At 43.8% G+C, this 72,089-nt stretch overlaps 1 protein-coding gene and 1 pseudogene across 1 annotated transcript; both read right to left on the reverse strand.

The window, feature by feature from the left end:
* Positions 1-2,335: 2,335 nt before the first annotated feature.
* Positions 2,336-12,973, reverse strand: LOC142854004 (trem-like transcript 2 protein; annotated as a pseudogene).
* A 31,086-nt stretch (positions 12,974-44,059) lies between these two features.
* LOC142854005 (trem-like transcript 4 protein) lies at positions 44,060-56,072 on the reverse strand. The gene is made up of 4 exons (XM_075979149.1): positions 55,687-56,072; positions 55,119-55,445; positions 46,865-46,946; positions 44,060-45,158 (listed from the first exon to the last, which is right to left on the reverse strand). The coding sequence occupies exons 1-4, from the start codon at positions 55,742-55,744 to the stop codon at positions 45,032-45,034; spliced, it is 594 nt and encodes a 197-aa protein (XP_075835264.1). The 5' UTR covers positions 55,745-56,072; the 3' UTR covers positions 44,060-45,031.
* Between the last annotated feature and the right edge of the window lie 16,017 nt (positions 56,073-72,089).

Below are 72,089 nucleotides of genomic sequence, written 5' to 3' on the forward strand. Positions count from 1 at the left end.
TAATTTTAATAACCCCTGTGCTTCTGCAACAGGACAGATAAGTCGCGCCTGGTTTGGGCAAAGTCCTCTTCATTTACCCAAATTTTCCCGTCATTGGAACAGGCATCTTTTATGCAAGCCCCTGTCTTAGGCATCTGGGGAGAAGAAGCTTCAAACCCGTCATTGACTGCCGACCTCTGTAAAGAGAAGAGATTAGTGGAGAGAAATATACTTTTTAGGCCCTGTGCATCAGCCATATCTTGTCAGGATGTATCACAATTCATTACGAATAATTATGCTCCCAAAGACTATATTCTCCTATCTTAAAGGAGAGTAGAATCACCTGAGTTGAAAATGTTTCTTCCGCTGGTACAGAACATCATTCAGAGCTTACTTTCTCAGCATGCGTATCAACTCTCAACATTCATCGTCACAACCTCTCTTTCAGCCAACTGTCAATTGCAGCAACTCACAATCATGATTTTTCCACATCATCGGTCAATACCGATCTTTAGACACATCATCGGTCAATACCGATCTTTAGACACATCATCGGTCAATACCGATCTTTAAATTTCTAATACCGTAATTTTATGTTTAGCCGGTCAAAACCAGCTCTCCCAATTTTCATAATTTCATGTTTGGCCGGTCAAAACCAGATTTCCCAATTATTGATAATTTCATATTTAGCCGGTCAGTACCAGCTCTCCAATTATTTATAATTTTATAATTTTTTTAACCATAAATTCATATTCCTTTCGGTCATTACCGATGTATTTGGCACCATTGGTCATTACCAGATATTTCCCATCACCTTATATGCAGCTGTAAATATCAGGTCATTACAGAAATATGGGCCTACACCTTTCAAAAGACAGGGAAAACCAAGGCCCCATAGTGTTAGTGGCTTGGCCAGTGTTACACAGGGATTATTGCCTGACTATCTGTCCATCTGCTGTCCATCAAACAGGATTGTTAGGACCAATGAAGGTGCAGGGACAGGAGTGGAGGAGGGACTCTGGGGGTGGTGTGAGTCCATCCCCCCAGTTTCCCACTAATGTGGTGACCACAGATTGCTTGCTTGCCATAGATGTGTGTGTAGGTGTGGATGTGTCTGTCTGTCCTTCCTTCTAGTTCTTCATTTGTCAGCTGTTCAACCTGAGTCCCTCTCTGTCATGCTCTATGTGAAATTATTCCCTTCTGTCCCCACGTTTACACCTTTGGGCCTTCCTCTCTCCGCAAAGCCATCCTGGAGTGTGACCAAGGCCCCAGCTGTGTCACCCTCCTGACTGTGATGTTTGCTGTCCCATTAGAAGGTCCCTGACTCAGGGATGAGGGTGTAGATGTTGTGGTTAGCTCAGGGACCTTTCAAGCCACTATGGGCTAGTGTGCATTACTTCTAGAGTGACGGTTCAGCCCACAGCACACAGCCCATAACCCACACACAATGTATAGCCCACACCCCTCAGCCGTCCCTGCTCAACTCTGGACCAATGATCTCAATAGTAGAGGCCAAGTCTGAGCTGTGTATAGGATGCAAATTCGATCCTCACGCTCTGTTGTCTCCACTCCTGTCTGGAAAAATGGTCCTGTTGCCCAGCTAAGGTTACTCCCAGCAGAGTTTTGATGGCCAGAGGCAGATCTCTCTCCTTGTCTCCTTTTATGTGTGTATGTGTGTGTTGTATGTGTGCTGTGTATCGGCTACTTTGTGTCCTTGTGTCTGCCCATCTTTCTAGCCTAGAATCTGGTGTCAATTCTCCAAAGGTAAATCCTTCTTCCACTGCTGTTTTAAGCAGGGTAAGTTCATGTGGTCTTTGCTCAGGAGTGACTTTGCTTTGCTCCTAGGCCAGCACAGTCCCTTAAGGAGGGGACCTAAAGATGGGGATCCAGATACCCCAAGATATAGTCTGTTTCCTCAGTCTCCTGCATGAGCTCATCACATGGGAGAAGCAACTGGAGGCAGGTAGCCCAGCCTTTGCAGCCATCTTGGGAAAGGCTGTAACTGGTCTCTCGCTGACCTGAGAGAGGCTGGCAGGCAGAAACCAAGTGCCATGTGTAAACCTCAGGCTTCCAGGACAGAAGGGACCAGCAACCACAGTCAGGACACATCAGAAGACTCCTGGCTCTGGTCAGCTCGGGGACCTCCTTGTACCAGTTCTTCTGTGATCCCAGGTCTTCATCTCTGTCCCTTCTCATCCAGAATAGGGCTCTACAGACACTGGCTGGCCGAGGGCTTATGAGTCTGGCTCTTGTCTCCAAACATATGGAGACATTTGTAGGGAACAGAGAGAAACTGAGGACATGGTGGCCCTGGGTATAAGGAAGGCAGCTGTACTGTGTTCCTGCCCCAGGGCCATTATCTGGGCTTTGGTCCTCTCTGGCCTCTGAGTCCATTGGCATCAGCTCTCCAGATCACTGAGTTATGAGTTATCTTAGACCAAGCATGCTTCCACAGTTTCTCTGGTCCTTCAGAAAGATGTATCCAGGGTTTAGCAGAGTCGCTGCCCAAGCTGTAGCCTACAACAAACAGGGAGAGATGAAGAAAGGCCATGCCCTGCTCTCAGTGACCCAATGTCCTGGGTGACCTTTGACCCTCTCTGGCCTCTGTATTGTTCCTTCATTTCAGAAGTGACATGTGGCACCACCCATGCCTGGCCACCCTCCTCCTCCCCGGATGTCACTGGTCATCTTGACTGGACACAGGCAGAGGTTTATTCCCCAGCCAAAGTCTCAGAGTCACAGTCCTCAGAGTAGGGACTCAGATCTTGGCCCTGGTTTCCAGGGGTGACTGTACTTACTTCCCATGTGCCTCTTCTTCCAAAAGCCATAGACCATAACCAACACCACAGGCGTCAGAAGGAATGTCAGCACTACCATCGTCACAGTGAGGTAAGTCTCCTGGGACCTGAGGAGGCAGGACAGGAGAGTCAGGACCGGGTCCCCACCTTGGCCACAGCTTCCTTTGGCAGACAGAAGCACAGAGGTTACCCGGCGGGTAACCTCACAGCGCTCCCTCCAGGTAGATGCTCCCTCTTGGGGATGAGCTGTGGGAAGAGAAAAGGAGACAGTGGAGTCATGGACGAGTCAGCAGGCAGAAGGCAGCATCTCCACTGTCACCTCTCCTCCAGCAGGTCCTCCACCCCCATCAGTGAAGACAAGGGTAGTTCACAATGGCCCTACGGGGCTCACGACATCAAGATTGCTGCCTCCACAGTGACTGAGGACCCCTCCTGCCCCACCCCGAGCTGTTGCAGAAGCTCCCTCTCCACAGTGACTGAGGACCCCTCCTGCCCCACCCCGAGCTGTTGCAGAAGCTCCCTCTCCACAGTGACTGAGGACCCCTCCTGCCCCACCCCGAGCTGTTGCAGAAGCTCCCTCTCCACAGTGACTGAGGACCCCTCCTGCCCCACCCCGAGCTGTTGCAGAAGCTCCCTCTCCACAGTGACTGAGGACCCCTCCTGCCCCCACCCCGAGCTGTTGCAGAAGCTCCCTCTCCACAGTGACTGAGGACCCCTCCTGCCCCACCCCGAGCTGTTGCAGAAGCTCCCTCTCCACAGTGACTGAGGACCCCTCCTGCCCCCACCCCGAGCTGTTGCAGAAGCTCCCTCTCCACAGTGACTGAGGACCCCTCCTGCCCCATCCCGAGCTGCTGCAGAAGCTCCCTCTCCACAGTGACTGAGGACCCCTCCTGCCCCCACCCCGAGCTGTGGCAGAAGCTCCCTCTCCACGTGACTGAGGACCCCTCCTGCCCCACCCCGAGCTGTTGCAGAAGCTCCCTCTCCACGTGACACCAGGGCCTGCACCGCCCATTGTGCTGGCGCCCTAATGCTGCCCCCACCAGTGGGGAACAGAAGGCGGCACAGCGCCGTCCTAGCTCCCTTGGCCTTGAGTGGGCACCTGACACTGGATGCCCAGTGGGAGGACGCTCCTCTGTGCACAGCAGAGGCCGCCTCAGCACGGTTTGCCAGCTGACTTCCATTCTCTGGGACACCTCACCCTCTTCCCAGTGCCAGGGTAAAATGCTGCTACTTGTCTCAAGGTCTGGGGGAACCCAAGTAAAACAACCACACTTCCCTTTCCCAGTCCCTCGCCTGGCCCTGCGCTCTCCTCTCCATCCTTAGTCTTGACCTTCATCCCATTGCCTTCCTTTAAGGCCCTTTCTATTTCCCATAATCCACTGCTGAATAGCATTGACCTCACTGAATTCATGGGGAGCAATAGGGAGTAAGAGTGGACGCAAGAGCGGCCTCTTAAGATCTGTTGGACTCTGAGAGCTGGGGCCACGCCTGAGAGAATATCACATGACCTCTTGGGGGTTGACGGGTGGTACATCCCCGTGGTGGACAAACTGCTGCTCAGGTGTCTTGACTCGGTGGAGGTGGTCACTGGATCAGCAGAGAAGCTGCTAGGAGACAATGTCACTGTCTGGTTCTTTGTGCTCCTCCCGTGCTCTGTGATGGTGCCACTGGAATTGGTGAAACTGTGGCTTGTCACAGGGTTTGGCTCGGTGGTCCCTGAGGCCAAGGTGAGGAGTCATGTTTCTTTCGGTTGCAAGGGCTGAGGGAGCAGAAATATTAGATTAAGCCAGAGACTTGAGTTCCACAGACAGACCTCACAGCCCCTCAGCTGCACAGATACTGAGGAGAATCTGCCTTCCATGACTTTGGTCTTGGCTTCTGAGTGTCAGCTGTGTGTTCTTTCAGAGGGAGACAGGAAAGAGGAAGTAGACACGTGAGGAAGGGAGACACTGAACACTCTCTTCAGCCTCCCCTGTCAGGGCTGGTCCCCAGCACAGTGTCATCTGACTTCCTAGCTCCCGGGTCAATCAAGAGCACCAAAGAACTTTCCTTTAAAATGACATTTACTTGGCATGTAAGTGTGTATATTTGCATGTGGACATGTGGAACAGAACACATGTGGAGGTTTGGGGACGACTTGCAGAAGTCAGTTCTGTCATTCCATCTTCTGGGTCCTGGGGTTTGAACCAGGTCACCAGGCTTGATTGTAAGTGCTGTTGCCCAGTGACCCATCTCACTGCCCCTTTGGAGTTTAAGAGATATTTCTATAATATGGTGTTGTATAAAGGCAGCTGCTTCATAATTGTGAGATGGGGCTAGAACTGGGGACAGAGAGGAGTCAAGGGTTTCAAATTCAAAAGAAAACTGCAAACAGTTGTGGTCAGTCACCCTCCTTGGGGTACACATCGACACCCAGGAGCAGGTCCTGCCCCTCTGACATCATCCTAACTCATTTCACCAATAGCAGCATGGGGTCTGGACAGCATGTGGGAACTGCAGTCAGGAGTTCTCAGTCCTGTGGGGACTCACAGGTCTGTCTCAGCAGGAGCAAGACAGAGAAAGACTTACAACCCCCCTACAAGGCATAAAGAAGACATTCCTGAGTCCAGTGGTTGAGAGGCAGGGAGGCCTGAGCCATTGTTCTGAACAATGGAGCCTGATTAACAGTGTGGGGAGGGAAAAGATGAAGGAGCCTGGCAGGAGAGCGGCTGGGTCCCCACTCAGTTGTCCTGGGCTACAAGGCCTGGTTTCTGGGGTGGTGCACACCCTGCTCTTAGAGCTGTAATTGGGCTGAGGTTTAAGTACATTTTTACATTTTCATTTATTTATTGAAGGTGACGCACATTCCTGATATGAATATGAAGATCAAAGGTCCTGTAGCAGTCAGTTCTCTCCTCTACTTCATGGGCCCAGGGATTCCAGATCGTCAGGTTTGGCATCAAGTGTCACGTGGCCATGGGCAGGAGATTGTTTTTTCTCTCAATTGACAACATGGGCAAATTAGAAACCTTCCCAAGATCAATTACCCTTGTGAAGCAGAAAATGAAGACCTTGAGGGGCAGCTCAATCAGTGGTGCTGGCCGTGTGAACATGAGGACCTGAGTTCAGCCCCAGGAACCCAAGCATGGTGCACAGGCTTACAGTCCCATGCTCGGGGCGCAGACAGGGGAATTCCTGGGGTCACTGGCCAGAGACAGCCTAACCGACTTGGCATGTTCTAGGCTCATCACAACCCCTGGCTCAAACAAAGTAAAAGAGCAATGGCACCTGGGAATGACAGCTGAAGTTGTTCTCTGGCCCCACAGGCAGAGCACACACGTGCGCACACGCACACACAACACACATACGCATGCACACACACACACACACACACACACACACAAACACACACACACGCTGATAAAAGAAGTGACTACAGAAAAATAAGCCCGTTTCCTGATGGCATTCAGACAAGTGAAGACCCCAGAGTCAGTTTCTCCTGCTTCTTGGTTGGCATGGAGCTAGAACATTGGGTGAGATTCAGCACCACATCTGGGAGGGAAAGTTATTCCTGATTAAGACCAGGGAGGATGGGGATGCATTCAGGTCGGGGGTGCAGGGCATGGCAGGTGGAGGGCGAACTCATAACAACGGGTGGCTTTCCCCAGACACTTCCTGGGTCCCCACCATTTCCTGTCCTATAAGTGTGGGGACCCCATCTTGTTCAGACTCTTCTCTCATCTTTCTGTACAAGGAGAGAGACTTTCCTATCCCCTTTGTTGTGATGAGCAGCTGTACTGAAATATGCTGGAGAGACCCCTTATCCTACAGTCTCTACCACAGCCCTAAGCTGTGACCTTTAAATGCCCTTGACTCTCTTCACAGAGACACTTCCAAGTGCACACCCTAGTTCTGTCCCGTCATTAACTCTTCAACTGCCTGCTTTCTCTCTCTACCTGAAAACAGAACATGCCTTCACTGTCAGGGCTCCCCACAGGGGAGGACTGAGGCTGCTTTTGTTCATCGTTATGTTCTCAAGGCCTGGAACAGTGCCAGGCACACCCCGACAATGAGTATATGACTTTATATTCTCAAGGACTGGAACAGTGCCGGGAACACCCCGACAGTAAGTATATGATGTTTGGACAACTGAAAACACAGCGTGGTCCCAAGATTCATTTCTTCTCCAGGGCAAGGCCAGAGCCACACAGAGTTTGATAAAGCTCATTTTCTTTGTCATTAAAATGGTAACAGGAAGATGTCCATAGTGAAGAACCACTCATTCTTATACTATCCCACCCATCCCAGCGCTGGCTGGGTCTGCTCACCTGGATACACTTTCAGCCAGAAACCCACCAACGGGTAGACATTCCCAGCCATGTTCCACATGCACCAATATCCACCAGAATCCTGGACTCTGAGGGCCTTCATGGTGATGTGGACCTTGGCTTTGGCATCATCCTGCATCAAGTAGCTGGGCCACTTCACCCAGCTCCAGATGAAGCTAGCTCGCACTTCTTCTTCCTGACCTTCACTAAGCCTTGCTCTCAGCACAGTCAGAGACTACCCTTCACGCCGCCACACTTTCTTGTACACATTCTTGTTGGAGAGACCTGGGGAGACAGGACTTCCTTAGCACAGTCTGGAGAGGAAGAGAAGACATCTTGAAACTGGCAGCTGTGTGAGAAAGGGGAGGAGGGTGCAGCAGCCCTGGCTTTGTGAAGCTCAGGGTGATGGGGGAGCACAGCCCTTCCCTCAGGGAGTTGATGGGAGAAGCACAGGGCCCCCTAGCAGCTCGCTCTCAGTCTGATGGAGGAGACCCCAGTCCAATGAGGAAGCAAGCTAGCAGGAACTCTCTACCAGATATCGTCCTTTTTCTCTGCATATTTTCTGGTCTTCAGGGATGTCCAGTCAGTTATGGGAGTGATCATTACAGCCTTCAGCAGGTGGATGTTCCCTGCATGGCAGCCACACACGAGCAGCGGTGGCACTGGTCAGGGTGGGCATTTCTTTGTTACTTCATCCCTTACTCTGTCACTCCTGGTCAAAAGTCTCATTAGTTATCATGAGTCTGAACCTTAGTCAGTTGAAGTGATGATTAACAATGTCAAACTGACAGGACTTTGATCCATTAAGGAGATAAACCTCTGGCCACATCTGTGAGCGAGCCTCTAGATTAGGGTGATGTCAGTGGGAATTCCTCTAGAAGTAGGAAGCACCAGCAGGTGAAGTGCATTCCAGACTGAATAAAAGCTACTATGGACACAGTTGAGCAAGTCTTCTTGTGGTATGATTGAGCATTATTTTGGGAATATACCCAATGGTAGTATTGCTGGGTCTTGAGGTAAGTTGATTCCAAATTTTCTGATAAACCACTATACTGATTTCCAGAGTGGCTGTACAAGTTTGCACTTCTACCAGTGATGGAAGAGTGTTCCCCTTACGCCACATCCTCTCCAGCATAAGCTGTCTGTCCTCAGTGTTTTTGATCTTATCCATTCTGATTGGTGTAAGATGGTATCTAGGTGTCATTTTGATTTTCATTTCCCTGATGGCTAAGGATGTTAAGCAATTTATTAAATGTGTTTGGTCATTTGAAATTCTTCTGTTGAGAATTCTGTTTAAATCTGTACCCTATTTGTTTTTTTTTAAATTGGATATTTGGTAGTTTGATGTCTAGTTTTTTTTGAGGTCTTTATATATTTTTGAGATCAGTCTTCTGTCAGATATGGGGTTGGCGAAGATTTTTCCCCATTCTGTAGACTACTGTTTTGTCTTATTGACCATGTCCTTTGCTTTACAGAAGCTTCTTAGTTTCAAGAGGTCCCATTTATTAATTTTTGCTCTCAGGGTCTGTGCTCCTTGTGTTATATTTAGGGAGTAGTTTCCTGTGCCAATATGTTCAAGGCTGTTTCCCACTTTCTTTTCTATCAGGTTCAATGTAACTGATTTGTGTTGAGGTCTTTGATGTATTTGGGCTTGAGTTTTTGCATGGCAATAGATATGGATCTATGTGCATTCTCTACACGCCAAGGTTCAGTTATGCCAGGGGCATTTGTTGAAGACGCTTTCTTTTTTTCCATTATAGAATTTTGAGTTCTTTGTCATAAATCAGGTGTTCATAAATGTGTGTATTAATATCAGTGTCCTCAATTCTATTCCCTTGATCAGTGTGTTTGTTTTTATGCCAATTTCAAGTTGTTTTTATTATATATCTCTATACTAAAGCTTGAAATCAGGGATGGTGGTGCCTCCGGATGTCCCTTTGTTGTGCAGGATTGTTTTGGCCATCCTGGGTTTTTTTTTGTTTTTCCACATGAAATTGAGTGTTGTTTTTTTGAGTTCTTTTTGAGTTCAACAAAGAATTGTGTTGAGCTATTGATGGTGCTTGTATTGAATTTGTAGATTGCTTTTGATAAATTGACACTTTTACTATGTTGATCCTACCCATTCAAAGCATGGGCAATCTTTCCATTTTCTGGTATCTTCCTTCAAGGACTTAAAGTTCTTGTCAAAAATTCTTTCACTTGTTTGGTTATAGTTTATGTTATCTACAGCTATTGTAAAGGTTGATGTTTTTCTGATTTCTTTCTCAGTTTATGTATCATTTGTTATATAGGAGAGCTACTGATTCTTTTTAGTTAATCTTGTATCCTGTCCTATTACTGAAGTTGTTTGTCAGCTGTAGAAGTTCCCTGATAGAATTTTTGTCATCACTTACGTACACTATCATATTATGTGCTAATAGTAAAAGCCTGACTTTTTCTTTTTCAATTTCTGTCTCCTTAATCTCCTTTGCTGTCTTATTGCTCTAGTTAGAAAAGAAAATTAAAAGAAAAAAAGAGAAAGAAGAATCTGAAGGACCCTGGGTTTCCAGTTGTGGGAGGACCAGCTCTGGGCTCTCCCAACATAATTTTAGCTAAGGGAAACAATCCACAGATGAATGTCAGCGAAGGGCTCAACTGTCCCCATGTTTCTAGGAACACCAGATGATTTCTGGGAGCTTAATGGTCAATTCCTCAGGTTCAGAGAAATGTTTAATCTGACCAGAACGGGGAACCTCACTAATTGAAGCTGGTGGTGTGTGTAGAAATCGCACTGTTAGATAAGGCATTCAGGCAGATGGAACGGGTGGTTGTTGTGCAAAAATACCCAGTTCTGGATCCAAACCCAGGAGAGGGATCAGGGTGGGAGAGCCTCCTGAGCCTCAAGGCACCAGTGTAATGGTAAAAGTAAAAATGCTGCCGTTCACTGAGTGCCAGTTGTGAGCAAATGGGGCAGTCTGCACAGGCAGCGGAAGGCTGGTCCCATGAGGGGTTGTAGTGGGAGCCACAGTGGCCTCGGCAGAGCCCCTTGGCAAGTGGAAGACAGATACGCCATGCAGAGAGATTTGAGTATAGGGTTTATTTTGTGGGTTATGGAAAGGAAGGGGAAGGAAGAGAGAGAGAGAGAGAGAGAGAGAGAGAGAGAGAGAGAGAGAGAAGGAGGGAGGGAGAGAGAGAGAGGAGTGGGGGAGGAGAGAAAGGAAGCAGCCACCTCTTCAGAAGAGGGACAGGGAGAGAGAGCCAGCAGGCTGGAGGAAACAGAAGATCTGCTTGCCCTGATAGAGGTGTGTGTGTGGGGGGGTGGTGGTGGTGGTGGTGGATTTGTCTCTTAAAGGGACAGGATACCCAGGTGACAGGACAGACCATAACATTTCCATGTCTTTCTTATAACAAAAAGGCAAAAAGGCAGGAGGTTAGTCACTACAGGTTAAAGGAATTGGGACAACCGATTCTCAAGACCACTTCCTGCTTATTTGTGGGCATTGTCTTGGAGGGGGGACCTAAGAAAGCTGGGTGTTAGTCATATCCTGGGATAGCTGGTCTCTTTACTCCTGTCAAGTGCCTCTTAGACTGGAAAGGTATTGGTTGAACAGAGGACAAAGTTAAGTTTAGGAAGAAAAAAACTTTAGGACCAGGGAATTGAGAAGGATGTGTCTGACCTGTTTAAGGTAGATCCTTTAATTTGGCTTTTTAGAACTCATAACAATTTTTTTGGGGTTTGTGAAAACTTAAGTTTTAAACAAACATATTTATACCAGAATGACTGTGACAAATATTTTTCTATAATGAAAAGTATCCTCAAGACTACAAAAGGTAGCATGAGAGAGAATTTTGTCCTCCCATCTTTATAACTTGCAGGAACACACCTTAATAACTTTAATTGTATTTTACTGAAATTTGTTTGATGAGGCTGTCCTTCTAAACTGACAAAACCTGTCAGCTGTCAAACTGCATCAGAGATCTTTGAGAAGAATAAAATTTTACTTGAGTTATTGATTAAAAAATGACAGAGAATTTACTTAGTTGGCTACCTAGACTTACTCCTCGGGGTCCTCCATGGTCCCTGAGGGTCATATTTGACTTTTGCTGTTAGCGTAGTGTCTGCCAGGCTATAGAAGATTCTGTGGGCTAAGAAATTTGTAGGAAGAGAAGCCTAACTTTACCTGAGCAGCTAGGGTGTCGATTCCGGTGGTTCTGTCCATTGTCTGGAGATCCTCAGTTTAGATGAAAGGCAGTTTTTCCCAGTGATCAGTGCTTGAGAGTTGATGAAGTGAATTGCAGATGGGCATTGTTCTATGTCCATTTGTCTTCTGTCTTCTTGGGAGGAAGTAGAGCGCTACTGCTAGGACCCAACCTGTCTCTGTCATGAAAAGTCTTTAATAATTAAACATTTAAATGTCATATTCCTCAGATCTCTAAGCAGTTGAAGATTCTTTACTGGGTATAGATGAGTTATAACTACAGTATAGAATTTGCCTGGAGAGCTGGGTCCAAGCTTACTGTACTGACTCTCTGCTTGATAGGTAAGATTTATACTTGTAAAAGACAAAGGAAAAAACTGCTTACAATAGAAACTTAATGGTAGAACTGATAATAGTAGAGAACAACTTAATATATTTTAAAGCAGGGTTGTATTAACTATGCCATACTTTTGTATTAGATATAAGAATACATACCAATTGAAAACATGAGACTTATTGCTTTCTTAGTCTGGAATGAGATATAATTATCTGGACAGACAATTATAACATTTAACGGTAAACATACATGCATTTAAGTCACATGTATGAACACACACACACACACACACACACACACACACACCAGGAATTGGGTGAAGTGGATACCTCTGGCTGACCCTACTAAAACAGTGCCAGTGTGTAAAATATATATGTTATAAAGTTAGTAAGAGGAATTTAGAGACAAAACCATAAGCATACTGTGGGACTAGTCAGGGAATAACTCAGTAAAGGTGGTGGGATTTGGTCACCTGACCTGGTCCTCAGTTAAGGTGGCAATGGTCATGTGTTGAATGGAGAAGCCATGTTTTTTTGGGCCGTGGGAGCTTTAAGTATAACAAGAGGGACATAGAGCCTGTGTAGAACATTCATTTAAATACATCCGTGTGGTCACATCATTTACATATTTTTTACACATGAAGTACAGAGGAAAATTACTCAGCATGGTAAGCTGCCCTGTTGCCAAGCTGCTGAGCCAAAAGCCGTGGCAGGTGGGGAGAGGGTTGCCCAGCGAAAGGAAAAGCAGAGCCACTGGGACAACGGCAGAGTGTTTACAGGCCGGTGGCTGATAGTTTTAGAGGGTTTGTTTCCATAGCTGAAACAGTGGAGACCTCAAGGCCCGGCAGGGGAATATCTTCCCTTTGCGGGCGGAGTTGATAATTGAGGCCATTCCAGGCAGTCTCTCAAGGTGGGGACAATTTACAAGCAGTCCGAAAAGAAAAACAAACAAACAAACAATAATTCCACAAAAAAATCCAAGGGACCCTGGTTTCCAAAACGAATGCCAGATGCACCGTACAGTGCTAGGGAATCCTAATGGCTCAAAGGGAGGGAGGATCACCCCGGTGGTCTGGACATGTTTCTAGGAATGGGAAGCAACCAGAGGTGAATGTGAGGAAAGCTGACTTAAATAAGGGAACCTTAAAATTTGTAGAAATGGAAAATTGTCCAGCGATCTAAGCCCAGCTCGTGTCCTCAGCCTCCTAGTATGAGGAAACATGGAGAAAGCTTGGCCAAGGCCGGCACCAATGTTACAGTTTTGAAAGTGGTGACTCGGTTCCCCGAGTGCCAGCAGTGGCCCATGAGAGTCAGCAGGTCCCAGGCCAGGGAAGGCTGGTCCCACGAGGGGCTGTAGCAGGTGACCTGAGGCCATGGTGGAGCCTCAATGCCCTCAAAAGAGCCCCTAGGCAGGTGGGAGACAGATATGCCATGCAGAGAGAATTTGAGTATAGAGTTTATTGAGTGGGTTATGGAAGGGAAGGAAAAGAGGAAAGGAGAGAGAGAGAAAGGGGGAGAGAAACAGAGGTGGGGCGAAGAAGAGAGCAGAAGCAGTCACCTCTTCAGAAGAGGGCAGGGGAGAGGGAACAAGCAGGGTGGGGGAAGCAGAAGATCTGCTTGCCCTGGTAGAAGGGGGGAGTGGGCAAAGATTGTCTCTTAAAGGGACAGGTTACCAGGTGACAGAACAGATTATTCAGTAGGTACAGTTGTGATTCATTAAACTTAGCCAGTAGGCATTGAAATGAATTTCCTACACTTCTTACAGCACAAGGAATTATTTTACTCTAGGTGTGGTGGCACACACTTTTAATGACACACTTGAGAGGCAGAGGCAGGCAGATCTCTGTGAGATCAAGACCAACATGGTCTACAAAGGGAGTTCCAGGACTAACAGAGCATCTGTGAGTGAGATCCTATCTCAAAACAAAACAAAATAAAATCTACCCCTTCCCCCAGGCCAACGAGATGTGTTAGCTGGTATATGCTGCAGTGTTGTTGATGACCTGAGTTCAGTCACTCGTTCTGCACAGTGGCAGGGGAGATCTGACTCTTACAAGTTGTTCCCTGACCTCCACATATGTGCCATTGATGTGGGAGTGATTTCTTTCTAATCTGTTGTTTTCATTGGTTAAATAAAGAGACTGCCTTGGCCCTTTAATAGGACATAAAATTAGGTAGGCAGAGTAAACAGAACAGAATGCTGGGAGAAAGAAGCTGAGTCAAGGAGTCACCATGATTCTCCCACTCCAGACAGATGCAGGTTAAGATCTTTCCTGGTAAGACAGCTCGTGGAGCTACACAGATTATTAGAAATGGGTTAGATCGATATGTAAGAGCTAGCCAATAAGAAACTGGAACTAATGGGCCAGGCAGTGTTTAAAAGAATACAGTGTCCTTGTAATTATTTCGGGTAAAGCTAGCCAGGTGGCAGGAAGCACCCCGCTGCTCCTATTACAACATGCCGTGACATGTTTCTAAACATGTGCACATGCAACAAGTTAATGTAATAAAATATTACCTTCCCTTTGATTTTTTCCTGACTTTGGGGGTTCTAGCTCGTTGACCATCTTCTGCACCAGGAGTAGTAGACAGACCCCACCCTCATACCAATAAGCCCACACTGCCACAGGATGTCCTAGAAGAGAGATTCTTGGCAACCCATGAGCACACATTATGCAGGATCTGCTCTCTGTTTGATGCACTGAAGAGGACCAGGCTGCATGTGGCTCAGACTGCTCAGCATGGTCAGCTGTCTGTCTGTCTGTCTGAGCATCTACGAGCAGCCACTGGCTGCAGGCTTGTACATCATGGACTGCTCAGGTGGCTGAGTGTGTGTAACTCTGTGAGTTGGGTTCCCAGCAGCCTTCCCAGGGGGCTGAGACTAGAAAACAGCCAAAAGGAAGCAAAGAACCTTCCCTGGAGGGTATGGAAAGGGGCCACCCAGAGACACCACCATGCTGAATTTGGAGGTCAGTTTGGTAGAGCTGCCAGAACCATGGTGTATGGTGAATAAATAGAAGGAAAAAAGAGAAAAAGAATGAATGAAAAAAGAGGAGAGGACAAATCAAGGGTTCACTCACCCAGCCACACAGCAAAAAAGAATAAGAGAGAAAGAAAAGATATACAGACATAGAAATGGTAAAAGCCAAGAGGCAAAATATATATGGTATGATTTAAGAAAACCTGGCTAGAAGCATGGCAAGCTAAGTTCTGGCATTCAGAAGTAAGAATAAACTACCTTGTGATTATTTGAGAGCTTGATAGCAGGTCTGCAAAGAGCAAAATTGTAAAAAAAAAAAAAAACCCAAAGAAAAACAAAACCCCAAAAAAACCACACTTCCTTTTCCTATTTGCCTGGAAGTTCTGTTTATACCTCCTGGCTACCTATTGGCTATTGACCTTTTTATTACATGAATCATAGAAAAGCATTACACGGTCACAGAATGTACAAATAACCCACATCACTCCCTGGCACCATCTTCAGGGGCACCAAACATGCACATCGTGTATATAAATGCACCTTATGCTTAATATAGTAAATAAATCTACAAAAAATTTAAAAGAGAGGGTGAGAGCAAAAAAACCAAAAATTTGGTCCCTGTGTATGTTAGTTTTTATCAACTTGACATAAACCTGGGCATATCTGGGAGTAGGGAATCTCATCCGAGGAGTCCTTCAGTAGGGGAACTCTCTAGACCTCATTCCCACCAGAAGGTGGTGCCCTGCTATTACTGTGGCCTCCCTCTGGTCACACACACACTGGTTGTCATGGGTGGCACAGAAGATTCCATGAAAAAATGCACATAGTATGTGGATGCATGTACTGATCCCATCCATGGATGCCATCTCTGGCCCCAAGAGTTTCCCAGACAACAGCATCCAGCTTAACTTGATTTCTCTTTCCCTGTTGCATAATCCTCAAGAAGGGACATTATCTTCTTGGTCCATGGTTGGGAGTGTTCAGAGGAACAGAGAGGAAGACAAATCTAAATGTGGATTCCCAGAGAGGAACGTCCTAGATGCTGGGAAAGCAGGCTGTTTCATAGGCAAGGGCCTGCCCATGTGGCTTGATTTGTGCTGCCTAAGGCAAGGACAAGGGGCAGGAATAGCAGTGGTTGCCCCTAAATCTCATGACTCCCAGGAAAGGTGACAGGGAGGAGCACAGAGTGTTTTTTTTTTATGGCCAACTCATCTATTCAGGCAGAATGGCCAGAGGTTCTAGGGATTGGTTCCTGTCTTCTGAGGGTACAGAGTGCATACCCAAGATGATTGTGGACTGTGGAGAAATGGCAGGGAAAGCAGGGGACATTCTGAGACTTAGATGTCACCCATGATTACAGGCTCAATTCATGTCAGTTCCTCCTTAGCACAAGGCCACCCCCAGATCCTCTGTGAGATAGACTTGGCTGAAAGTCATAAGTCACTGATGTGTCGTCATTGTCTGTCCTCCAAATGATCTCCATGTGACAGCAAACAAGGCAGTGAAGATAAGGGTCTTACTGAGGAATCCACAGACTATGAGAACAACCATGCTGGATTTGGAGACCCTGCACAGAGAGGAGATTGAAGGTTGATCAATGACCACCCACACTGCCGAATCTGGGAACCTTCTCCCCATCCAGTCTTTCCAATTTAGGTCCTCCCTGACTTTTGGCCAGCCTGTGGGAAAGTTTAGATGCAGTTTAGTAGATCTCTTCCTAAATAACCAAATAGAAATGTGTTTGCAGGAGAGTCTAGGGTTCAGGTCCAGGAGATGCATAAGGAGGATTCACCCGGGCATCTCGGCCTTCTGTATGGAATAGCAACAGGTCCTGATCTAGGGAACCTCCTCCCAATTGTCCCCATTTGCACCTGCTTCTGGGCACAGTTGTCCTACCTTAGTCTTCATTTTCTTCTCCAGAAACCAAGAAGAATCCAACCTTACTGAAAACCCCATTGTGGAGTTGTCATGATTTTAGCAAAATGCTTCTCCACATTCCAGATAGACAGCAGTAGACATAAGAAAGATACCCACACAGGAGAGAGAGAGGGAGAGACAGAGACAGAGAGAGAGAGAGAGAGAGAGAGAGAGAGAGAGAGAGAGAGAGACTAAAACTTCTTCTTGACCTGTGCAGATAGGTGGGGACAAGGAGCTCTACACAGGGACAAAAGGAATATAGAGATGGAAGCTGACTCACACAAATGCCTGTTAGAATCATGAACATTTTACTCTAGTATCCTGAGAGCAGCAGCTGGAGATGTAACTCGGAGGTAAAATACCTACACAGCAAGGGCAAGGCACCCTTATCCATCCTCAGCCTTGCTAAAAACATCAGCAGAACTGCTGAGAATCATGGCAGAAATGGACACCCGTTGATGTGGGAGTGACTTCATTCTAATCTGTTGATTTCATTGGTTAACTAATAAAGAAAACTGCTTGGCCGGATAGGACAGAAAATTAGGTAGGTGGAGTAGACAGAACAGAATGCTGGGAGAAAGAAGCTGAGTCAGGCAGTTGCCATGATTCTCACTCCCGACACAGCCACAGGTTAAGATCTTCCCTGGTAAGCCACCTCGTGGGCTACACACATTATTAGATATGGGCTAGTCCAGGTGTGAGAGTTAGCTGAGGAGAGGCTAGATATAATGGGCCAAGCAGTGTTTAAAAGAATGCAGTTTCTGTGTAATTATTTTGGATAAAGCTAGCTGGGTGGCAGGACGCAGCCCAGCCCGCTGCTCCTATTACAACACCCCATCAATGTAGAGTTGGGTTCTCCCACCATTGTTGAACCCAAGCAAAAAAGAAAACAAATTAAGGAAGTAAATCAAAGTAAAAGCAAAGGCAAAAACTGGAGTCACTCCAGGCGGTGGTGGCGCATGCCTTTAATCCCAGCACTTGGGAGGCAGAGGCAGGCAGATTTCTAGGAGTTCGAGGCCAGCCTGATCTACAAGAGCTAGTTCTGGGATGGGCACCAAAGCTACAGAGAAACCCTGTCTCGAAAAACAAAAAACAAACAAACAAACAAACAAAAAACTGGAGTCATTCCAAAATTGCAGGAGTTGTGAGGCTATTCAGGCATGAGGGTGCATGCCTTTAATCCTACTTTTGGGGAGCAGAGGCAGGTGGATGGATATCTGTTGATTTTTCAGTCAGCCTGACCAACATAGAGTTCCAGCTCAGCCAAGGCTACACAGTGAGATCTTATCAAACCAAACCAAACCAAACCAAACCAAACCAAACCAAACCAAACCTGTGGCTTGATCACTTTCCAGCTCTGAATGCCAGTATCCCTACACTACAGAGGTTCCTGACTTGCATGAAGCCACACAATGTACCTACCATGAGAACCCAGGCTCACTGAGAGTATTTCACTACACTATCCCACTTTCAGGTTGGCAGGACTTTTAGCCATTAAACATACCATTTTCCTTCTATTAGTACCCAGGTGTGAAAGAAATTAGAAGGTGAGATGGGGAGGACAGGGTGACCTGTGAAGGATGCAATGATATGGGGAGCACGGGATGAGCTTTCACGGACAGGATGAGCTGGGAAGGATGAGATGAGATGGGGAGGATGGGATGAGATGGGAAGCATGGGATGAGATGGAGAGGACGGGATGAACTGGGGAGCATGGGTACCTCTTCTCAGTCATCACTTCTTATTTCTCAGAGAAATTCTTCACAGACTGAGGTGACTTGAGTCTGACCCTGCTCTACCTAAGCCTATCTTCATCCCCATATCCTCGCAGCACATGGACTGGGGACCAAAGTATTCAAACAAGGAGCCCAGTAGCCTGAAAATGTAATGGTAACACCTGACATATTGAAGAATATGACTTCAGCATATGAAGAGGGAACAACAGCAGCTAACTTGGGTTATCGTTACACATACACAGTCACACACACACACCTGGCAAGTATGGTGCTCAGGTCCTTTGTGGTATTAAAGGTGGGAGTCTTGATCCTTGTCCAAGTTGGGATCATGGCAGAGGCAGTAGTACTTTGACGACCTGCAGGAAGACACCGAGAATGTATGGATAAGTGCATGGATAGATGATAAATGGATGAGTAATAAATGGATAGTTAAGTAGGTTGAGAGAAGTGATCTGGGAAGGGAAAAGATCATGGCTATTCAAGAAGCAAGGTTTTCTTTTATTAAATCAAAATGAGCTAGCCGGAAGCAGAGACCAAAAAAGATGAGATGAAGGAGAAAAGGAGGAAGGCTGGAAGAGGCATGAAGGAAAAACTCCTTGGGCTGTCTGAGCTGTGGAAACGTTCTCCTCTGCTGCTGTCCAGCTCTCCACCTCTCCCTTCTCCCCCTTACAAGGCTCTCTCTGCCTCTGTAAATCACATCTCTCTAACGGTGTCCTTTACTGCTGTATTGCATGTGAGCTTCAGCTTGGGCTTGGCACAGACTCTCTGGTTCTAGGAAGGGAGGCCTGCTTCTCTTTTCTCTGCCATCCTTGATCATCCACTATTACTACCGAGGATGTAGAGCCCAGCAAGGTATCAGCTGTTTGGTGTAGGTGAATTGTCTGTATTTTGTCAATCATATTTTAAATAAACACTGATTAGCCAGGCAGGAAGTATAGGCAGGTCAACCACACAGGAAGTAGAGGCTGGGTGATGAGAACAGGAGTATTCTGGGAAGAGGGAAGCTCTTCCTGCACTCCTGTGCAGACCACTGAAGAGGCAGGATGTAATCTGCCTGGCTGTGAAAGGTATAGAGCCATGTGACTAACATAGATAAGAATAATGAGTTAATATAAGCTACAAGAGAAAATAAGAAGACTGAGCTATGGGCCAATCAGTTTTATAACTTACGGTGATCTCTGTGTGATTTTCTTTGAGACTTGCCAGCTGTGGAGTACCGGGTGGGACAGAAACCTCAACAAGCAGACCCCTTCATGTTACAGCTGTTCCTCAGGGAATTCAGAAATCCATATGGGGTGTATAAGTGCATTTGTCAGTACTGAAGTAAGCCTAGACACTTATTCCTACAAGCAACTGTCACCTCAGGTCAACAGAGCCAGGGTCTGCATGAAATAAGGAGTTCATGTGGTTCATGCCCACAGCAAGATCTGAGATACACAGTTTAGAACCCCATGGGGGGGCACCAAGGGCATCTTGGGAGGAGGAGAGTAAATTGCAGGACATTCTTAAGAACATGACTCCTAAGTAGGGATTTGGGAAATGGAAAGCAACTATGCTCCAAGTCTACTTCTTGCCCTTTACTGAACCCTGTTACCCAAGGGGAATTCATAGATAGGACCCCACTTACCATTGTGCTGCACTGGACCTCAGATGAAGATTCTGGGAGAAGGCCAGGCTTCTAGAAACCCTGGGCTCCAATGCATTCTCACCTGACCCAGATCCCTCTCCCCTCTCATAGCTTGTGCTCTGCAGCCTGAAATGTCAGCTGAACTCTGTAATAAATGCTTTTCCTAAAAAACCTGAGAAGAATTTGCAGCACCAAGGCCAGGCCAGTAGTGGACCCAAACCAGAGACATTTACAGAAACAGGACTGAGCCTGTGACCTAGGCCAGAGTAGGTCTGAGACAGCAAACTCCACAGCAGTAGGTACAAGGGAGCAATAGCTAAGGGAGTAGGCTGGACCAGAGACCTCTGCAGGTCCAAGACTGAATCTGGGATCTCTGAGGAAGTAGGCCTGAGCCAGGAGCTCTATGGGTCTGGATGAGAGTCTGGGACCTCTGAGGGAGTAGGCAGGAACCAGAGACCTCTGCCAGAACAGGTCAAAGGCTCAGCAGAAAGAGTCCTAATCAAGCAATCTCTGAGGGAACAGGCCTGAATGACCCCTGGCATTGTAGAGCAAATCCCAGGAGCTCTGAGTGACCTCCAGAAATGGGGAGTAATTAATACTGTGACTGGAACCATGACCCTGACTGCACCACAAGGAGCATTGAATCTATTGGCACCTCGAAGATTGATCACCACTGTCAGGAGCCATTTTCCCAAAAATTATAGCAGGGATCATTGTCCTGGGGATGTTTGCGGAGAGCCCCATACCCCAACTGTATTGAGAACTGTTTGTTGGTGGAGCCCGCCCTACACCCATCTATCTTGAGAGCTATCTGTTAGCAGAACCTGCCCCACATTCCAACTATCTAGAGAATTGTTTGTATTTGGAATCATAAAAGGAACAATTCCACTTACATAGAGAACACTAGGTGTGTCAACCCACTCCTGACCAAGTGTCGACTCTATAAGCCACAACCATTACACTAATAAACGGAGGCCTTGACAACAGATCTTGCTTGGCCTTGTTCCTCTTTCCCGCCCATGTCTTTTTAGATAGCATCTCTTCTGGACCCTGGAATAACTTACCCACCAGGCGGGTTACACACCACAGTCACAGATAGCCCCAACTACACCAATTAGAGGAAAAGATGGTTAGACAAGGTAAGAACACATGCAACATCACAAAGAACAACATGACACCAATAAAAACTAGTGGCCCTACAGCAGCACGACTTAAATAACTAAATATAGATGAAGCAGAAGAAAGTGACCTCAAAAATGACTTTAGGAGAATGTTTGAGGCCCTTAAAGAGGAAATGAAATATTCCCTCAATAAATGGAGGGAAAGACAAATAAAAAATTGAAAGAAATAAAAAAAAAACTCTTAAAAGAAAAAAAGCAGTCAAATAGATGAAAGAAACTATTTAAGACTTGAAAACTTAGAAAGAGACAAAAAAAAGCACAAATTGAAGGACTTATAGAAATGGAGATTATGAGAAAATGGTCAGAAATCACAAATGGAAGCATAAATAGCAGGATACAAGAGATGGAAGAGAGACTCTCAAGCTCTGAAGATACAATAGAGGAAATAGACTAATCAATCAAAGAAAGCATCAAATCTAACAAAAGCTTAAAAAAATATCCAGGAAATATGGGATGTTGTAGTAGGCAGCTGCTGGTTTTCATTTCGCCACCCAGCTCCTGCCACCGGCTAGCTTTACCCAAAATAACAACACACAAATTGTATTCATTTAAACACTGCTTGGCCCATTAGCTCTAGCCCTTACTGGCTAATTCTCATATCGCGATCAACCCATCTCTAATAATCTATGTAGCATCAGTCTTACCGGGAAAGATTCAGCATGTCTGACCTGGCAGCTTGCTTCATGGCATCTGCCCGGGAGAGGGGAGCATGGCCTCTGAGCTCACTACCTCTTCCTCCCAGCATTCTGTTCTGTTTACTCCCCCCACCTATGTTCTAACCAATAAAATGGGCTAAGGCAGTTTCTTTATTTTTTAACCAATGATCTTCCTCCATCATTTCCCCTTTTTCTGTTTAAACAAAAAAAAAAAGGAAGGCTTTACCTTAACATAGCAAAATTACATATAACAAAACAGTTATTAAGTAAAAATTACAATATTTACATCTATTTTAACTTCATCATAACAAAGGAAAACAACTATCTATTCTTCAACTGCATCAAAGACTCTAGAAGGATACAATATTACCTAAGTAAACAAGAAATAAGCAACTTTGAAAACTCTAGAAATGACAGAGACATTTTGCTGCCTGGACAGTCACCCAAAGTTCCTCTGTACCGTTGGGGCATCCATCTTCAGCGTACAGGCCCATAGTATCCAGCAGACATTTTCATCAAGCAGGAAATTCCAAAGACAGTTCAGTCACTATCTACTTGTCCTGAAGAATGTCTTACAGACTCTTTCATGAATCAAGGACCCCGAAAGATCATCTCACCTTTAGGCAAATTCAGTAGTCCTCTCTCTGTGGGTTCTCTGTGTCCAGTTTATGCAATATTCCAGGCAAGAGCAGTTTTCTTGCCCAAATGGCTATCAAACTCCATAAGGATCCTCTTCGATGCCTATCTTCTTCTTGAAGTAGATTGGTGCTGCCAGGAGCAGAGTATCTCATTGTCATGAAAAGCCCTAAGTTATTAAAACATTTAAAATGCCACATTCTCTATTCTTTGAAAGATATGAAGAATGCCTATCTGAAATATATCCATGCACATCTAGAAAATCTAACTAACATGACTACAAACTTGACTATTATAGATGATTATCTATTAACAACCTATATACATTACATTTTTAGTGAACCACACGATCACAATACCTTAATCAATATCAGAAATACATATACATTTAATAAAATTGACCTTAAATTAATATCAGTAAACCAAGATTCATATCAATGCAAATTATTCACATCTATATCATCTCCCCCTTTAAATGTAAAAGAACGTTTATAAACAATATTTGGAAATATGGGCGCAGTTTTTTCTCTCCAAACTGCTTCCTGCTGAATGGGGGCGTCGTTAATTAGGTCTTTCATGGTATAACCTGTGTGCTAGTTTCATCTTAGTTGGCAGTTGAGCGAAGCAATTTTCTGAAGGTATTCAAAGCAACCCTTCCGGAGGTCGTGGTCCATCATACCATATTGGGATAGAAGCAATCCACAGACTTTCACCCTCTGTGAAAACAAAATAAGAAACTCCTTCCCAAAGCATCATGTCCTTAGATCCAAATTTCAAAGTCAAGGCATTTTCAAAATATCTATGTTGGATTAGTTCAGTAGCATTTATAAACAAATATCTTTTAGCAGCTGTTGCTCCTTCCTCAGCATTCAAACAATTTAAACAGAGCATAATAGCATACAGTATCAAAATTCTCTGTGTATTTTCCATCTTTGTGTGCTTTATTTTAACCTCGATTTTGTTTATTTTTACTTTTATTTTTTGCTTTTTGAGACAGGTTCTCTGTATCTTTGACCTGGAATAACTCTGTAGACCAGGCTGTCCTTGAACTCTCAGAGATCCCCCTGTCTCTGCCTCCCAGGCATTGGGATTAAAGGCATGTGCTACCACACCTAGAAGTCACAGAGGTCAATCTCCCTCTGCCTCCCAAGTGTTGGGATTAAAGGTGTTTGCTACCACACCTTGAACTCAACAAAGATCTGTCTGTCTCTGCCTCCCAAGCATTGGGATTAAAGGTATATCCTGCCATACCTTGAAGTCACGAGGTCAGTCTACCTCTGCCTCCAAAGTACTTCCTTTTTTTCTTTTTTTTTGTTTTTTACTTTAAGAACTTTAACTTTTAGCCTACATAGATTTCTTAACACATAGTAAACCATTTAGCCGTTTTCTTCAACATTGAATCTTTCTTTTACTGTATATGTCTCTTTTGTGACCACAAGTGTCTTTAATTTACCAAGCAATATCAGTAGGATTGAAGTCGTGGCTTTTCCAGCTAGATCCAGTCCATTCCTTAGCTTTCCAGCCTCATGGTGGAGATACAGGCTGTAGCCATGCTTATAGCCACAACTCTATGGCATTTTAAGGTCCCTGCCAGCAAGCAAGCTACAACAGACAACACTCAAGTCCTCTCTCTGTAGCCAGCCCTCCTGCCTCAAACAGTCAGAGTTTGCCCTGGCAGGATGGCCCAGAAAGCCGGCATTTTAAAACGGCACAGCTTTTTTTCCTGCTACTGGTGAAAACAAACAAGTATTCAGTCAGCTTTTATCAACACCATTTAAGTGTTTCATGGCAGGACCTCTTAAGAGCTGCAGGGTTTTGCAGCTGAAGCTGAGTCAGGAAGCCTCATTAGATGAGAGTACTTGCTTGCCTCTAGCAAGCAGAGCAGACCCGAAAAATTGTTGCTACCAAAAAACATGCTTTACTCTATTCTTTCCCAAGCGTTTTTAGGCTATCTGTGGATCCAGTTGTCCACACGTCTGGGTGCCATTCTGTAGTAGGGAGCTGCAGGTTTCATTCCGCCACCCAGCTCCCGCCACTGGCTAGCTTTACCTGAAATAACAACACACAAATTGTATTCATTTAAACACTGCTTGGCCCATTAGCTCTAGCCCTTACTGGCTAATTCTCATATCGCGATCAACCCATCTCTAATAATCTGTTTCTTACCGGGAAAGATTCAGCATGTCTGACCTGGCAGCTTGCTTCATGGCGTCTGCCCGGAAGAGGGGAGCATGGCCTCTGAGCTCACTACCTCTTCCTCCCAGCATTCTGTTCTGTTTACTCCACCCACCTACGTTCTAACCAATAAAATGGGCTAAGGCAGTTTCTTTATTTTTTAACCAATGACCTTCCTCCATCAATGGAGCACCATGAAAAGAGCAAACCTAAGAATAATAGGTATAGAAGAAGGAGAAGTCCAACTCAAAAGCACAGAAAATTTATTGAACAAAATCATAGAAGAAAACCCATCCAACCTAAAGAAAGATATTCATATGAATATAAAAGAAGCTTACAGAATACCAAATAGACTGAATCAAAAAAGTCTCCTTGCCACATAATAATCAAAACACTAAACATATAGAATAAAGAAAGAATATTAAAAACTGCAAAGGAAAAATGCCAAGTAACATATAAAAGCAGAACTATCAGAATTATACTTGACTCCTAAAGAAAAAAATGAAAGCCAGAAGGTCTTGGTCAAGTGTTATGCAGACATTAAGAGGCCATGGATGCTAGCCCAGACTACTATACCCAGCAAAACATTCAATCACCATAGAAGGACAAAATAAGATATTCCATGACAGAACCAGATTTAACCAATACCTAGTCACAAACCCAGCCCTACACAAAGCACTAGAAGGAAAACTCCAATCCAAGGAAGTTGGCTACATCAACAAAAACACAGACAATTGATGATCTCACAGAAGCAAATCCCAAAGAAGCGAAAAACACACACAATAGCATCATTAACAATGAAAACTAAATTAACAGGAGATAGCAATCACTGTTCATTAATATCCCTTAATATAAATGGATTCAATTCACCTATAAAAAGACATAGGCTAACAGACTGAATATGAAAACAGAATCCATCCTTCTGCTCATACAAGAAAAACACCTCAATCTTAAAGACAGACATCTCCTCAGGGTAAAGTGTAGGAAAAAAATTTTCCAAGCTAATAGACCTAGAAAGACACAAGTTGGTATAGCTATCCTAATATCTAACAAAATAGACTTCAAACTAAAATCAACCAAAGGAGACAAAAAAGGACATTTTCTATTAGTCACAGGAAAAATCCATCAAAAGAAAATATCAATACTGAACATCTATGCCTGGAATACAGGGGCCCCCTCATATGTAAAAGAAACACTTCTAAAGATTAAATCACACATTAAACCCTACATACTAATAGTGGGAGACTTCAACACTCCACTCTCACCACCAGAAAGGTCTGTCAGCAAAAAATTAACAGAGGATTAAGGAAACTAACAGATGTTATGACTCTGATAGACTTAACCAATATCTATAGAACATTCATTCCAAACATAAAAGAATATACGTTCTTCTTAGCACCTCAAGGAACTTTCCAAAAACTGACCCCATATTAAGGTAACAAAGCAAACCTAAACAGAAACAAAAATTTAGAATAACCAAGGAATCTTATCAGATCACCACGGCTTAAAATTAGAATTCAACAGCAACACAAACACATGGAAATTAAACAATGTTAACCCGAAGCGACAATGGGCCAAGGAATAAATAAAATTCTAAAATTCAGTGAAAATGACCACATAGCATACCCAATTTATAGGACACAATGAAAGTAGTGTTAAAATGTAAGTTCCTAGCATTAAATGCCTACATAAAGAAGCTGGAAAAAATACCACACTAGTTAATTAAGAAAACATTAGAACAAAAAGAAGCAAACTCGCCCAGGAGGACTAGATGATAGAAAATAATCAAATTGAGAGCTGAAATCAACAAAATAGAAACAAAGAAAATGATACGAAGAAACAATGAGACAAAGAGTTGGTTTTTAAAGAAAATCAACAAAATAGACAGTCCTTTATCCAAACTAACAAAAAGGCAGAGAGAGAATATCCAAGTTAACAAAATCAGAAATGAAAAGGGGGCATCACAACAGAGATGGGGGAAATACTGAGAATCATTAGGTCGTGTTTCAGAAGCTTGTAGCCTACAAAATTGGAAAACTAAAAGGAAATGGATAACTTTATGGATAAATATAAGACCAGATAAGCAAATTAAATGGACCAATGGCTGCTAAAAAAATAGTAACAATCACCAAAATCTCCAAGCCGAAAAAAAGGCCAGAAACAGAGGATTTCAGCTCAGAATTCTACAAGATTTTCAAAGAACAAATACCAATACTCCTCAAATTGTACTACACAATAGAAACAGAAGGAACATTGCCAAACTCTTTTTATGAGCTACAATTATTCTGATACCTGAATCACATAATGATATTACTAAAAAAGAATTATAGACCAGTCTCCCTCATGAACAGTGATGCAAAAATTCTCAATAAAATACTGGCAAATCAAATTTAAGAACTCATCAGAATCGTCATTCACAATGATCAAGTCGGCTTCATCCCAGAGATGCAGCAGTGGTTAAATATATGATAATCTGTCAACGTAATCCACCATATAAACAAACTGAAAAATAAAAACCACATGATCATCCCATTAGATGCTGAAAAAGTTTTAGACACAATACAACATCCCTTCATGATAAAGATCTTGGAGAGTGCTATAGAGATTTGCATGGGTATGGATGTTGGTTTATTGATATAAATTTACGGTCAACTTTGATATACTGTGTATGTATATTTCTGCTCTTGATTTAGGTATTGTGTTTGTGTAGCTCATTTAAAAATGTAACATAATAGATAGTCATCTGTAATAGTCAATTCTATAGTCATGTTAGTTAGGTTTCTAGATGTTCAAAGATGTATTTCAAATGAATAGGCAGTCTTCAAACCTTTCACAAACTACAGAATATGGCATTTAAAATGTTAAAGAACTTAAGACTTTTCATGACTATGAGAGATATCTGCAGGACCAATACCTCAAGAGGAAGATCAGCATCAGAGGCTTCAGCTGTAAAAGTTCCGTGTGCTTAAGGATTGCGCCACTGAAGCATCAGAGGCTTCTTACAGAGTTGTTTAGGCATTGGAGCAAGAAACTACTCTTGCCTGGACTGCTTGGTTAACTGGACATACAGGACCCATAGAGAAATGACTGCTGAACTTGCCTAAGGTGAGACAATCCTTCAGGCTTCCTGCTTCATGAAAAAGTCTGCCAGACATTTTGCAGGATACAGAAGAAAATGATTGACAAACTGCCGATATAGGAGGACCTGTCTTTAAATTTCCTGCTTCATGAAAAAGTCTGCCAGATACTATGGGCTTGTAGACTGAAGATGGATGCCCCAATGGTACAGAAGAACTTTGGGTGACTGTCCAGGTAGCGAGATGTCTCTGTCGATTCTAGAGTTTTGAAATTTGCTTACAATGAACTTATTGTTTACTTAGGTAATATTATATCGTTCTGGAGGCTTTGATGGAGTTGAAAAATTTATAGTTATAGTTTTCCTTACTTATGATAAAAGATAAAATAGATATAAATATTGTAGGTATAATTCTTGCATGATAGCTGTTTTGTTATATGTAATTTTACTATGCTAAATTTGAAGCCTTCCTTTTTTATTTAAACAGAAAAATTGGGGTGATTTGGGATTTCCCTCTGTATGCTGTGATTACCATTAATGAATAAAAAAACTGCTTTGAACCTATAACATGACAGAACTAAGGTAAGTGGGGAAATCTAAACTGAATGCTGGGAGAAAGGCAGAGTTAGAGAGAAGTCATGTAGTCCTACTGGAGACAGATGCCAGAACGTTGTCAGTAAGCCCCTGCCCACATGGCAATATACAGATTAATAGAAATGGATTAAATTAATATGTAACAGACAATAAGAAGCTAGAGCTGATGGGCCAAACAGTGTTTTAAATAATAGAGTTTCTGTGTGGTTATTTTCAGGGCTAAGCAACTGTAAACCACCAAGCAGCCCTCTGCCAACAGGAAAGAGCAGGGATTCAGGGAACATACCTAAACATAATAAAGACAATATACAGCAAGCCAAAGACAACATCAAAATAAATGGAGAGAAACTCAAGGCAATCCCACTGATATTGGGAACAAGAGAAGGTTGTCCACTCTCTCCTTATTGTTTGAATATACTACTTGAGGTCCTAGTTAGAGCAATAAAACAAAAAGGAGATCAAGGGGATACAAATTGGAAAGAAGAAGTTAAACTCTATTTGATGATGAAATGAGAGTTTACATAAGTAAAAAATCTACCAAGGAACTTTTACAACTCATAAACACTTTCAGTAATGTAGCAGGATAAAAGATTAAAAAAAATCATTAGTTCTCCATTACAGAGATGATAAATGGGCTGAGAAAGAAATTAGAGAAACATCACCCTTCACAGTAGAAACAAATAACATAAAATATCTTGGAGTAACTCTAACTAAACAAGTGAAAAATATGTATGAAAAGAGTTCCAGTCTTTGAAGGAAAAAAATCAAAGAGGACACGAGAAACTGGAAAGATCTCCCATGTTCTTGGGTATGTAGAATTAACATAATAAAAATGGCAATCTTGTCAAAAGCAATCTACAGATTCAATGCAATGCCCAGCAAAATCCCAGCAAAATTCTTCACAGACTTCGAAAGAGCAGTACTCAACTTCATATGAAAAAGCAAAAATCCCAGGATAGCCAAAACATCCCTGTACAATAAAGGAACTTCTGGAGGCATCACAATCCCTGACTTCAAAGTCTACTGCGGAGCTACAGTACTGAAAACAGCCTGGTACTGGCATAAAAACAGACAGGAGAAACAATGGAAGCAAATCAAAGACCTGGATATCATTCTACACACCTACAAACACCTAATTTTTGACAGAGGCAAAAAAATATAAAATGGAAAAAATAAAGCATATTTAAGAAATAATGCTGCCATAACTGGATATCAACACATAAAAGAATGAAAATAGATCCATATCTATTGCCATGCTCAAAACTCAATTTGATCAAAAATGGATCAAAGACTTCAACATAAAACCAACCACAATGAACCTCACAGAAGAAAAAGTGGGCCATACACTTGAAAGCCGCGGCCCAGAGTTGGGGGCTGTGAACCCAGACCCTCAATTTCCTGTAAACAACTTGTTATGCTTGCAGCTGCTCTGAGCAAAACAACTTGTTTTTCCTGTGTTGGTAGCTATTCTGAGCATGAGATCCTCAGGAGTTCCTGATGGCAGGGGAGCTGTGTTTCGCAGGGGAATGGTTTCTCATGGGTTTAGCTGGGGTATAGCTATCAGTTAAGGATCCCCATGTAAGCAGCTCTGGTATACAATAAAAAGGGCATTCTTGTTTCCAGGATGACCCCTGTCTCTGTCTGTGTGTCTTTGCTGCTTAAATCTCCAGGCCCTTGCTAGGCTCGTGAGTGGTCCTGTAGTGCAGTTGCCTCAGTACAGGTGTAGTACCATAGTACATGTAGTAGTACAAATGGTACAGCCCAGGAGATCACTTCCTAAATATAATCCCAGAAGCAAGACACTGAGAGAAACAATAAATGTTACCTCCTGAAACTGAAAAGCTTCTGCAAAGCAAAGGACAGAGTCCACAAGCCAAAATGGCAGCCTACAGACTGGGAAAATATCTTCACCAACCCCACATAAGACAGAGGGCTGATCTCCAAAATATACGAAGAACTCAAGAAATTTGTCATCAAAAGAACAATTAGTTCAATAAAAAATGGGTTACAGACCTAAACAGAGAACTCTCAACAGAGGAATATAAAATGTCTGAAAGACACTTAAGCAACCGTTCAACATCCTTAGTCATCAGCGAAATGCAAATCAAAACAACTCTGAGATTCCATCTTACAACTGTAAGAATGGCCAAGATCAAAAACACTGATGACAACTTATGCTGGAGAGGTTGTGGGGTAAAAGGAACAATTCTGCATTCCTGGTGGGAATGCAAGCTGGTACAGCCCCCTTTGGATATCAGTGTGCCAATTTCTCAGAAAATTAGGAAACAACCTTCCTCAGGACCCAGTAATACCACTTTTGAGTATATATCCAAAGGATGCTCAATCATGCCACAAGGACATGTGCTCTACTATGTTTACAGCAGCTTTGTTTTTCATAGCCAGAACCTGGAAACTACCTAGATGCACCTTGGTCGTAGAATGGATAAGAAAAATGTGGTACATTTACACAGTGAAGTACTACACAGCAGAAAAAAATGATGACATCTTGAAATGGATGGATCTAGAAAACATTATTTTGAGTGAGGTAACCAAGACCCAGAAGGATAAATATCATGTGTCCTCATTCATAAGTGGCCTACAAATCAGAATCCCAGAGCACCTAAATAACAATGAGGACCCTAATAGAAACATAGATAGATCTAATAATCTACATGGGAAGTAGAAAAAAACAGTATGTCCTGAGTGAATTGGGAGTATGAATAGCATAGAAGAGCCTAGCAGGGGAGGGGAGAGGAAGGAAGGGGAGCAGAGAAAAATGTATTGCTCAATAAAACATCAATAACAAAGACAACAAGAAGGGTTCAGGGTGCAGTCCATCACAGAAGGGGTCAAGAAAACAGGAGCCCGAAGCAGCTGGTTGCAGGGCATCCACAGTCAGGCAGTAGAGACCAGTGAATGTTCCAGGCTCACTTCCCCTTTTATACCGAGTCTGGGACACCAAGCTTAGGGAATGGCACCGCTCACTTTTAGAATGTGTCTTTTTTTTTTGAAGATTTATTTAGTATATATACAACATTTGGCCTCCATATATACCTGTAGGCCAGAAGAGGGCACCAGATATCATTACAGATGGTTATGAACCACCATGTGGTTGCTGGGAATTGAACTCAGGACCTCTGGAAGAACAGTCAGTGCTCTTAACCTCTGAGCCATCTCTCCAGCCCTAGAATGTGTCTTCCCCGCTCAAGCTAAGATAGTCCCTCACAGCTGAGGCCAGATGCCTGTCTCCCTGGTGATTCTAGGTTCTGCCATATTAAGGACTACAGCCACACAGGGCAAGAACTTTACTGACATCTCCCCAGGCTCTGTCCACTGTGTCTGAACATATAAAGGTCACACCTAATGCTTTGCCTCCATAGGGTGTGCCTGGGCCAAAGCTCTCCTGAAATAACCTCCAGACCTCCATTGAACCAAAGGGCTGGACATTCTCTGCAGCAGGGAAAGCCCTGGGAGGAGCTGTTCACACTGTGAGCACATGAACATGAATGACTGATTCAAAGCCTTCCGCCACTGCAGACTTCTGCATGAGATACACAGGAGACCCAGGCCACTAGCAGCAGCCTCTGGACCACCTTCCCAGAGTTCAGAGGTTCTCAGTCATCAAGAGCAGATCCTGGACGAGGACCGCATTTCCCATCCTTTCTCACTAAGCCCTTTTTGTGCCCCTCTGTTTAGCTGTCTCCTCTTGGTCCACATCTCTCAGTGACTTCTCCATTTGCTCTGAGAACTCTCTCATGTGATGGAGCCTGCCACCCCTGGAGAGCTTTCTGATGGGATTGCAGGAAGGGATGTTTGGGTATGGGCAGCTGTGACAACTGGAGGGAAAAACAGGTCCTTCAATGAACCGAGTTCTGTTAGCAGTAACAGCAATAGCAGCAGCAGTGTTTAGAGTAACTGGTAAAAACTTCCCAGAGATCAGCAAACCTGGGTTCTAGGGTTGACTCTGCCCTGAACCAACAGGTGTTCTTGGGGAGTTCTTCTCTGTAACCCAGTTCCCAGCTATTAGAAGACACAATTTTCAGAGTCCTCATCATCTCTGGAGCCTGGTGATCAGGAAAGCTGAGAGTCACATAGAAGGGGGAAGCTTACCTCTTAATACCACCAGGCAGATGGTTCTGAGAACAGCAATTGTTCCGTGATTGTCATGGATCCCACAGACATAGCGACCTGAGTCTCTCACCGTGAGTGCAGTCATGGTGACAGTGAAGAAGCGAGAGTCAGGATGGTCCCGGATGGAGAATTTTGGCCACTGAATATCTGTTCTGAGACTGGACACTAACACTTTACAATTTGCTGGTGATCTTTGCTGACACCACACCTTCTCGTTGACTTGTTGGCTGTGATAATACTGGCATTTTACAGAAAAGGTCTGGCCCTCCACTGATTGAAATAATTCTGCATCCTCTGCACAAAAGCCTGGGAAAACATACACCCTTCAGGTCAGAGATTCCCCCAGTCTCCACAGCAGGTCTATGAGAGGGGCTCCCTTCTCAGGGAGTGATCCTTTTTGTGGCTATGCTGAGGGTGTGGCTTAGAGCCAGCTGCTGGTTACACACACGATGTGTTCTGTCTTCATAGCCATAGGGTTCCATTTTGCACCCCTCCAACCCCTTCCATCTCCTCTTCCTGGTTCCTTCCCTCTATTCTTGTCCCATGTCCTCACCTGAGGCCAGGAGCACCAGCAGGATGGGGGATAGCAGGCATGTGGCCTCCGAGGCCATAGGTTCTCTTCTCGAGCTGTAGGGGAGCAAGCAGGGAAGGAGGGAGGGATGCTCTGAGGAGAGGAGACCAGGGCAGGGCAGGGTCCAGGCAGCTCCCACAGCCAGTGCAGTGTGTACTACTGAGGGAGCCGGGACCTCCGAGGACAAGAGGGAAGGCCTATGTGGCCCTGTGGCTCCTCTAGCACAGGCTTTGTGTTGAGGCTTCTGTACTGAACTAGATAAAGGGTCACAGAAATGCTGTAATATCCTGCCTTAAAGACCGGAGTGAGAAATTCTGAGAAAGCCCAGGAGGGAACCAAAGTAAAGTAAGAATGTGCTTATTTCTATTCAGCACCACCCATAAGTTCCTCTCTTCCTCATTAGTCTCAAGTTTGTGTTTTCTCCCCACATCTGGCTCCCCCTGAAGGCAGGTGACAGAACCAGAGGCCCTTTGGAGACCTGGCTAGAACTCTATGTCCACCTTGCTCTCAGGTGTTGGGACGTAATCGACAGCAAATAGGATTAATCAGGCTAGCTTTATTATCAGCTTTATTAAAGGGAAGAAGGGGATAACTTACAAAACCAAGGTTCCAATGAAGGGCAGAAAACAGAAGGGGCGGCAGGGAGCACACCTGCAACATTTCTAAGTATATATTAGCCCAAGGGTATCCCGCCTTCAAGAAAGATGATTGGCGGGACTTCCCCTACATCTCCCCCTTTTGTCTAAATAAGACAGAACCAAACCAAATACAACTATATACAATAGGAACAACTAATAAATATAAAATTACAAATAACAAACAATATTGAGCAAGAAACATATAACAAATTTTTACTAAACATTCTATTTCAAGGAGTCTAAATAATGTAGAGAGTAACTTCAATTATCTAATCTTCAACTCCGTCAAAGATCTGAGAAGGGAAGTAATATTACTTAAGCAACCAGGAAGAACAAACAAGAAATTTCCAAATTGTGCAACAAATAACAGAGACAACTGACTACCTGGGCAATCACCCAAAGTCTCATTTGCAATGTTGAGGCAACCAAATTTGGCTAAGGCCTAATATAACTGACATACCATTATCAAAGGCAAGAAACTTTTTTAGAACTATCCTACCCTGTCTTGGCAAGATAAGACAATCCTGTTTTATCCACTTATGGATATTTTGTGTCTTTGTCAGTAGTCAAGGTATGGGCTTTTCTTTTGCCTGAAGGCCTGTTGTGACAAGAAGAAGACAAGCTCCCAGTGGAGTGTCTTTGGTGCTCAATGTTCTCTCACGAGTAGAGTGGTGTTGCCAGGAGTGATTGTGTCTCATTGGCATGGAATTCTAGGTTAGATTAAAGGCCATTTTCTATAGCTCTTCGAAGAGGTTGAAGATTATACTATCTATACTAAATATAATCTCTATGTATCTAAAAAAACCTGATTATCCTAAATATAAATATGACAAACATATAATCCTCAATACCTATCTAACTTGAAGACTAAGAGAATAAACAACTGTGCGATATATGAGGACAATGATCTCCAACTGTAAACAATGTCATTACATAAATAATATCAGAGGTAGAAGTGTGCATTGCAATATGGTAAATATATCAATACAATATAGACAGAGGTATAAGCATACTCTTATACAATAAATAGAGGTAGAAGCACTCACATTCAATATTCAATATATCAATATACAAGAATCAGTACCAATACAATTTTCTAAAAACGGTAATTCACAAATACCAATCATCCCATAAAACCAGTTAATCCCCCCTTATTATTCATGAAAGTATCCTTAATCCCATAAAATACCTCCCGCATCCCCTCAACCCTATATTAACCACTAAATGATGTCCCTAAACCTGAGGGCAAACTCTGTTGGAAGAGGGGACGTCGTCCTCTAAGATTGCTTCCAGCTGACGTGGGGGCGACATTCTTCTTAGTGGGTCCTGTGGAAGCAAATGATGGTAAAATTCCCATAATAACATTTGGTCTGAGAATATTGTAACTAGTCTCTGAGTGTTTCGAGGAGGTCCGGCCAGAGTGTTGTCAAAAATGTGCACCATTCGAAACTGTCTTGTGCAGTTGAACCAAAAAACAGGTCTAATTTTAGCGCTAAAAAAATTATGACATCATAATAACCAGGTTGAGTTGATGTTGTGGGGCCCCATCTTCATCCTGGAAACTTCAAAAATTACTGTAGGAAAATTTGTTGTTTGTTGCGGAGAATTTAAACATTAACTACAAAGACATATACTGACATGAAGGCGTAAGTCGCAAACAATGCCTCACCAGTTTGGAATTTTGATTTAATAGGGTGATATTTATTTAAAGGGGAAAAAAAATTTACAGATAACCGTCCCAGACAACAGCCCTCTGCGCAATCAGGAAGGAGTCTAGTCGCCGGAAACGGAGCAGGAAGCAAAGAGAGCGAGAAGGGAAGTAGTGGCTTTTTTAAAGGGAGAGAGACTACGCCCCAGTGGGCTGGTATCTCAGTGGCTATAGGCTGGAGGAACGGAAGAATCTCCCGCAACACTGACATATAAAGAAAGACACAGATATGAGGGAAGGCAAAGAAAGTTTATCAAGTATATTATTATTCTTATTCTGTCCCATATCATGGCTCCTGACTCGAGACAGAAACTCTGAGATATCTCTTATTAACAGGCTTGGAGTTGAAGAGAGACTGAGCCATAGTCCAACTCTAAAACCAGCTCTTACATATTTATAAAGAAATGCTTAATAAGACATATTTAAAAAATTTATACTTACAGAATCTATTCAGTTTTATTAGTGATCCTTAGTGGGTCATAATTAGTTTTCATTCATCAGTATTTAAATATTCAGGGTCCCTTAAATTCTTTGAAGATGAATGTTTTCCTGTGGAGATAAGAAAAGAACCCTGTCCCAAACCTATATATTTCTTACCATCAGTATGATCGCCATCCCTGTGAACAAATTGTTATTTATCTTTTCCAAGCGGCTTCTCCTCTTCAAACTGAACCTTTATTAATTTTGACGGTATCCAAAATTTTTCCTCTCCCATGGAGACAAGAGCAAAACCCCTTCCCGAACACAGCACATCTCCCAGCTTCCATTGTGAGGTCAGCACATCCTTGAAATAAACTGGTTGATTTAATTCAGCAGACTTTTCCATTATCCAATGTCTTTCTGCAGCCGTTGTTCCCTTCTCATTAGCGTTGAGAAAATTCAAGGTTAATAAAGCATTATGTAACCTATTTCTGGGGGTATTTTCCACCCCTTTCTGTTTGTTTGACATATCCTTTATAGTTCAATTTGATCTTTCTATGACTGCTTGACCTGAAGAATTGTATGGTATACCTGTAACATGCTTAATATTGTAATAAGAAAAAACCATTTCATTTTCCTAGAAACATAGCTGGACCATTATCCGACTTTATTTGTGTAGGTATACCCATGATGGCCATAACTTATAATAAATGAGTGATTACTGAATCAGCTTTTTCTGAGCCTAAAGCAGTTGCCCATTGAAAACCTGAGTAAGTGTCAATGGTGTGGTGTACATATTTTAATTTGCCAAATTCTGCAAAGTGGAACACATCCATCTGCCAGATTTCATTCCTTTGGGTGCCCTTTGAATTAGCCCTATGCAGGCAGTGGTGTTTGATTATAGAAAGAGCAAGTAGGGCATTTCTTTACAATCTCCTTAGATTGCTGCCATGTAATAAAAAACTCTTTCTTCAAGCCTTTGCTATTAACTTGATGTTCTTTTATGAAATTCAGAGGCCTGCAGCACACTACCAATCAACAATTGATAAATTTCTGCATTACCTTGTGCTAGAGGACCTGGCAGACCCATATGGGATCGGATGTGTGTTATATACATAGGGCAGAGTCTGTTCCTGATCCAATCTTGTACCTGGATAAACAATGAAGTTAGTTCTGTATCATCTGGTATAAATTCAGCAGTTTCAATATATAAGATAACTTTTTCTGCATATTGTGAGTCAGTAACTATATTAAGAGGTTACTTAAAATCCCTTAGCACCATAAGAATGGCATATAATTCTGCCTTCTGGACAAAATCATAAGGACTTTGTTCCACCTTACTCAAGTCTTTTGATTTGTAACCTGCCTTCCCCGATTTATTAGCATCAGTATAAAATGTACGGGCTCTGGTTATTGGAGCATCACAGACGATTCGAGGAAGAATCCAAAAAGTTCTCTTTATGAAGTTAAGCCTCTTGCTTTTTGGATAGTTGTTATTAATTTCTCCCAAAAAAATTAGCACAAGCTCTTTGCCATGGTTCATTATCTTCCCATAATTTCTTTAGTTCATCAGCAGTATAATTTCTGCTGGGTCTATGCCTGCTAGTTGACGAAGTCTCAATTTGCCTTTTATAATTAATTCAGAGACTTTTCCACATAAGTTTTTAGTTTCTTACTTGGTTTATGTGGTAAAAAGATCCATTCCAAGATAATATCATCTCTTTGCATTAAAATTCTTGTAGGAGAAATTTTGGACGATAATATGATGAGAATACAATCGAGCTCTGGATTCACCCTGTCCACACGTGCCTCTTGTAATTTTTCCTCAATCATTGTCAGTTCCTTTTCTGCTTCAGCTGTTAATTCTCTGGGACTGTTCAAGTCTTTATCACCATCCAAGGTTTTGTTCAAATGAATTATTAGATCAGGTGTTATCCCAATAGCTGGTCGTAGGCTGGAAATGTCTCCTAACAGTCTTTGAAAGTCATTAAGAGTCCATAGCCTATCTCTTCTAATTTGTGCCATTTGTGTCTTAATTTTTTGAAAACCTATTTTATAACCTAAATAATTAACAGAATCTCCTCTCTGAATCTTTTCAGGAGCAATCTGCAATCCCCATTTAGCTAAGACTATTTCTACAGTCTTTCCAAGGTATCTACATTTGAATCAGATAACAAAATATCATCCACATAGTGATAGATTATAGACTTGGGAAATTTCTTGCGTATTATTTGCAATGGCTGATTTACAAAATATTGGCACAGGGAGGGGCTGTTTAACACGCCCTGGGGGAGGAAGGCCCACTGGTATCTCCTTGAAGGTTGAGAATTGTTATAAGTAGGCACTGTGAAGGCAAACTTTTCTCTATCTTTTTCTTGTAAAGATATAGTGAAGAAACAATCCTTTAAATCAATAGCTATGGGAGGCCATCCTTTTGGTAATAAAGAGGGCAAAGGAATTCCAGATTGCAGCGTGCCCATAGGGTGAATAACCTTGTTGATAGCCCTGAGATCTGTCACCATTCTCCCTTTATCAGATTTTTTCTTAACCACAAACACAGGAGAATTCCAAGGGCTGGTAGATTCTTCTGTATGTTGAGCATCTAATTACTCTTTTACCAGCTGTTCTAAAGCCTGTAATTTTTCCTCAGCTAAAGGCCATTGCTTTGTCCATATTGGTTTCTCAGTCAACCATTTTAGAGGCAAGGCTGTTGGTATCTCTGAAGGGACATCAATTGCTTTGTGTTCCTGTACAGCCCGAATGGCCAGTTTTCACCATCTGTAATGTCTTTTAATATTGTTCTCAGATATATAGGCTCCAGAAACAGCAGGAATGTTAATTTGGGTATTCCATTGCTGTAATAGGTCATGGCCCCATAAATTCACTGTAATATTGGCTACATATTGCCTTAGTTTTCCTATTTGTCCTTCTGGCCCTATGCATTTAACCCATTTCATGCTTTGCCTTACTCGAGATAGGGCTCCAATTCCCAGGAACTGAACATTTACATCCTGAAGAGGCCAATATGGATGCCAAGATTCTGGAGTAATGATACTTACATTCACACCCGTGTTCAGCAGGCCAGTAATAAAAATGCCATTTACACACACTCTTAGCTTTGGTCTTTGATCATTTATAGAAGTTTGCCAAAATATACGCAAATCATCCTTCAGGCCATTATTGCTTGTAACTGTAGGCATGGGGCTTCCTAATTTTTCTGGCAAGGCACGTTCTCTGCAGTAACTGGAAATGACTGAACCACATTCACCATGGGGGCCTGCGAGGGCCCCCCCTTGCATTTCCTGATTGTAACAGATTGCCTTCTCTATGTCTTGTTGACCTACACTCATTCATCCAATGTCTGCCTTTCCCACATCTCCTACATAAACCTGAAGGCTGAGTCCTTCTATTTCTGTTATTTCTAGAAGAGGCATTATTAGTATTTCTGGAAATCCATTGTCTACAATTCCTTTTCATATGACCCATTTTGCCACAATTAAAACATTTGGTATTCTGATGCCTTCTTTTACCATTGGAAATAGCTTTTCCTACCCATGCTTCGGTGCCATAGTCAAATGTATCAACATTCAGTGTATGCAAGACCCATTAATCTAAGGGTGCTGATCTGATCTTTAATGGCCCCAAGATCCTTTTGCACTCCACAATGGCATTCTCATAAGCCAAAGACTCAATAATTATACATCTTGCTTCTGGGTCAGATATCCCTATTTGTACAGCTTTAGTTAGTCTTTGTAAAAATTCACTAAAGGATTCTCTCTGACCCTGTTTAACTCTGATATATGATTCCATTCTCTGTCCTGGGTCTTGAACCCTGTCCCAAGCCTTTAAAGCTGCTGTAGTACATATGGATAGGGTGTGTTCATCATAATTGGCTTGTTCCAGAGGGTCGGAAAAGAGCCCTTCACCTAGAATTTGATCTAGGGAATTCTCAATTCCCTTGGCTCTTTCCTGCTGTTCTAAAAGTCTAGCCTCTTGCCTGAATAAGCATTTCCAATTCAACTGCGGCTTGCTCTCTAGGACAGCTGAAACCAATTGAATCCAGTCGTGGGGTATGACCTTGTTGCTTATAGACCATGATTTTAGCATCTCTTTAAAGAAGAAGGAGTGTAGCCCAAAACTTATAACAGCCTGTTTAATTTCTTTCAGATCATTCTTATGGACGGGTTCCCATGTATGTTCCTTGATGACCCTAGGGTTTCTGGAACCAGTCACTTTCTCTGTTGTTATTACTGGAAAGTCAGGTAGAGCTTTAGGTAGAGCTTTGTCGGAATTATCCCGGAGAGTTTTACTCACTGATGGAGTTAAAATTTGCCTTTCTACCATTTGCTCCTCTTCATCAGAATTTAGAATTTCCTCAATCTTGTCAAATCTGTTTACCATTGCCTTCTGCAAGGCCTGAATCTCCTGTCCAGAATTATGCTCCAAATCCTTCATTGAGGATTCTAAGGTATGAAGTTTTTCCATTACAGATATCTCATCTTTGGGTAAAATTTTCATGGCATGAATTGTGCCTTCTTGTATTGATAGTCTGTCAGCCAATCTGTCATATCCTTTAGACAAAATCCGGTTGTCACATTCAGCAGTTTTAATTCTTTCAGTTAATGTTTCAGTTCCTACAGATAGGGACTGAAGTTTACGGTCCAGATCAGCTGTTCCCTCCTCCATAGTAGTGAATCTTTCCTTAATATCAGACTGTACCTTTTCTAAATTTTGCTCAGTTGGCAGAGTCATGTTAGACAAAGATCTATTCTCTTCCTTGAGAACTTCAAACTCTTTCTTGAGGAGGTTGTTGTGAGTCTGAATTGTTTTTAAGCATTCAACCTCTGCCCTAAGAATCCGGGATTCATCTTGTAAGGACTTTATCATCTGTCTAAGCATGTTGTAATAAAAAAACAAAAATGAAAAAAATTCCGAGCCCTATTGGAATATCATAGGTGTCTTGCAATATATCAGCCATGGTGTAATTAAATAGGCTATAGAAGCCTTCAATGGTGACATTATCAGACATTTTCAATCAAATCTGTATTTATTTTTATTTATCCTTATTTATTTATTGATTGATTGATTAAAAGAAATTTTTACCTGTAATGACCATTGCCTGCCAGTAGGTGGCAGGGTGCACCTGAGTCCACGTGGCCGGGAAGTCAGAAATAAATACTCAAAACCGGAAGTTAAACCACAGACTGTGTGCTGTGTGAATTAGACTATAGCTGTAAACAGCAGTGGGAGGGCCAGGAAACCGAGCAGAGTCGAAGCCAGACTCAGCCGAGGCAGTCATGGACGACGCTGCCTGAGACAGCTGGGATCAAGACACATGCCCTGCGGTCTGCCTGCCTTACTTCCGTGACTGCAGCTCGGGCAGTAACCACTGGCTAGAATGGCAGCGCTCGTTCAGCCGCGGCTGTACTGCTGTCAACCAAGCTCGAAGGCTGGGAAACTCAGCCGAGACAGGCAGGGAGGGGTTAGTGCCCTCGGGCCCGAGTCATGTGTGTCCTCCACTCTATTGCAAGTGCTGGGAAAATCAGGTGGCGCTGGAGCCTCTGAGCCGTCGCTGTGTACTAAACAGCGGGCGCCTGGCAACTGGGCCGGGAGCTGCTGTGAAACTTCCTCACAAACGCTGGGAAGATAGGACCCAGGCAGTGAGCCACGACACAAAATTGTGCACTGGGAGACCCGCTGAATTCAAGTGTTCTCTCAATCTAAAGATCAAAGCCGAATCCACGGTGCAGCAGAGATGAGATAGGCCCCTGCACCGCGGGGCCTTGCTCAGGGGTGGAGGCAAAATGCCACATGTTGGGTGCTAGAATGTTGGGACGTAATTGACCGGCAAATAGGATTAATCAGGCTAGCTTTAATATCAGCTTTATTAAGGGGAAGAAGGGGATAACTTACAAAACCAAGGTTCCAATGAAGAGCAGGAAACGGAAGGGGTGGCGGGGAGCACACCCGCAACATTTCTAAGTAAATATTAGTCCAAGGGGATCCCGCCCTTCAAGCAAGGTGATTGGCGGGGCTTCCCCTACACTCAGGGATCAGAACTTTGCTGATTAGCTCACCTGGGGACCAGGAAGTTCCATGTGGTGCTCAATAAATATGAGATATTAATATTCATTGTAAAATCATAGTGGAGACATAGATGGATTGGTAGACTACTTGCCTAGCATGCAGGAAGTCCTGGTTTCAAACTCCAGGGCCACATAAACTTGGCATGGTAGCACACACCTGCAATTGCACATTCAGGAAGTGGGAGGATCTGAAGTTCAAATTCATCCTTGGCTACATGAAAATTCTAGGTTTTTTTTTTTTTTTTTTTTTTTTTTTTTTTACTTAAAATGCCTCTCGTTTTCTCCATAAAGATCTAGGAAGAGAGGTATGACATCTTTAGTGATTATTGTACTTAAAGGGGACCTCATCATTTTAAAAATAAAATTGAGCTGTTAAGAGAGGAAAGCCTCAAGCTGAGATTGTGTAATCCCTACACTGAGTATGCTGAGGCAGGAGGATTGTGGTTTTAAGGCTGGCTGGGGCCACATAGTGAGATCCTTTCTCAAAATAACCAAAGAAACCTAAACCAAACCAACCAACCAACCAACCAACCAAACAAACAAGAACAAGAACAACCAAAACAACCTCCCCCCCCCCCAATAAATCAACAAACCAAACAAAACCAAAAACAAACCAAACAACCATGCCCCCGCAAAACCCAGGTTTGGGTCCTGGAGAAATAGTTCTATGGTTAAGAGAGAAAACTGTTCGTACTGAGGACCCAAGTTTATTTCAAAAACCCATGTCTGTAGCCCCAGCTCCAGGACCCAAAGCCCTCTTCTGAATTCCTCAGGCTCCTGCACACTCACAGGTGTATATACCTCTGCCTTCTGGATGCACATAATAAAAATACAATTAAAAAGAAAACAAGGGCTGGGGTCCCCTCAGTGTCTGAATATTTCCTTATCATGGACAACACAACTGAGTTGGTTTGGTCCCCTCAACATTAAGGAGAAAAGGGTTCATGTTCTTAGGCTGGAGAGTTGGCTCAGTGATTAGAGCACTGTTGCTCTTGCAGAGGACCTGATTTTGGTTCCCAGCATCCACAAGGGGACTTACAACTCTCTGAAAGTCCAGTGCCAGCTGTTCTGTCAGTCAGCTCCCAAATAATGACATGGGGACTTCTTATTAATTATGAAAGCTTGGCTTTTAGTTTACACTTGTCTCAAATAGCTCTTATAACTTAAATAAACTTATTGATATTAATCTCCATTTTAGAATGTGGCATTACTTCTCTTCCATCTTGCACCCTGTGTTTCATCTCTGTGTCTCCTTAGCATCTACCATGGGGCCTCAACTCTCCTCTCTTGTGGATTACTAGTTGAAGATGTGTTGCATTTGTTTATGCTGTGAAATATTTGTTTTAATGATGAAAAGATGTGTTGCGATCTTTTATGTTGCATTTATTTAACTCTGTGAAGCTGCCTAAAACACTAGTTTGGTCTAATAAAGATCTTAATAGCTAGTCAGGAAAGGTACAGACAGGAATGCCAGGCAGAGAGAATAAATAGAAGGACAAAAAGAGAAAAAGAAGGAATGAGAAAAAGAGGAGAGGACAAAGCAAGGGGTCGCTCACCCAGAAACACAGCAAGACAAAGGAAAAGAGAGAGAAAAAAGATATACAGACATATGATGTGGGAGTGTCATATATCAATCTGTTGATTTCATTGGTTAAGCAATAAAGAAACTGCTTGGCCCTCATAGGTTTAAACATAGGTGGGAGGAGTAAACAGAACAGAATGCTGGGAGGAAGAAGCTGAGTCAGTGAGTTGCCATAATTCTTCCACTCCAGGCAGATGCAGGTTAAGATCATTCCTGGTAAGCCAGCTCATGGGCTACACAGATTATTAGAAATGGGCTAGTCCAGGTGCGAGAGTTAGCCGAGAAAAGGCTAGATATAATGGGCCAAGCGGTGTTTAAAAGAATACAGTTTCCATGTAATTATTTCGGGGCATAAGCTAGAGCTAGCCATGTGGGCAGCCGGGTGCCGGGGACACAGCCCCACTGCTCTTATTACTACAGACATAGAAAATGGTAAAAGCCAAGAGGCAAAATATATATGGTATGATTTAAGAAAACCTGGCTAGAAACATGTCAAGCTAAGTTCTGGCATTCATAAGTAAGAATACACTACCTTGTGATTATTGGGTAGCTTGATAGCAGGTCCCCAAAAAGCAAAAGTGTAAAAGAAAAAAACCCCAAACAAAACACCAAACAACCACACTTCCTTTTCCTATTTGCCTGGAAATTCTGTTTATACCTCCTGGCTACCTATTGGCTATTGAGCTTTTTTATTACATGAATCATAGAAAAGCAATACACGGTCACAGAGTGTACAAATAACCCACATCACTCTCTGGCACCATCTTCAGGGGCACCAAACATGCACATCGTGTATATAAATGCTTAATATAGTAAATAAATCTACAAAAAATTTAAAAGAGAGGGTGAGAGCACAAAAACCAAAAATTTGGTCCCTGTGTATGTTAGTTTTTATCAACTTGACATAAACCTGGGCATATCTGGGAGTAGGGAATCTCATCTGAGGAGTCCTTCAGTAGGGAACTCTCTAGACCTCATTCCCACCAGAAGGTGGTGCCCTGCTATTACTGTGGCCTCCCTCTGGTCACACACACATTGGCTGTCAAGGGTGGCACTGAAGATTCAATGATAAAATGCAAACACTATGAAAATGTATGGACTGATCCCATCCTACAGATGCCATCTCCTCCTCCAAGAGTTTCCCAGACAACAGCATCCAGCTTAACTTGATTTCTCTCTCCCAGTTGCATAAACCTCAAGAAGGGATCTTATCTTCTTGGTCCATGGTTGGGAGTGTTCAGAGGACCACAGAGGAAGAGAAATCTAAGTGTTGATTCCCAGAGAGGAAGGCCCTAGATGCTGGGAGAGCAGTCTTCTTCATAAGCAAGGACCTGCCCAGGTGGCTAGATTTGTGCTGCCTAAGGCAAGGACAAGGGGCTGGAATAGCAGCGGTCACCCCTAAATCTCATGATACCATGAAAGGTGGCAGGGAGGGGCACAGCGTTTTTGTTTGTTTGTTTGTTTTTGTCTTTTTTGAGGCCAACTCATCTATTCAGGAAGAATGGCCAGAGGTGCTGGCCATTGGTTCCTGTCTTCTGAGGGTACAAAGTGCATACCCAAGATGATTGTGGACTGTGGAGAAATTACAGGGAAAGCAGGGGACATTCTGAGACTTAGATGTCACCCATGATTACAGGCTCAATTCATGTCACAGTTCCTCGTTAGCACAAGGCCACCCCCAGATCCTCCTGTGAGATAGACATGGTTGAAAGTCATAAGTCACTGTTGTGTCGTCATTGTCTGTCCTCCAAATGATCTCCATGTGACAGTAAACAAGACAGTGAAGATAAGGGTCTTACTGAAGAGTCCACAGACTATAAGAACAACCATGTTGGATTTGGAGACCCTGTGGAAAGAGGAGACTGAAGGTTGATTAATGACCACCCACACTGCTGAGTCTGGGAAACTCCTCCCCATCCAGTCTTTCCAATTTAGGTCCTCCCTGACTTTCCACCAGCCTGTGGGAAAGTTTAGTTGCAGTTTAGTAGATCTCTTCCTAAATAACCAAATAAAATGTGTTTGCAGGAAAGTCTACGGTTCAGGTCCAGGAAATGCATAAGGAGGAGTTTCCCCAGGCATTTCGGCCTTCCGTATGGAATAGCAACAGGTCCTTATCTATAAAACCTGCTCCCTGTTGTCCCCATTCTCATCTGCTTCTGGGCACAGTTGTCCTACCTTAGTCTTTGTTTTCCTCTCCAGAAACCAAGAAAAATCCAACCTTATTGAAAACCCCATTGCGGGGTTGTCATGATTTTAGCAAAATGCTTCTACAAGTTCTAGATACACAGCAGTAGACATAAGATACCCACACAGGAGAGAGAGAGAGAGAGAGAGAGAGAGAGAGAGAGAGAGAGAGAGAGAGAGAGAGAGAATAAAACCTCTGCCTGACCTGCGCAGATAGGTGGGGACAAGGTGCTCTACACAGGGACAAAAGGAATATAGAGATGGAAGCTGACTCACACAAATGCCTGTTAGAATCATGAACATTTTACTCTAGTATCCTGAGAGCAGCAGCTGGAGATGTAACTCGGAGGTAAAATACCTACACAGCAAGGGCAAGGCACCCTTATCCATCCTCAGCATTGCTAAAAACATCAGCAGAACTGCTGAGAATCATGGCAGAAATTGACACCCCATCAATGTAGAGTTGAGTTCTCCCACCAGTGTTAAACCCAAGGAAAAAAGAAAACAAATTAAGGAAGTAAAGCAAAGCAAAACAAAAGCAAAGACAAAAACCGGAGTCATTCCAAAATTGCAGGAGTTATGAGGCTACTCAGGCATGCCTTTAATCCCACTTTTGGGACGCAGATGCAGGTGGATGGATATCTGTTGAGTTTTCAGTCAGCCTGATCAACATAGTTCCAGCTCAGCCAAGGCTACACAGTGAGATCTTATCAAATCAAACCAAACCAAACCTGTGGCTTGATCAGTTTCCAGCTCTGAATGCCAGTATCCCTATACTACAGAGGTTCCTGACTTGCATGAAGCCACACAATGTACCTACCATGAGAACCCAGGCTCACTGAGAGTATTTCACTACACTATCCCACTTTCAGGTTGGCAGGACTTTGAGCCATTAAATATACCATTTTCCTTCTATTAGTACCCAGGTGTGAAAGAAATTAGAAGGTGAGATGGGGAGGACAGGGTGACCTGGGGAGGATGCAATGATATTGGGAGCACAGGATGAGCTTTCGCGGACAGGATGAGCTGTGAAGGATGAGATGAGATGGGGAGGATGGGATAAACTGGGGAGCATGGGAACCTCCTCTCAGTCATCACTTCGAATTTCTCAGAGAAATTCTTCACAGACTGAGGTTACCTGAGTCTGACCCTGCTCTACCTAAGCCCATCTTCATCCCCATATCCTTGCAGCACATGGACTGGGGACCAAAGTATTCAAACAAGGAGCCCAGTAGCCTGAAAATGTAATGGTAACATCTGTCATATTGAAGAATGTGACTTTAGCATCTGAAGAGGGAACAACAACAGCTAACTTGGGTTATCGTTACACACACAGTCACACACACACAAACACACACACACACACACCTGGAAATTGTGGTATTGAAGGGGGGAGTTTTGGTCCTTGTCCTAATCGGGATCATGGCAGAGGCAGTAGCACTTTGACGACCTGCAGGAAGAAACCGAGAATGTATGGATAAGTGCATGGACAGATGATAGATTGATGGATAATAAATGGATAGTTAAATAGGTTGACAGAAGTGATCTGGGGAGGGAAAAGATCATGGTTATTCAAGAAGCAAGGTTTTCTTTTATAAAATTAAAATGAGCTAGCCGGAAGCAGAAACAACAAAAAGATGAGAGGAAGGAGAAAACGAGGAGAGGCGTGAAGAAAAGACTCCTCGGGATGTCTGAGCTGAGGAAACGTTCTCCTCTGCTGCTGTCCAGCTCTCCACATCTCCCTTCTCCCCCTTACTAGGCTCTCTCTGCCTCTGTAAGGCACGTCTCTCTAAGGTGTACTTTACTGCTGTATTGAATGTGAGCCTCAGCTTGGGCTTGGCACAGACTCCCTGGTTCTAGGAAGGGAGGCCTGTTTCTCTTTTCTCTGCCATCCTTGATCATCCACTATTACTACCGAGGATGTAGAGCCCAGCAAGGTATCAGCTGTTTGGTGCGGGAGAATTGTCTGTAATCTGTCAATCAAATTTTAAATAAACAATGATTAGCCAGGCAGGAAGTATAGGCAGGTCAACCACACAGGAAGTAGAGGAGGGGCAACGAGAATACGAGTATTCTGGGAAGAACAAAGCTCTTCCCACACTCCTGTGCAGATCACCAAAAGAACAAGATGCCATCTGCCTGGCTGTGAAAGTTATGGAGCCATGTGGCTAACATAGTTAAGAATAATGGGTTACTATAAGTTACATGAGCAAATAAGAAGACTGAGCTATAGGCCAATCAGTTTTTATAACTTATGGTAATCTCTGTGTGATTTTCTTTGAGACTTGCCAGCTGTGGAGTACCGGGTGGGACAGAAACCTCAACAAGCAGACCCCTTCATGTTACAGCTGTTCCTCAGGGAATTCAGAAATCCATATGGGGTGTATAAGTGCATTTGTCAGTACTGAAGTAAGCCTAGACACTTATTCCTACAAGCAACTGTCACCTCAGGTCAGCAGAGCCAGGGTCTGCATGAAATAAGGAGTTCATGTGGTTCATGCCCACAGCAAGATCTGAGATAAACAGTTTAGAACCCCATGGGGGGGCACCAAGGGCATCTTGGGAGGAGGAGAGTAAATTGCAGGACATTCTTAAGAACATGACTCCTAAGTAGGGATTTGGGAAATGGAAAGCAACTATGCTCCAAGTCTACTTCTTGCCCTTTACTGAACCCTGTTACCCAAGGGGAATTCATAGATAGGACCCCACTTACCATTGTGCTGCACTGGACCTCAGATGAAGATTCTGGGAGAAGGCCAGGCTTCTAGAAACCCTGGGCTCCAATGCATTCTCACCTGACCCAGATCCCTCTCCCCTCTCATAGCTTGTGCTCTGCAGCCTGAAATGTCAGCTGAACTCTGTAATAAATGCTTTTCCTAAAAAATCTGAGAAGAATTTGCAGCACCAAGGCCAGGCCAGTAGTGGACCCAAACCAGAGACATTTACAGAAACAGGACTGAGCCTGTGACCTAGGCCAGAGCAGGTCTGAGACAGCAAACTCCACAGCAGTAGGTACAAGGGAGCAATAGCTAAGGGAGTAGGCTGGACCAGAGACCTTGCAGGTCTGGGTGTGAGTCTGGGATCTCTGAGGAAGTAGGCCTGAGCCAGGAGCTCTATGGGTCTGGATGAGAGTCTGGGACCTCTGAGGGAGTAGACAGGAACCAGAGACCTCTGCCAGAACAGGTCAAAGGCTCAGCAGAAAGAGTCCTAATCAAGCAATCTCTGAGGGAACAGGCCTGAATGACCCCTGGCATTGTAAGACAAATGCCCGGAGCTCCGAGTGACCTCCAGAAACAGGAAGTAATTAATGCTGTTATTGGAACCATGACCCTGACTGCACCACAAGGAGCAAACTTGTGAGCATTGAATCTACTGGCACCTGGAAGATTGATCACCACAGTCACAGATAGCCCCAACTGCACCAATTAGAGGAAAAGATGGTTAGACAAGGTAAGAACACATGCAACATCACAAAGAACAACATGACACCAATAAAAACTAGTGGCCCTACAGCAGCACGACTTAAATAACCAAATATAGATGAAGCAGAAGAAAGTGACCTCAAAAATGACTTTAGGAGAATGTTTGAAGCCCTTAAAGAGGAAATGAAATATTCCCTCAATAAATGGAGGGAAAAACAAAGAAAAAATTGGAAGAAATAAAAAAATCTCTTAAGAAAAGAAAAAAAAGCAGTCAAATAGATGAAAAAAACTATTCAAGACTTGAAAACTTAGAAAAAAGACAAAAAGAAAGCACAAATTGAAGGACTTATAGAAATGGAAATTATGAGAAAATGGTCAGAAATCACAAATGGAAGCATAAATAGCAGGATACAAGAGATGGAAGAGAGACTCTCAAGCTTTGAAGATACAATAGAGGAAATAGACTCATCAGTCAAAAAAGCATTAAATCTAACAAAAGCTTAAAAAATATCTAGGACATATGGGACACCATGAAAACAGCAAACCTAACATCAATAGGTATAGAAGAAGGAGAAGTCCAACTCAAAAGCACAGAAAATGTATTCAGAAATCATAGGAGATAACCTTTCCAACCTAAAGAAAGATATGCATATGAATAGAAAAGAAACTTACAGAACACCAAATAGACTGAATCAAAAAAGTCTCCTTGCCACATAATAATCAAAACACTAAACATACAGAATAAAGAAAGAATATTCAGAACCGCAAAGGAAAAATGCCAAGTAACATACATTCATATGTAATATATACATATTAGAGTACTACTCAGCAGTAAAAAACAATGACTTCTTGAATTTTGCATGCAAATGGACGGAGATAGAAAACACTATCCTGAGTGAGGTAAGCCAGACCCAAAAAGAGGAACTCATAATTGGTTTTTAGCCATAAATAAAGGACATTGAGCCTATAATTCGTGATCCTATAAAAGCTAAATAAGAAGGTGAACCCAAAGAAAAGCATACAGTCATCCTCCTGGATATTAACCTTCCACAGGCGATGAAAGTAGACAGAGACAGAGTCCCACGTTGGAGCACTGGACTGAAACCCCAAGGTCCAAATCAGGAGCAGAAGGAGAGAGAGCACGAGCAAGGAACTCAGGACCGTGAGGAGTGCACCCACACACTGAGACAATGGGATGTTCTATCGGGAACTCACTAAAGATTTTCAAAGAACAAATATAAATACTTTTCAAATTGTTCCACACAATAGAAACAGAAGGAACATTGCCAAACTCTTTTTTTTCTTTTTTCTTTTTTTTTGGTTTTTCGAGACAGTGTTTCTCTGTGGCTTTGGAGCCTGTCCTGGAACTAGCTCTGTAGACCAGGCTGGTCTCGAACTCACAGAGATCCACCTGCCTCTGCCTCCCGAGTGCTGGGATTAAAGGCGTGCGCCACCACCGCCCGGCCTCAAACTCTTTTTATGAGGCTACAATTACCCTGATACATGAACTACATAAGAACATTACTAAGAAAGAGAATTATAGATCCATCTCCTTTGTGAACATTGATGCAAAAATACTCAATAAAATACTGGCAAATCAAATCCAAGAACTCATCAGAATCGTCATTCACAATGATCAAGTCGGCTTCATCCCAGAGATGCAGCAATGGTTAAATATATGATAATCTGTCAACGTAATCCACCATATAAACAAACTGAAAAATAAAAACCACATGATTATCTCATTAGATGCTGAAAAAGCTTTAGACCAAATACAATATCCCTTCATGATAAAGATTTTGGAGAGTGCTATAGAGATGTGCATGGCTATGGATCTTGGTTTACTGATACAAAGTTAAGGTCAACTTTGTTATACTATTTCTGCTTTTGATTTAGGTATTGTGTTTGTGTAGCTCATTTAAAAATGTAACGTAATAGATAGTCATCTGTAATAGTCAATTCTGTAGTCATGTTAGTTAGATTTCTAGATGTTCAGAGATGAATTTCAAATGGATAGGCAGTCTTCAAACCTTTCAAAAACTACAGAATATGGCATTTAAAATGTTAAAGAACTTAAGACTTTTTACGACAATGAGACATTCTGCAGGATACAGAAGAAAGTGATTAACAAACTGCCAATATAGGAGGACCTGTCTTTAAATTTCCTGCTTCATGAAAACGTCTGTCAGATAAGTCTGCTATGGGCCTGTAGGTTGAAGATGGATGCCCCAACGGTACAGAAGAACTTTGGGTGACTGTCCAGGTAGTGAGATGTCTCTGTCAATTCTAGAGTTTTGAAAGTTGTTTATAATGAGCTTATTGTTTGTTTAGGTAATATTATATCCTTCTAGAGTCTTATAAAGTTGAAGAATTTATAGTTATAGTAATAGTTTTTTAGTTAGGATAAAAGATAAAATAGATATAAATATTGTAGGTGTAATTCTTGCTTGATAGCTGTTTTGTTATATGTAATTTTACTATGCTAATGTTGAAGCCTTTCTTTTTATTTAAACATAAAAGGGGGTGATGTGGGATTTCCCTCTGTATGCTGTGATTACCATTAATGAATAAAGAAAGTGCTTTGAACCTATAGCAGGACAGAACTTAGGTAGGCAGAGAAAACTAAACTGAAAGCTGGGAGAAAGAAAGGCAGAGTTAGAGAGAAGCCACATAGCCCTGCTGAGACAGATGCCAGAACTTTGAAGTAAGTCCCTGCCATGTGGCAATACACAGAATAATAGAAATGGATTAAATTAATATGTAACAGTTAGCCAATAAGAAGCTAGAGCTGATGGGCCAAACAGTGTTTTAAATAATACAGTTTCTGTGTGGTTATTTTCAGGGCTAAGCAGTCGGAAACCAACAAGTAGCCCTCTGCCAACAGGAGAGAGCAGGGATACTAGGAACATACCTAACCATAATAAAGACAATATACAACAAGCCAACAGACAACATCAAAATAAATGGAGAGAAACTCAAGGCAATCCCACTGAAATTGGGAACAAGAGAAGGTTGTCCACTCTCTCCTTATCTGTTGAATATAGCACCTTAGGTCCTAGACAACAAAAGGAGATCAAGGGAATACAAATCAGAAAGGAAGAAGTCAAACTCTCACTACTTTCTATTGAAATGATAGTTTACATAAGTGACCTCTAAAAAATCTACCAAGGAACTTTTACAACTCATAAACACTTTCAGTAATGTAGCAGGATACAAGATTAACTAAAAAATCAGTAGTTCTCTTTTACACAGAAGATAAATGGGCTGAGAAAGAAATTAGAGAAACATCACCCTTCACAATAGAAACAAATAACATAAAATATCTTGTAGTAACTCTAACCAAACAAATGAAAAACATGTATGAAAAGAGTTCTTTGAAAAAAAATCGAAGAAGACACCAGAAAATGGAAAGATCTCCCATGTTCTTGGGCCAAACAGTGTTTTAAATGATACAGTTTCTGTGTGCTTATTTTTAGGGCTAATCAGCAGGAAACCAACAAGCAATTCTCCACCAACAGGAGATAACAGGGATACAAGAAACATACCTAGACATAATAAAGACAATATACAGCAAGCCAACAGACAACACCAAAATAAATGGAAAGAAACTCAAAGTGATCCCACTGAAATTGGGAACAAGAGAAGATTGTCCACTTTCTCCTTATCTATTGAATATAGTACTTGAGGTCCTAGTTAGAGCAATAAGACAAAAACGAGATCACGGGGTGACGGGGAACTTCAGCCAATCACATTTACTTTCACAGGACCCCCTAAGAAGAACGTTGCCCCCATGACAGCTGGAAGCAATCTTAGAGGATGACGTCCCCTTTCCCAACAGAGTTTGTCCTCGGGTTTAGGGACATCATTTAGGGGTTGGTATAGGGTTCAGGGATGGGGGAGGTATTTTATAGGCTTAGGGGTGTTTACTGAAAAAAAGGGGGAATTAATTGGTGATGGGATAATTGATATTTGTGCGTTATTGTTTTTAGAAAATTATATTGGTATTGATTTTTGTATATTGATACAAAAGTTAAAGTAAATTGAATATTGTATGCTTCTACCTCTGTTTAAAACATTTGTTATGTGTTGATATATATATTGTATTGATATATATATATGCATATATTTACCATATTGAAGTGTACATGTCTACCTCTGATATTATTTATGTAATGACATTGTTTACATTTGGAGGTCATTTTCCTCATTTATTGCACAGTTGTTTATTCTCTTAAGTCTTCAAGTTAGATAGGTATCGAGAATTATAAATCAATAGTCATATATGTTTGCCATATTTATATTTAGGCTAATCAGGTTCTTTAGATACATAGAGATTATATTTAGTATAGATTGTATAATCTTCAACCTCTTTGAAGAGCTGTAGAAAATGGCCTTTAATCTAACCAAGAGTTCTGTGCTAATGAGACACAATCACTCCTGGCAACACCGCTCTACTCCCAAGAGAATGTTGAGCACCAAAATCACTCCACTTGGAGCTTGTCTTCTTCTTGGCACAACAGGCCTTTGGGCAAAGAAAAGCCCATACCTCAACTACTGACAGAGATACAGAGTATCTGTAAATGGATAAAAACAGGATTGTCTTATCTTGCCAAGACAGGATAAGATAGTTCTAAAAAGTTCCTTGCCTTTGAAAATGGTATGTCAGTTATATTAGGCCTTAGCCAAGTTTGGTTGCCTCAACATTGCAAACGAGACTTTGGGTGATTGCCCAGGTAATCAGTTGTCTCTGTCATTTGTTGCACATTTTGGAAGTTTCTCGTTTGTACTTTCTGGTTGCTCAAGTAATATTACTTCCCTTCTCAGATCTTTGATGGAGTTGAAGATTAGATAATTTTAGTTACCATCTACATTATTTAGACTCCTTGAAGTAGAAAGCTTAGTAAAACTTTTGTGGTATGTTTCTTGCTTAATATTGTTTGTTGTTTGAAATTTTATTTTTGGTATCTGTTCCTACTGTATATAGTTGTATTTGGTTTGGTTCGATCTTGTTTAGACAAAGGGGGAGATGATGGGGCACTTCAGTCAATCACATTCTGTTTAGGGTGTGTCCCCCCGGGCCACAGAAAAACAGATAAAACATCCACTTGCTCTTGCCTCTTTCCTTTTGTTCCCTGTGCTCCTGGATCGCTGGAACCTTGGTTTTGTAAGTTCTCTTTCTTCAATTTATTAAAAGCTGAATCTATGATATTGAACTGGTCTGGTTAATTCTAAATACCGAATGACCACGCCCCATCAAAGGGGATACAAATTGGAAAGAAGAAGTCAAACTCTCATTATTTGTTGATGTAATGATATTTTACATAAGTGACCCCCCCAAAAATCTACCAAGAAACTTTTACAACTCATAAACATTTTCAGTAATGTAGCAGGATAAAAGATTAACTAGAAAAATCAGTAGCTCTCCTTTACACTAATGATAAAAAGGCTGAGAAAGAAATTAGAGAAACATCATCCTTCACAATAGAAACAAATAACATAAAATATCTTGGAGTAACTCTAATTAAGCAAGTGAAAATTATGTATGAAAAGAGTTCAAGTCTTTGAAGAAAAAAAATTGAAGAAGACACCAGGAAATGGAAAGTTCTCCCATGTTCTTGGGTAGGTAGAATTAACATAGTAAAAATGGCAATCTTGTCAAAAGCAATCTACAGATTCAATGCAATGCCTACCTAATTCCCAGCAAAATTCTTCAAAGACTTTGAAAGAATGATACTCAACTTCATATGGAAGGGCAAAAATCCCAGGACAGCCAAAACAATCCTGTAGAATAAAGGAACTTCTGGAGGCATCACAATCCCTGACGTCAAACTCTACTGCAGAGCTACAGTACTGAAAACAGCCTGGTACTGGCCTAAAAACAGATAGGAGGACCAGTGGAACCAAATCGAAGACCTGGATATCAACTTAGACACCTAACAACACCTGATTTTTGACAAAGAGGCAGCAGTAACAGCAGCAGTAGCAGCAGCAGCAGTGTTTAGAACAACTGGTAAAAACTGCCCAGAGATCAGCAAACCTGGGTTCTAGGGTTGGCTCTGCCCTGAACCAACAGGTGGCTTTGGGGAGTTCTTCCCTGTGCCCCAGTTCCCAGCTTTTAGAAGACAGTTTCTAGATTCCTCTCCAACTCGGGAGCCTGGCGATCAGGAAAGCTGAGAGTCACATAGAAGGGGGAAGCTCACCTCTTGACACCACCAGGCGGAACCTTCTGAGAACAGCCACTGTTCTGTCATTTTTAAGGATCCCACAGAAATAGAGACCCGAGTCTTTCACTGTGAGTGCAGTCTTGGTGACAGTGAAGAAGCGAGAGTCAGGATTGTCCCGGATGGAGAATTTTCGCCGCCGAGGCTCTGTCCTGAGACTGGACACTAACACTTTACAACATTTTGTTGATGTTTGCTGATACCACACCTTCACGTTGACTTGTTGGCTGTGATAATACTGGCATTTCACATAAAAGGTCTGGCCCTCCACTGTTTGCAATAACTTTGTGTCCTCTGCACAACAGCCTGTGAACATACACACCCTTCAGATCAGAGAGTCCCCCAGTCTGCACAGCACGGCTAGGAGAGGGGCTCCCTTCTCATTGACTGACCTCTTTGTGTCTATGCTCAGCAGCTTAGAGCCAGTTGCTGGCCACAACACAGCATGTGTTCCGCCTTTCCAATAGAGCCCCATTTTGCACACCTTCCAGCCCCTTCCCTCACCTCTCCCTGCTTCCTTCCCTCTATCCTTGTCCCCTGTCCTCACCTGAGGCCAGGAGCACCAGCAGGATGGGGGATAGCAGGTATGTGTCCTCCCAGGCCATGGGTCCTCTTCTCGAGCTGTAGGGGAGCAAGCAGGGAAGGAGGGAGGAATGCTCTGAGGAGAGGAGACCAGGGCAGGGCAGGGTCCAGGCACCTCCCACAGGCAGTGCAGGGTGAACTCCTGAGGAAGCCTGGACCTCCGAGAACAAGAGGGAAGCTGAGCAAGGCCTATGCGGCCCAGTGGCTCCTCCAGCACAGGCTTTGTGTTGAGGCTTCTGAACTGAACTAGATAAAGGGTCACAGAAATGCTGTAATATCCTGCCTTAAAGACCAGAGTGAGAAATTCTAAGAATGACCAGGAAGGAACCATAGTGAAGTAAGAATGTGCTCAGTTCTTCTCAGCACCACCCACAATCCCCCACTTTCTCTTGAACGTCAAGTTACAATTGTCTCATCTACCTCCTATAACTTAAATTAACTCATTGATATTAATCTACATTTTATAATGTGACATTACTTCTCTTCCATCTTGCACTGTGTATTTCCTCTCTGTGTCTCTTTAGAGTCTTCCATGCCCCTCAACTCTCCTCTCTTGTGGAATATTAGGTGAAGATATGTTGCATTTGTTTATACTGTGAAATATTTGTTTATATGATGCAAAGGTGCATTGCATTCTTTTATGTTGCATTTGTTTAACTCTGTGAAGCTGCCTAAAACACTAGTTTGGTCTAATAAAGATCTTAATAGCTAGTCAGGAAAGGTATAGACGGGAGTGACAGGCAGAGAGAATAAATAGGAGATAAAGAAGGAATAAGAAAAAAGAAGAGAGGAAAAAGCAAGGGGCCCCTCACCCACAACCACAGCAAGACAAAGAATAAGGGAGAAAGAAAAGACATACAGACATAGACAATGGTTCAAGCCCAGAGGGAAAATACGTATGGTATGGTTTAAGAATACCTGGAAAGAAACATGCCAAACTGAGGTCTGGCAACATAAGTAGGAATAGCTTCTCTGTGATTATTTGGGAACTAGATAGCAGGTCCCCAAAGAGCAAAAGTATAAAAAAAAATACCCAACCACCACACTTCCTTTTTCTATTTGCCTGGAAGTTATGTTTATACCTCCTGCCTACCTAATGGCTATTGGGCTTTTTTATTATATTAATCATAGCAAAGCAATACATGTTCATACACTGTAAAATAACTCACATCACTCTCTGGCACCAGCTTTGGGTGTACCAAATATGCACATAGTGTATATAAATGCATCTTACACATAATAAAATAAACAAACCTACAAAAAGAAAAGATGAGAGCACACAAATCAAAGACTTGGTCCCTGTGTTGGTTGGTTTTTATCAACTTGACATAAACCCAGACATATCTGGGAGTAGGGAATCTCAACTGAGGAGCCCTTCAGCAAGGAAACTCTCTAGACTTCATTCCCACCAGAAGGTGGTGCCCTGCTATTCCTGTGGCCTCCCTCTGGTCACACACACACTGGCTATCATGGGTAGCACTGAAGATTCAATGATAAAATGCACACAGTATGTTGATGCATGTACTGATCCCATCCTACGGACACCATCTCTGCTTCCAAGAGTTTCCTAGACAACAGCATCCAGCTTAACTTGGTTTCTCTTTTCCTGCTGCATAATCCTCCAGAAGAAATCTGCCTTCTTGGTTCATGGTTGGGAGTGTTCAGAGGACCATAAAGGAAGACAAATCTGAGTGTCTGATTCCCATAGGGGAAGGCCCTAGATGCTGGTAGAGCAGGCTGCTTCATAAGCAAGGGCCTGCCCAGGTGTCTAGATTTGCACTGGTTGCCCCTAAATCTCACGTCTCCCATGAAAGGTGGCAGGGAGGAGCACAGGGTTGTCTTATTTCAGGCCAACTCATTTATTCAGGCAGAATGGCCAGAGGTGTTGGGCATTGGTTCCTGTCTTCTGAGGGTGCAGAGCACATACCCAAGATGATGGATGGATTGTGGATAAAGGGCAGGGTTAGTAGGGGACATTTTAAGCCTTAGATGTTACCCATGAATAAAGGCTCAATTCATGTCACAGTCTCTCCTTAGCCCCACCCACCCCCAGCTCCTCCTGTGAGATAGACATGGCTGAAAGTCATAAGTCACTGTTGTGTGTCATCATTGTCTGTCCTCCAAATGACCTCCATGTGACAGCAAACAAGACAGTGAAGATGAGGGTCTTACTGAAGAGAACAACCATGCTGGATATGGAGACCCTGTGGAGAGAAGAGATTAAATGTTGATCAATGACCAACCACACTGCCGAGTCTGGGAAACTCCTTCCCATCCAATCTTTCCATTTTAGGTTTTCTCTGCAGCTTTCCTTCAGCCTGTGAGAAAGTTTAAATGCAGTTTAGTTGATCTCTTCCTAAAATAACCAATTAGAATGTGTTTGCAGGAGAGCCTAGGGTTCAGGTCCAGGAGCTGCATAAGAAGGAGGTCACCCAGGCATCTTGACCTTCAGTGTGGAATGGTGTCAGGTCCAGATCTAGGGAACCTGCTCCCTGTTGTCCCCATTCTCACCTGCTCCTGGGGACAGTTGTCCTACCTTAGCCTTCATTGTCCCCATCCAGAAACCAAGAAGAATCTAAGCTTACTGAAAACCCCATTGAGAGTTGTCATTATTTTAGTATAACAGTTCTCCAAGTTCCAGGTAGAAAGCAGTAGACATAAGAAATAGGTTCACCGAGGGTATATATATATATATATATATATATATATATATATATATATATATATATATAGAGAGAGAGAGAGAGAGAGAGAGAGAGAGAGAAAGAGAAAGAGAAAGAAAGAGCTCACATGACCTGGGCAGATAGGTGGGGACACGGTGTTCTACATGTTAGGACACAGGGACAAAAGGATTATAGAGATGGAAGCTGACTCACACAAGTCTGTTAGAAACCTGAAAATCTTACTCTAGTATCCTGAGAGCAGCGGCTAGAGATGTAGCTTGGAGGTAAAACATCTACACAGCCTGGGTAAGGCCCCCTCCTCAGCATTGCTAAACATCAGAACTGCTGAGAATTATGGCAGAAATTGACACCCCATCAGTGTAAAGTTGGGTTCTCACACCAGTATTAAACCCAAGCAAAAAGAAAACAATTTAAGGAATTAAAGCAAAGCAAAAAAAAAAGCAAACTCAAAAATTGGAGTCATTTCTAAAATTGCAGAGTTGAGAGCCTAGTCATGCATGAAGGTGCATGCCTTTTATCTCACTCTTGGGAAGCAGAGGCAGGTGGATGGATCTCTGTTGTGTTTTCAGTCAGCCTGATCAAAATAGTGCTTCAGGCCAGCTAAGGCTACACAGTGAGATTTTATCCAACCAAACCAAACCAAACCAAACCAAACCAAACCAAACCTGTGGCTTGATCACTTTCCAGCTCTGACTGTCCAGTAACCCTATACTACAGAGGTTCCCAACTTGTATGAAGTCACACAATGTGCCTACCATGAGAACCCAGGCTCACTGAGAGTATTTCACTACACTATCCCACTCCTGTGTTGGTGGGATTATTAGCCACTAAAAACATCATTTCCCTCCTCTTGATACCCATGTGTGAAAGAAAGTAGAAGGTGATATGGGGAGGATGGGGTGAGCTATGGAGGAGAGGATGAGCTGGGGAGGATGACAATGAGATGGGGAAGATGGGGTGAGCTAGAGATTACTGGATGAGTTGTGGAAGACAGGATGAGCTGGGGACAACAGGTGCCTTTTCTCAGTCAGTTATCACTTATAACCTCTCAGGGAAATTCTTCACAGACTGAGGGGACTTGAGTCTTCTCCTGCTCCACCTAACCCCATCTTCGCTCCCATATCCTCTCAGCACATGGGCTGGGGACCAAAGTATTCAAACAAGGAGCCCAATAGCCTGAAAACATAATGGTAATGCCTGCCATACTGAAGAATGGGACTTCAAAATCTGAAGAGGGAACAACAGCAGCTGACTTGGGTTATAGTTACACACACACACACACACACACACACACACACACACACACACACACCTGGAAAAGCCAGTGCTCAGGTCCTTTGTGGTATTAAAGGGGGGAGCTTTGGTTCTTGTCCCAGTCGGAATCATGGCAGAGGCAGTGGTATTTGAATGACCTGCAGGAAGACACCAAGAATGTATGGATAAGTGGATGGACAGATGATCGATGATGGATAATAAATGGAGAGTTGAATAGGTAGAGAGGAGTGGAGCTGGGGAGGGAAAAGAACATGGCTATTCAAGAAGCAAGGATTTCTCTAGTAAAATCCAAAGAAGCCAGCCTGAAGCAGAGACAGAGACAGATGAGTGGAAGGAGAAAAGGAGGAGGGCTGGAGAGGCGTGAAGGAAAAACTCCTCGGGCTGTCTGAGGTGAGGAAACATTCTCTCTGCTGCTGCACAGCTCTCCACCTCCCCTTCTCCCCCTTACATGCTCTCTCTGCCTCTGTATGTCACATCTCTCTAAGGTGTCCTTTACTGCTCTATTGCATCTGAGCCTCAGTCTGGACTTGGCACAGACTCCCTGGTTCTAGGAAGGGAGGCCTGCTTCTCTTTTCTCTGCCATCCTTGATCATTCACTATCACCACTGGGGATGTAGAGCCCAGCAAGGCACAGCTGCTCCTTGGTGAATTCAGTAATTCATAAGGGGTGTATAGCTGCATTGGTCCCCACTGAAGCCTCATAAGCAAGTGTCACTTCAGGTCTGCTGAGCCAGGGTCTTCATGAAATAAGAAGTTCAGGTGGTTCATGCCCAGAGCAAGGTCTGAGATACACAGTTTAGAAGCCCATGGGGGGCACCAAGGGCATCTTGAGAGGAGGAGAGTAAATTACAGGAGATTCCTAAGGACACAACTTCTAAGTAGAGACTTGGGAAATGGAGCCCAAATATGTTCCATGTCTACTGATTGCCGTTTATTGAACCCTGCTACCCAAAGGGATTCATGGATAGGACCCCACTTACGATTGTCCTCACTGGACCTCAGATGAAGATTCTGGGGGAAAGCCAGGCTTCTATAAACCCTGGGCTCCAGTGCATCCTCACCTGACCCAGTTCCCTCTCCCCTCTAACAGCTTGTGCCCTGCAGCCTGAAAGGTCAGCAGAGCTGTGTTTTAGTGACTGAGCTATGGGACATTTGGTGAGTCAAGCAAGGGCTGGAGATTAAAGAACACAAGAAACGGGAGTCATTATGAAGAGAGAAGGCAGAATGCCGTTTATTCAAGCTGAGAGAAAGCCTTATATACCTAACTGCTGCACAGTGGAAATCCCCAGGCTCCAGACAGAGCAAACAACTCCCCAATGCTAACCACCAGGGTGGGCAGAGCGAGCCTAGGAACAAATAAGAAACTGCAAGCTATGTTTGAGATGAACCCCAGGTGGAGGGGTAGACCCATGGGTCCTACAGGTTCCCCTTTTTAATAAATTACACGACTAAGCCTGTCTTAGGTGGCATTGGACGTCAGACAACACTCCTTATCTGCCATGGGAAAGTGTCCCGGTCAAAACACATTTCCTGTCTTAGGCTGGGGCAGCCCCCCAAAGACCTTTTCCGTCATTGGCTCATAGTCACCCTCCATCACGTTCAGCCAGATTTGCACTGAAGGATCCTCTGTGGCAATAGCAAGAGGACTTGCTGAGTGGCAAAACTGACCTGAGCTTGCCTCTGGTTACACTCTGTAAAACATGAAGATAATGAAGACTCCAGTACACATAAGCACTCCTAAGGAGGCTGTGCCTGCTCAATCGAGACCCTAAAGTAAAGTCTCAGTGCTGGTGGAGGAACCCTGGTATTATTAACTAGAATAATCTCATAAGCCAAGTTGTGTGTAAGATTAAGAAATTGTGTGCCCCAGGGTCTGTGAATAGCAGCATTAAGCATTTTTACTGTATTCGTTAAGTTTGTAGCCTTAGCAGTGGTAATACATATGTAATGAAATGAAGGGGAACAGGATAGCATCTGAGCTTCCCAGAGTAAGTCTGTTCATTCTTGAACCACAACCACTTGCAAGTGTAACTGCAATATTCCTTTGTGAATATGCCTATTATTATCATTTTGAGTGGCCAGTGCATTTGTAACCTGTCCCGATAAGGTATCCACCGTGCTAGCAGTAGCAGCTGACTGACTAATGGCAACTCCAGCAGCTGTAGTCACTGTGCCAGGCACAGCAATGGCTGCCACTATGGCTGCTATAATGCCAAAATCTCTTCTTGCTCAATGCAGGATGCATTGATAAAGGAACAAACCCCTGCACTCGGACCACCACAGCCGGCTCCTCAGGACCCCAGCAACTCCTCAACTGACAACCTGCTCAGAACATTTTTAAACTCCAGAAATATTCGCAGGATGATGAACAGCAACAAAAAAGGAAAGAGAGGTGACACAAACCCCTGCCCAAAAAGCACGATTGTTTGCTAATTGGGATTTCGTGAGACCTACCACTGAGGCATTGGTGGCTTTAGTAGCAGAATCGACAATGGAAGCATTGCTGAGTGCAAGCACCGCTTGCAGCAATGGAACTGAAATCACGAGGTAAGCTCATGAAGGTCTTCATTTTCTTGAAACACAGAACTTCAGTTAAATTGCAAATCCCACTGATATTATTTTGGGTGGTATCCAAAGGCACAGCAGGTTTACCTGAGCTGAAATTGATAGATAAAACACAGGGCCACATGGGCTATCCAAGCTTACCAGAGTCAGAAACGAAGGATTCTTTACCAGTGCCCATCTGATTCACCGGGCATAAAGCTGAGTTCCACAAAGGATTCCATTAAAGCCACAGTGAAGGGGGCATGGGTCCCATAAGCCATAACTGCTTCCTTTAGTTGTCTGATGTCTTTAAAGGCCAAAGGATTATGCTGCCTGATCCACTGTCCTTGTGGATCAATAACCTCCACGACAGGATAAATTTGCCTCTCTCTACTTAGATTATTCTGTCCATCTTGGATTTCTCGGGTTTCTGCCTCTAAGTCAATAGGGGTGGGGGCAGCAACAAAAAGATTTGAAGCGGCAAGGAATGGATTCTGCCGTGGGGGTCTTATAGAGACATCTTTGTGGCTTCCTTCCTTTCTTCTTCTTTCAACTTCTTTTTCTTTTATTTCCTTTTTTATATTTATTTATTTATTTTTTGAGACAGGGTTTCTCAGTAGCTATGGAGCGTGTCCTGGAACTAGCTCTAGTAGACCAGGCTGGCCTCGAACTCACAGAGATCCGCCTGCCTCTGCCTCCCCAGTGCTGGGTTTAAAGGCGTGCGCCACCACCGCCCGGCTTCAACTTCTCTTTTAGCAGTACAATCTCCCTTCCTAAAACTCCTTCCTCTTCTATTTCCTTTTTAGTACTTTTAACTTTACCCCTCCTCAAAGCTCTTGATAGAATTCACAGATTCTTCATCCTGAATCTCCTCAAAGGTTGGCTAAATTTCTAATTGTTCTTTCACTTCTACACAAGCGCTGAGAAGAGTGTCTTTGACTAAAGACCATTGCGGAAATGTTGCTATGGGAAATTCTTCTGGCCCTTGCTCTTGTAAAGCTTTTTGAAGATCAGCTTTTACCTGCTCCCAGTCAGGAATATTAAAACCCCCGCCTGTGAAAATCAGGGACAAAACTCTAAAACTATCTTAATGAACTCTTGAGCTATCTTAGTTTTCATAGCGGTGCCTTGCTTCTCTAAAAGAACTATAGAAGAATTGGCCCGTCAATACTTGAACAGAATTGCTAGCACCCGTCTTCAATTCATCCTCACCATCAGTATCTTACCTGCTAGCCAAGTTTCCAAGGGCGAGCTCTCCGGGGTCCCTACTTCCTGATATCGCTGTGGGCCTCCACCTGTAGTGCCTGTGCGATGGGACAGTTCAGGAGTGGGGGAAGGGGCTGGAGATTAAAGAATAGAGAGATGAAAGTCATTGGTGAAGAGAGAAGGCTGAATGCCGTTTATTCAAGCTTAGAGAAAGCCTTATATAACTAACTGCTGCACAGTGGAAATCCCCAGGCTCCAGATGGAGAAAACAACTCCCCATTGCTAACCACCAAGGTGGGCAGAACGAACCTAGGAACAAACAAGATGTATTTCCAGAAATTGCAAGGTATCCTCAATATGAACCCTGGGAAGAGGAGTAGACCTTGGGCCCTATACTCTGTAAGAACTGGTCCTGTCGTCTTGAGTTCCTTGCTGTGATGGACTGTACCCTGAACTGTGCCCTACAACAGACTCTGGATTAGGAAAGCAGCTGACTGCTTTAAGCTGGACTTAATGAACCAGACTATTAGGAACACGGAAGAGAGTGGTGCTGGGGTGATTTGTACTGTCTGGGCCAGCACTAGGCTGTCTGGGATCTCCTCTGCCAAACCTGTTCATCCATAGCTCTTCACTTTAGCCTCCGGCAGATTTTTCTAACAAGGGCAGAAAGCAACCGCATTCTTCACAAAAACATGACAAAAATGATCTTCAATACATATTGATATTCTTCTCCTCTGAAGTCTCTTGAGCCAGGCCCACACAGTACAAATCACCCCAGCACCACTCTCTTCTGTATTCCTAATAGTCTGTCTCATTAAGTTTAGCTGCTATCCTAATCCAGAGTCTGTTGTAACACAGAGTTCAGGGTACAGTCCATCACAAAAAGGAACTCCAGACAGCAGGACAGTTCAGGGTACAGTCTATCACAGTAAAAAAACTCAAGATAACAGCAACTGGAAGTATCTGGTTGCGGGGCATCCACAGTCACACAGTAGAGAGTAATGAATGTGCTCAGCTCACTTTCCCTTTATACTCTGGGGCTCCAAGCTTAGGGAATGGTGCTGCCCACTTATAGAATGGTTCCTCCCACCTTAAGCTAAAATAATCCTTCACAGGGGTATCCAGAGGCCTGTCTCCCTGAGGATTCTAGGTTTTGCCACATTAACAACTAAAACCACACAGGGCAAGCATTTTACATGCTGAGCTTTCTCCCCAGGCCTGTGTCCACTGTGTCTGAATATAGAAAGGTCACACCTAATACCACCCCTCCATGGAGTGTGCCTGGGCTAAAGCTTTCCTGAAATAACCTCCAGGTCCCCCTGTAACCAAAGGGCTGGATATGCTCCGCAGCAGGGAAAGCCCTGAGAGGAGCTGTTCACACTGTGAGCCCATGAAAATGAAAGACTGGTCCAGAACCTTCCGCTACTGCAGTGTTCTGCATGAGATAAACAACAGACTCAAGCCATCAGCAACAGCCGCTGGGCTGCCTTCACAGAACTCAGAGGTTCTCAGTCATCAAGGGCAGATCCTGGACAAGGACAGTATCTCCCAGCCTTTCTCACTAAACCTCCTGTGCCTCTCTTTCTAGCTGTCTCCTCTTGGTCCACATTCTCCATTTGCTCTGAAATCTATCTCATATGATGGAGCAAGAACCACTGGAGAGGTTGCTGATAGGATTGCTGGAAGGGATGTTCGGGAATGAATGGCTTTGACAGCTGGATGGAATTATAAGATCCTTTAATAAAAAGAGTTCTGTTAGCAGCAGCAGCAGCAAAAGCAGCAGAAGTGTTTAGAGTAACTGCATATCCTGCCCAGAGGTCAGTAGACCTGGGTTCTAGGGTTGGCTCTGCCCTGAACCAGCGGCTGGCCCTTGGGAGGCTCTTCTCTGTGTTCCAGCTCCCAGCTAGTAGAAGACACAGTTTCTAGAATTCTCTCCAACTCTGGGGCCTGAGAGACACATAGAAGGGGGGAGCTCACCTCTTGACACCACCAGGCGGAACATTCTGAGAACAGCCACTGTTCTGTCATTTTCAATGATCCCACAGTAATAGAGACCCGAGTCTCCCATGGTGAGTGCAGTCATGGTGACAGTGAAGAAGTTAGAACCAGGAGCGTCCTCAATGGAGAAATTTGGCCGCTGAACGTTTTTGCTCACACTGGACACTATCAATGTGCAAATTCCTGCTGATATTTCCTGACACAAGACTTTCACATTGGTGTACTGGCTGGGATCATATTGGCATTTCACAAAAACCTTCTTGTCTTCCATGGTTTGAAGTAACTCTGCGTTCTCTGTGCAGAGGCCTGAGAAAACACACACCCTCTAGGTCAGTGAGCTCCCACCCCCAGACTCCATGGCAGGGCTAGGAGATGGGCTCCCTCCTCAGTGACTGACGTCTTTGTGTCTATGCTCAGGGTGCAGCTTAGAGGCCGAGAACACATCATGTGTTCCGCCCTTCCAATAGAGCCCCATTTTGCAACCCCTTCCGTCACCTGCCCCTGGTCCGTTCCCTCTATCCTTGTCCCCTGTCCTCACCTGAGGCCAGGAGCACCAGCAGGATAGGGGATAGCAGGTATGTGTCCTCCCAGGCCATGGGTCCTCTTCTCGAGCTGTAGGGGAGCAAGCAGGGAAGGAGGGGGGGGGATGCTCTAAGGAGAGGATACCAGGGCAGGGCAGGGTCCAGGCAGCCCCCACAGCCAGTGCAGGGTGAACTGATGAGGAAGCTGAGATCTCCGAGGACAAGAGGGAAGCTGAGCAAGGCCTGTGCGGCCCTGTGGCTCCTCCAGCACAGGCTCTGGTTCTAGGCTTCTGTACTGAACTAGATAAAGGCTCACAGAGATGGAGTAGTCTCCTGCCTCTGAGGAAAGCTGAGAAAGTCCAGGAAGAAACCATAGTGAAGTAAGAATGTGCTTATTTCTATTCAGCACCACCCACAATTCCCCCACTTCCTCTTTAGCCTCAAGTTTGTGTTTCCCACCCAAATCTGGTTCCCGCTGAAGGCAGGTGACAGAACCAGAGGCCCTTTGGAGACCTGGCTAGAACTCTAAGCCCTCCTTGCTCTCAGGGGTCAGAACTTTCCTGATTATCTCACCTGGGGACCAGGAAGTTCCATGTGGACTAGAGGGGATGAGGGAAAGGGGGTGGACATGCATTGTCATCAATGGAAGAGCAAGGGGGTCCTGATTAGTGTGGGAATGCAAAGCTGGGTATGAAGGGAGAGAGCTCAGAAAGGAGGGAAGGGAAAAGGGAGCCCCATCCCTGTGTCACCCCCATATACCCAGCTTCCTAACATGCGACAGTCACTACTAAGTGTCACTAGAAAGACTGTACTCATCAAACACATTTAAAAATAACTGTCACAGGACAGCAAGGTGGCTCAGCAGGCAGGGACACTTGCTACCAAGACTGATAACCTGGGTTTGATCTCCATGGCCCCCACGGTAGAAGGAGAGAATCAACTCCCAAAAGTTCTCCTCTGACTTCTACATATGTGAAAACTTAAAGTAAATAAATAAATTGTTATTACATGAGCTACAAAAGTAACTAGGTGCAGGCTGTTCATAGTCAGCAGATGAGCAGGCAGAGAACCAGGCATGCTGGTGCCTGATGCTAATGCTAGTTCTAGTGCGGTGGAGGCTTTTTGGCTGCACAGCAAGTTCAGTCTGGACTACATGAGACCCTGTCTAAAACAAAACAAAACAAAAAAACCGAGGAACTAAAAATTTAAAACACTATAGGAACAGGAAAGTCCCTTTAAATGTCAATGTTCTGTAGCAATTGGGGTGCCAGGGGACCAGGGCTGACCCAGATCGCACAGGACTTGAGAAAGACTCTGGGGAGGAAAGGGACAGATGTGTCAGCCCAGCCCCATGTGAGGAGGTCTGAGAGGCAGGGGAAGCCTTTGACCAAGCTGGCACAGGGTGCTAAGACTTTAGAGAGCAGTGTCAGTCAGTGACAAGGGGGGTGGGGTGTGTGTAGGAGGAACATAGGCCATGGAAGGTGATTTTCAGCAGTTCAACTGCTTGTTGAGGTGACATCTGCCTCCTCACCCCTCCCAGCATGAAGTAAGAAGTCCAAGGTTGCTGAGGGCAGACCTGGCAGCATGCATCACCCTTAGCAGAGCAGGCATGCATCTGCAGCCACGCTGTTAACTATTCTGGAGCGTGGACAACTGTGGCCCAGGGTTCCTTCACCTGTTCCTTCTGCTCAAAGAGTGAGCTTTGTGCAGGGGATTCCAGTCTCTATGGCCCTTGGCTCAGGAAGTGGTGACCTCTCCAAGGCAGGTGCATCCCTGGCCTGTCGGCACCTCTACTGTATACCACTCCCAGCCCCCTCATCTACCTTGGTTCTGGGTCCTCTGGAGCATCAGAAAGAAAGGAAGGAAGAGGAAGGATGAAGAGACTGGTGTGGGGTTCTAAGACAAGAGCTTCAGAAGACATGCAGGCCACGGGAGCTGAGGAGACGGGTGTCTACAGCCACTCCTCAGTTCCCAAGCTCCTACCGTGAGTTCCCAAGTGAGCAGTCCTTAGAGTACTAGCTCTCAGGTGCTGCTGGCGTACAGAACCCCGGCCTGATCCCATGAGTGGGGAGTCACTCCCTCACTCTCCTGTTTAACCTCTCTCTCACTGAAAACCTCTATGCACCCACTAGCTGGGCCCTAGCCCTGCCCTCCTCTGTCTGTGTAGCTCCTTCTGGAACAGCCTTCCCTAAGTTCCAGGTGCATCAGCCTGCGCTGTCTCTTCACCCACACCCCTAGACACTCCTGCATGCCTCACCCATCCCCTGTCTCCTGCAGACATCACCCATCTCCTCCTCCTGTAGACATCACCATCTTCTCCTCCTGTAGACATCACCATCACCTCCTCCTGCAGACATCACCATCTCCTCCTCCTGTAAGCATCACCATCTCCTCCTCCTGTAGACATCACCATCTCCTCCTCCTGCAGACATCACCATCTCCTCCTCCTGTAGACATCACCATCTCCTCCTCCTGCAGACATCACCATCTCCTCCTCCTGCAGACATCACCCATCTCCTCCTCCTGCAGACATCACCATCTCCTCCTCCTGCAGACATCACCCATCTCCTCCTCCTGCAGACATCACCATCTCCTCCTCCTGCAGATATCACCATCTCCTCCTCCTGCAGACATCACCATCTCCTCCTCCTGCAGACATCACCATCTCCTCCTCCTGCAGACATCATCATCTCCTCCTCCTGCAGACATCACCATCTCCTCCTCCTGCAGACATCACCATCTCCTCCTCCTGCAGACATCACCATCTCCTCCTCCTGCAGAACTCATCCATCTCCTCCTCCTGCAGACATCACCATCTCCTCCTCCTGCAGACATCACCATCTCCTCCTCCTGCAGACATCACCATCTCCTCCTCCTGCAGACATCACCATCTCCTCCTCCTGCAGACATCACCATCTCCTCCTCCTGCAGGCATCACCATCTCCTCCTCCTGCAGACATCACCATCTCCTCCTCCTGCACACATCATCCATCTCCTCCTCCTGCAGACCTCATCCATCTCCTCCTCCTGCAGACATCACCATCTCCTCCTCCTGCAGGCATCACCATCTCCTCCTCCTGCAGACATCACCATCTCCTCCTCCTGCACACATCATCCATCTCCTCCTCCTGCAGACCTCATCCATCTCCTCCTACTGCAGACATCACCCATCTCCTCCTCCTGCAGGCATCACCATCTCCTCCTCCTGCAGACATCACCATCTCCTCCTCCTGCACACATCATCCATCTCCTCCTCCTGCAGACCTCATCCATCTCCTCCTCCTGCAGACATCACCATCTCCTCCTCCTGCAGACATCACCATCTCCTCCTCCTGCAGACATCACCATCTCCTCCTCCTGCAGACATCACCATCTCCTCCTCCTGCAGACCTCATCCATCTCCTCCTCCTGCAGACCTCATCCATCTCCTCCTCCTGCAGACATCACCATCTCCTCCTCCTGCAGGCATCACCATCTCCTCCTCCTGCAGACATCACCATCTCCTCCTCCTGCAGGCATCACCCATCTCCTCCTCCTGCAGACATCACCCATCTCCTCCTCCTGCAGACATCACCATCTCCTCCTCCTGCAGGCATCACCCATCTCCTCCTCCTGCAGACATCACCATCTCCTCCTCCTGCAGACATCATCCATCTCCTCCTCCTGCAGACATCACCATCTCCTCCTCCTGCAGACATCACCATCTCCTCCTCCTGCAGACATCACCATCTCCTCCTCCTGCAGACATCACCATCTCCTCCTCCTGCAGACATCACTATCTCCTCCTCCTGCAGACATCACCATCTCCTCCTCCTGCAGACATCATCCATCTCCTCCTCCTGCAGACCTCATCCATCTCCTCCTCCTGCAGACATCACCCATCTCCTCCTCCTGCAGACATCACCCATCTCCTCCTCCTGCAGACATCACCATCTCCTCCTCCTGCAGACATCACCATCTCCTCCTCCTGCAGACATCACCATCTCCTCCTCCTGCAGACATCACCATCTCCTCCTCCTGCACACATCATCCATCTCCTCCTCCTGCAGACCTCATCCATCTCCTCCTCCTGCAGACATCACCATCTCCTCCTCCTGCAGACATCATCCATCTCCTCCTCCTGCAGACCTCATCCATCTCCTCCTCCTGCAGACATCACCCATCTCCTCCTCCTGCAGACATCACCCATCTCCTCCTCCTGCAGACATCACCATCTCCTCCTCCTGCAGACATCACCATCTCCTCCTCCTGCAGACATCACCATCTCCTCCTCCTGCAGACCTCACCATCTCCTCCTCCTGCAGATATTACCCATATCCTCCTCCTGCAGACATCACCCATCTCCTCCTCCTGTAGGCATCACCCATCTCCTCCTCCTGCAGACATCACCATCTCCTGCCTTAGACTGTGATCTGACTTTCTAATATGAGGAGCAGGATGTTTGTTGGGGTTTCTGTCTTGCTCAGTTCCCACAGCCAGTAGGTCCCAAAGAATCACAAAGAAGTCTACATTAGTTATAAAACTGATTGGCCCATTAGCTCAGGCTTTGTATTAGCTCATATAACTTATATTACCATTATTCTAGCATAAGTTAGCCACATGGCTCAGTACCTTTTTCAGTGGGGCAGGTCACATCCTGCTTCTTTGGTGTCTGAACAGGACTACATTAAGAGCTTCCTTCTTCCCAGAATACTCCTGTTCTGTCTTTCCTGCCTACCTATGTTCTGCTCTATCAGGTCAAACAGTTTCTTTATTAATTAACCAATGAAAGCAACACATAAACAGAAGGACTTCCTACGCCATTTCCCTCTTTTCCGTTTAAACAAAAAAGAAAGGCTTTAACTTTAACATAGTAAAATTACATACAACAAAACAGTTATCAAGCAAGAATTGCAGTTACAATATTTATATCTACTTTATCTTTTATCATAACTAAGGAAAACTATATCTATAAATTTTTCAACTCCATCAAAGACTTCAGAAGGAGATAATATTACCCAAGTAAACAGGAAGTGCATTATAAGCAACTTTCAAAAATCTAGAAATGACAGAGACATCTCACTTCCTGGATAGTCACCCAAAGTTTTTCTGTACTGTAGGGGCATCCATCTTCAACCTACAGGCCCATAGTATCCAGCAGACATTTCCATGAAGCAGGAAATTTTAAAGACAGTTCACTCATTTTTTTGTGTCCTGCAGAATGTCTCGCAGACTCTTTCATGGATCAGGAACCCCGAAGGACAATCTCACCTTTAGGCAAGTTTAGCAGTCATCTCTCTGTGGGTTCTTTGTGTCCAGTTTATGCAACAGTCAGGCAAGAGCAGTTTCTTGCCCAAATAGCTATCAAACTCCATAAGGAGCCTCTTCCTCTTGAAGTAGCTGGTGCTGCTAGGAGCAGACATATCTCATTGTATGAAAAGCCCTAAATTATTAAAACAATTTAAATGCCAAATTCTGTAGTCTTTGAAAGATGTGAAAAATGCCTACTTGAAATATATCTATGCACATCTAGAAAAATCTAACTAACATGACTACAAACTTGACTATTATAGAGATTATCTATTAACCTATATTTTTAATTATATATTACATTTTAAATGAACTACATAATCACAATACCTTATCAAGATCAGAAATGCATATACATATAACAAAATTGACCTCAAATTTATATCAATAAGGCAAAATCAATACAAATGCAAATTATTCATCTCTATATCATATCCCCTTTAAATGTAAAAGAACATTTATAAACAATATTTGGGAATATGTACATAGTTCTTTCTCTCCAAATTGCTTCGTGTTGTAAGGGGGCGTTGTTAATCAAGTCTTTTATGGTGTAACCTGTATGCTAGGTTTATCTCAGTCAGCAGTTGAGCAAAGTAAGTTTTTGAGGGTGTTTACAGCAACCTTTCAGGAGGGCGTGGTCTATCATACAATATTGGTCTAGAAGCAATTCACAGGGTCTCATCTTCTGTAAAAACAAAAGAAGAACCTTTTTTCCAAAGCATCATATCTTTAGGCCCAAATTCTGAAATCAAGATACCTCTATAATGTGCATGATATTTTAGCTTAGCAGCCCATTTAATGAAATGTTTTTTCTGTACTTAGCTCCTTCACAGTCAAAAAATTCAAATAAA

This window comes from Microtus pennsylvanicus, chromosome 7, assembly GCF_037038515.1.
Source record: "Microtus pennsylvanicus isolate mMicPen1 chromosome 7, mMicPen1.hap1, whole genome shotgun sequence".
Taxonomy (NCBI): domain Eukaryota; kingdom Metazoa; phylum Chordata; class Mammalia; order Rodentia; family Cricetidae; genus Microtus; species Microtus pennsylvanicus.

What these genes read in the sequence shown, in the direction of transcription:
- LOC142854005 (XM_075979149.1), bottom strand. Translation starts at nt 55,744, where the DNA reads ATGGCCTGGGAGGACACATACCTGCTATCCCCCATCCTGCTGGTGCTC. An exon ending in CCGCCTGGTGGTGTCAAGAG is followed by an intron (nt 46,947 to 55,118) that starts GTGAGCTTCCCC and finishes TTCTTCCTGCAG; the next exon opens with GTCGTCAAAGTGCTACTGCC. An exon ending in TTCAATACCACAATTTCCAG is followed by an intron (nt 45,159 to 46,864) that starts GTGTGTGTGTGT and finishes CTCTTTCCACAG; the next exon opens with GGTCTCCAAATCCAACATGG.